The sequence below is a fragment of the Heteronotia binoei genome, chromosome 1 (genome assembly GCF_032191835.1).
Source record: "Heteronotia binoei isolate CCM8104 ecotype False Entrance Well chromosome 1, APGP_CSIRO_Hbin_v1, whole genome shotgun sequence".
Taxonomy (NCBI): domain Eukaryota; kingdom Metazoa; phylum Chordata; class Lepidosauria; order Squamata; family Gekkonidae; genus Heteronotia; species Heteronotia binoei.
Window position 1 is genome coordinate 103,267,793 of NC_083223.1, and position 72,089 is coordinate 103,339,881.

Sequence of the window (72,089 nt, forward strand, 5' to 3'; positions counted from 1 at the left end):
TTTTGAAGAGGGCCAGTAGTACCAAGCTTACTTTATTTAGATATTTATACTTCGCTTTTCTGTCCAAAGTGTTTTACAACTCATTCTGTCTTCCTCCATTTTATCTTCACAACCCCCACCCTGTAGATTTGACAGTGACTGGCCCAAGGTCACCTAGTGAGGTTCCAAGGCAGAGGGGATGATTTGAAACTGAATCTCCCAGATCTGCCTGGGGTCTCAGTGAGAAATTGGGACTATAAATTAAATAAATAAATCTTAGTCCAACATTCTAATCATCACACCACACAATTGAAATAAATTGTGTTGGGGAGCCTTATTTACCATATACAAATGTTTGTGGAACTGGGGACTCTGATGGCGAATCCAGTTGGTGCAGATATTATGGAATCCCTAAGCCTGGATTCCGGTAGCCGGCTCAAGGTTGACTCAGTCTTCCACCCTTCCGAGGTCAGTAAAATGAGTATGCAGCTTGCTGGGGGGAAAGTGTAGATGACTGGGGAAGGCAATGGCAAACCACCCCGTAAAAAGTCTGCCATGAAAATGTCGTGATGTGACGTTTCCCCAGAGTCAGAAACAACTGGTGCTTGCACAGGGGATTGCCTTTACCTTTTACTAAGCCTATGTACAATGGATTTTGTGTTGTGTATTTTGAAACTGGGAAGTGTAACGTCTCTTATGTCTTCCAACTCTTTCTGTATTTACTTTCACTTTTTGAGTGATGGCCCCTCATCCGCACTCTTCCTGTCTGATGGTGGCAAACTTGTGGTAAATTACTTTCAAAAAAAGAGCTATAATAAAAACTGGAGTTCAGCTACTAGCTCAGGCTGCTGTTATCTTTAAGGTGTGGCTACTATAGGTAATAACTGGTACTTGATTTTTCCCTCTGCACCATTCCCACGGCCTCCCAACTTCAACACCTTTAGCACATTTCTAAGTCAACTGAAATGATGTGGGAAATAGAGAACCAAGAGAAAAGGAAGAGCAGAAAGTCAGGAAGATGGCAACAACAAAAAAAGTAGAAATGAGGTCAGGATAATAGTCAGCAGGGAGCAAAGTATATACCTGCAAACACTTGAGTGGTTACAATTGTGACCTGTTGTAGTTACAGTGTTGAATACAGATGATCTGGGTTCAAATCTGTTCTGCCATGAAGTTCACTAGGTCTACCACACTCTTTCAGGCCCACCATTATTCACAGGGTTGGTGTGAGGATGAAGTGGAAGAGAACAATGTAACTCTCTCCAAGAAGCACAAGGCAAGATTTTTTAAAAAACAAGTTCGGGGGAGTGCTGCTTTTAGGGGATTATATAAAACTTTCTCCTCTACTAGGTATGTCCTAGGAGCACTTTTATAGTAATGTTTCAAAGTACAGTCTCCTATAAAAACAGACATTAGAATAACAAGATCAGCATGTGATTAACACACAAGGAAGGCAACCAGAAAATGAATGACAAGGAATTACAACACTAGCCCATAGCTCTCTCATGTGTTTTTCCTGGCAGTGCAACTGGAGGAAAAGCTGGCATTGGATTCTTAGGAAAGTTGGGAGACTGCATTTATTTCTGCCTACCGTCAGCTCTGACGTCTTGTTCTTGGCATCCTCTAAAAATATACACTCAGTGTTATTTTTAATACATTATTTACAACCTAGAATTTTGAGTGCTGTAGCTGAACTGCTGCAGATGGTGAATGGTCAGTGCCCACAGTATTGTCTGTGCCATCTGTGCCTGTGTATATGCCAATAAGACTGAAACAGACCAATACAAATAGCTTCTAGTAAACAGAAAATTAATTATTGCAGCAGATTAGAGCGGCACTTAACAAAGACCTTAATTACTGCATCTACAGTGGAGTCTCTGCTCATGGTTTAATACAAACCCATTGCCAAACAGCTTGTGTGAAATGGCACTATGTTAAATGTATTTTTTTAAAAAAATCCACATGTAAAGACACTTCACAAATACCACTGCGGTACAATAGGGAAAGCATTTCAAGTGTGTGCTTTAGAAGAAATGTTCAAAATATGTTCAAAACTACATTTTTGTAAATGTGTACCAGTCAGATAATCTTGAAACAGAAAGGCAGGGTATAAATACTTGAAACAACCTGAGCTGTAACATTTCCATATGTAAATACAGGTCACAACTTGTCTTTTCCTTTCTCCCCCTCCTGCCATCTGTGCCTAGACCCATTTACAATAACAGCAACACAGGGAAATGTAGTTTTTAAAAATGTAAGTTTTTAAAATGCTGTTTTGTTTCAAGCTGTGCTCTTGCTGGTTTTGTCACATTTGTTATTTTGTGTTGAATATGTCTTATGCAGTTGCTGTTTTTCTGCTGCTTTTATTGTGCCCCCAGCCCTTTGCTTTAAATACTGCTTTGTACTTTACTTGGAAACCACCTCAGGGTAACTCAGTGGAAAGATGCAGTATTTAAATATATTACACAAACCATTCTCTTGGGCTTCAAAATCCAGACTCATAAGACCTAGGGAAACATCCTTCTCTAGCTCTGTCCACCTGACTTCCGTGTTGTTAATTTACAGCTTCAGTTAAAACCATTCTTACTTATTCAGGCTTTGGGTGGAACTTGAATACTTTGTTTCTCAGCTGCACTGTAGGTTCTGTTTACTTTGTAGTTATCTTTTTGTGAAAAACTCTAATGTTATGCACTTCCTGGGTGTTTTGATACAGAAGAGGCACATAATAGACCCTGGGATTCTGCTACTGTGATCTAGTGACAAGAAGGGACATGTTGCCAGCATAGCCTCTGCATTGTTGTCAGATAAACAGAGAAACTTTGGAGACTGGGAAGGAATGGGAGCAATGGGCATGTGGGAGGCCTAGGAGTTTACAGGAGTTCAGATGATCACAATTTTCACATTATTTTTGTGGCCTTTCTTTATACATGCAAGGGAAATTTTGTAGTCATTCTTTTAATAATGAAAGATCTCAAAAAGTTAGTAAATCAAGGCATGCTAAAGGGTATTTCACTTATCATAAATACAATGTCATCTGCTCCTTCTGGACAAAACGTATGTCCAGAACACTGGATTACTTGGTAATCACTTCTATTATATATTTTTTCTACATAAAAGATTACATCAGGATCCAGTGGAGCCAGATCTTAGTCCAGAGCTCTCATCCTCCAGAGTTGTTTTCTGTTGGGATAGAGCCAAGAGAAGGGGATTTCTTTTAACTCAATTTCTCCACACTGCTCTGTCAATTACCTATTCCCACCTGCCAGTGAATAGATCTATCTCTTCCTGCCTGCCTGCTCTTGGGCATGTCTTTAAATTGCTTCCCAAGGGAAGGCCAACCCTGGGCTCACCCAATTCTCTCTCCTCAACCCAGTCCTGGGGAGTGACACGCCCCTGGACTGATGGATTCTTGCTTTGGAATACTGAGCTCACTGCCCCTTCCCCCTGAACTTCTTTTAAAAGACAGCTGCCTTTCCCTATCTTCTCTAAGAAGGTCAGCGCTGCCTGTTGTCCTTCCCCCTGGATCTGAGTCCCAGATTCTCCTCTGGTAGAAACTTGGTTGGGCTGGTTTCTGGTGTTGAGCATGCTACTGAGAGCCAGCTGGCCTCTTTCAAGCTGGTTGACTCCTGAGTCGACTCTGTCAAGGCCATACCCTGCTGCAAATTGGCAGACAATTTCTCCAGTTTCAGGGCTCGAATGTGCATCACACCTTTAGTTGGGCTTGCTATCCTCTTGGGTAAGTGTAGGGGTGGAGGAGCTGACCAGAAACATTATTTTTCTAAATTCCATATTTGTAGATATTTTTCTTGATTCTTAGCATAATCAGTTTTCTGTGATCTAAATACACTATTACTGTTACTTTATTCTAAAGAGAACTGGATTGCATTATGGAAGATTATATTGGATTTATATCCCGCTCTATACTCTGAATCTCAGAGATTGTATTTACACATGGCCCTTCACTTGGAGTCTCAGAGCAGTTTATAATCTCTTTCCCTTCCTTTCCCCACAGCAGACACCCTGTGTAGGAGGTGGGTCTGAGAGAACTCTTTCAAGAACTCCTCTGAGGTAACTGTGACTGACCCAAGGTCACCCAGCAGCTGCATGTGAAGGTTTGGGAATCAAATCCGATTCTCCAGATTAGCGTCGATCACTCTTAACTACTACACCAAACTGGAACAGCTTTGCATGAAACTTTCCCACCACTGTTGTTGCAGCTATGAAAATGTTTTTGAAGGCCAAAAGGATTTTTGTTGCTGGGATAGCTATAGATGAAGCAGTTGATTCCTTCATCAAGGCTCATTTTACTAGAGGAACTAATATTCCACCCAGCCTTAGCCACAGCCCTGCAATACCATCCAAATGAGATACAGTGAACGGTATCAAACAAGTACGCCCCTCTGTACCATATTGTATGCAAAAGTGAAAACAAAGCTCAAGTTTCAATTATTCTCAAACCTGAGCTTTGCATACTGCAGCTGATAAGCTCATTTGGGGGAAAATGTCACAAGAAATCTGGAATTATGTATGCAGTTAAATCCATAGATATTTATATTTTTCTGCATCTAGTGGATCTTAGTTTGGTGTTTCTCATAGACACAACAAATTCCATACCAAAAGTCTATTCTGGCCAGTTTGTAACACACAAACAAGTTCCCATTCCGTGTTCTGGTGCTAGATAAGACCATTCAATTGTCAATGGCATAACAAAAGAAGCAGAGGTAACTGAAAAAAAATGTTAACATAGGTCCTTCCTTTAGGACTGCAAATCTAAACATATCAGACAGACTGAGGTGTAAGACTTCAACATGCAGGTATGTTGTTTTGTGCTTATTTTGTATGCATCCGTATTTTGAATTCATCATCTAATTCTATTGAGACCTTGCAATTATCAGTATTTGATACATCAGTTTGGTGGAGATAGCATTTATAAGCTATTGGTGTAAAATGTTTCAGTATTTCAACACCAAAAATTGCTACTGTGTATTTATAGCAAGTTTTATGCTTTTAACCCAAGCCAATATGGTGGATTGGTTAGAGTGTTAAACCAGCATCTGGGAGACCCAGGCTTGAACCCCCAGTCTGCCAAGAAACTTTGCTGGGGAACTTTCAGCTTGTCACACACACTCAGCATAACTTATCTCACAGGTCACAGTGAGGATCAAAAGGAGAAGAGGAGAACAATGTAAAGACAGGTTGCTTACCTGTAACTGTAGATCTTCGAGTGGTCGTCTGTGCATTCACACTCATGGGATAGTGCGCCTGCGCCGATCCCCGAATCGGTACCTGAAAAGCCCGGGATTTTTCCGCGCTCTGTGCCAATGGGCATGCGCAGGCGTCCCAGTGCGCATGCTCACCGGCGCCAGCGCGGGGATCCCGCCAGTTCCTTCCTGACCGCTGGAAGCCCCTACCGGAGGGAGACCGTCAGCAGTGGAGAAGGAGGGCGGGTAGTGTGAATGCACAGATGACCACTCGAAGATCTACAGTTACAGGTAAGCAACCTGTCTATCTTCTTCGTGGTCTCTGTGCTTCACACTCATGGGAGATTAGCAAGCAAAGCATACCTGGAGGCGGGAAGACGGTCAACCGGAAGAAACAGCCTGCAGCACCGCAGTTCCCAACCGAGTCTTCTGCTGAGCATGCACGTCCAGCGTGTAATGCTTCATGAAGGCATGCGGAGAAGACCAGGTAGCCGCCTTGCAGACATCGGAAAGGGACACACCTCTCAGGAATGCCACCGACGTGGCCATCGCCCTAGTGGAGTGTCCACGAACAGGTCCAGGTAACAGCTTCTTCACCAACAAATAACAAAGTTTAATCGTCTCAGTAAGACACTTTGAAAGTCTCTGAGACGAAATCTTGGACCCTAACCTGGGGGCAGCAGGAACGACCCTAACCTGGGCGGAAGGAACGACAGGCAAAGTGAACCGCCAGCAGTTCTAAGTAATTTATATGGCACCGACGCAGGCTCGGTGACCACTGGCCTCCCACACAGAGATCTTCCAGGTGGGCCCCCCACAGGGAGGCATCAGTAGTGATAGTCATAGTGGGGGTCAGAAGATGGAAGGGAGCACCCTGGCAGATGTTGCTCTCCGACTCCCACCATTGCAGTGATCGAAGAGCTGCAGGCGGGATGGTGAACCTCTTTCGAGGTGAGTCTCTGAGAGGACGAAAATGGCGCAGGAACCATAGTTGAAGACCTCTCATTCGTAGTCTTGCGAAACGCAGCACGCTTGTCGTCGCCGCCATCAACCCCAGTATCCGCTGAAGCTGTTGGGCTGTGCCCCACTGCCGCCTTTGGAGAAGCTGCACCAAGATGATAATGTCCTCTGCTCTCTGCGAAGGGAGAAAGGCCCGGTGTTGGTCTGTGTCCAACAGAGCCCCTATGAACTGCACTGTCCTTGATGGAGTGAGATGGGATTTCTCCAGATTGACCTGCAACCCCAGGGTGTCGAGGAGACGCAGAGTGATGGCAATGTGCTTTGTTAAACTCTCCTTCGACTTCGCCACAAGAAGCCAGTCGTCGATGTATGGGAAGACAACAACTCCCTGAAGATGAAAGTGGGCAGCCACCACGCTCATCAACTTCGTGAACACCCGAGGAGCAGTAGACAGGCCGAACGGGAGGGCTCTGAACTGGAAGTGCCGAGCACCCACTGCAAACCTTAAGAAGCGCCTGAACGTTGGATGGATGCTGACGTGGAAGTAAGCATCCTTGAGGTCCAAAGTCGCCATCCAGTCTCCCTGATTGATGAGAGGCAGAATTGCTTGCAGCGTGGCCATTCTGAACTTCTGGTACAGAATAAATTTGTTCAGATTCCGAAGGTCCATGATAGGCCTCAAACCCCCGTCCCTCTTGGGGACCAGGAAGTAGCGAGAGTAGAAGCCTCCCGTCCTGGCTTCCAATGGAACTACCTCTATGGCTTGTTTCTGTAGGAGGTTGCTCACCTCCACCAGCAGAGGTGGGGAAGGGGGAGTGGTAACTACCACGGACTGGTTCGGGGTCTGAACAAACTCTATTTTGTAGCCCTCTTTTACGATGGACAGAGCCCACCTGTCTGTGGAGATCAACTCCCAGGCAGGCAGGAAAGGGCATAGGCGGATGGATGTAGCACCAGTGGGGGCGCTAACGCGTGCTGGAGGAAAGTCAAAGCCCCTGCTTCTGGGGGCGAGTGCCCTTGGACTTGCCCATTGGTTGGGACCCATAACGACTCCTGTTGTTGCCGGAATAGGAGGGTCTTTCAGCTTGCGACGGGCGAGGACGCCATTGCTCAGGAGAAAATTTCTGGTAGGGCTTCTTGGCCCAAGGCTTATGCCATTGTTTGGATCTGTTGGTTTTGGGGGTGGACTGCACACCCAAGTTTCGCGATGTCTTGACACTTTTGTCAAACTCTTGCAGCGCCGTATCTGTTGTGGTGCTGAAGAGCCCGTCACCTTCAAAGGGTAAGTCCTCTATGAAGATTTTAGTGTCCTGATGCAGGGCCGTTGATCTAAGCCAGGAGTGGCGCCGGATGCAGACGGCAGAAGTGATGGCCTTAGCTGAGGCCTCCACCATGTGCTTTGCTGCAGCCAGTTGTTGCCTGGCTACAGCAAGGCCCTCCTTTTGCAGTTTTTTTGCAGCAGCCTTTTTATCCTCACTCAAGGAAGAGAGGAAAGGGGAGAGTTGTTCCCACACGGCGTACTGGTATCTAGCCATGCAAGCTGCATAGTTAGATACCTTAATACCAAGTGCCCCTGCTGAGTAGACTTTACGGCCCATGCCGTCGATCTTCTTCCCTTCCTTGTCCGGTGGAGAGGAATGGACTTTCCGTGCCTTCGAGGAGGAGGAGACGACCACTGAGTTTGGCCTCGGGTGGGTAAAGAGGAACTCAGCTCCTGCCTCCTGGACCCTGTACATGTGGTCCAACCGTTTGGAGGAGACCGGCGTAGATGATGGTCTCTTCCAGGGCTCCTTAACTGCCTGGAGGATCACCTTGGTGACTGGTAGGGCAACAGCGGTGGATGTGTTCCTCTGCATTATATCGAACACATTGTCGTCCACGATGGGTTCTGACTGAGTCACAGGCAAGTTAAGAGTGGCTGCAATTCTCCTCACAAGGTCCCCGTATGACTTCAGATCCTCCAGCGGTGAAATCGGAAGATCCTCAGCCGTCTGGGAGACCGGTGAAGGCTCCACGTCCTGGGCTTCACTGTCCGACTCCGACGACTTCTGGTGGGCAGAGTGCTCCGATAGCATCGGCGTCAACTCCCTTGGAGGAGACCGGACCGACGGCGATGGTCGTCGATGGGCTTCGAGCGGGACCATGCGTCGTTCCGGGGGGATCGATACCGATGCAGACGCCTTCCGGGATCGGTGCGAGACTCTGGACAGGGAGGAAAACTCCGACTCCCGTTCCCACTCCGGGAACTTCTCTGGGTACCACTGGTACGACAGGTAGTAGGAATACGGAGGTTGCCACCTGCGCTGTTCCCAGGGTGGTATCGGAAAGCGGCAAGGTGCTTGGAAGGCTTCCACTTCTCGTCTCTCTCAGGACCCCATCTGTACAGGCTGGATGATCGGTGCCGAAACCTCCACCTCCGACGCCGATTCGCTCGCAGTGCGTCGACGCGAACCCGATGACGAAGAGCGCTGAGTCAGGTCGATCTCACGCTTATGCTCCGAGGTCGATTGACGTGGCTGAGTCGATGGGCTGCAGCGCGGGGAAGCCAGGATCTTCTTCGGTGGTGCTGAGGTCACCGGTGTCGAAGCGTTGACCGAAGGCGAAGGAGTGCAGGGTCGCTTCGGCTTTTCCTTCGACTTTGCCTTCTTAGGAACTCGGGTCCCCGAGACCTCTTGGCGCTTTTTAGCGGGCGTGTCCACCGAACCCTCATGGGAACGCTTTGTGGAGCCGCGCTCTTCCGGCAATTCAATCAGAGTCACGGTCGGAGCCGCATCGGCCGATGCATGCTCCTGTGCCGGGGTGTCTGCTGACTTCGGCGTCGATGAGGTCGCCATCGATCTCTGCGGGCGAAGCGCTGATTCGGTCAAGGCTGCCGATAGACAGGCCGCACGGTTCTTTCTCGTTTGTTTGGAGAAACGAAGGCAGTGCGGGCAGGCCTCTACGCAATGCGCTTCTCCCAAACACAGCAGACACAAGGAATGGCCGTCTGGGGGGGCGATCTTTTTCCCACAAGCACGGCAGTGCTTGAAAAAACCCCAGCGACTGTCCATAGACGGTAGTTGCTAAAAAACCGCTTAGTCGTCTGAGAGGAAAAACTGGGGGAAAACAGAGGACGGAGCACCCCGAAGGGTAATCCGACAAACACACAGGCAAATATATATATATATTTTAAACAACTAACTATCTATCTATCTACACTAAGAAAATAATAAACGGGCTAAGAATACGAGAAAGAAAAGGGCAAAGCCAACGATTCTCACCGACCGGGGAACAGGAAAGGTAAACCTCTCAGCGCAGCGGTCAGAAAGGAACTGGCGGGATCCCCGCGCTGGCGCCGGTGAGCATGCGCACTGGGACGCCTGCGCATGCCCATTGGCGCCGAGCGCGGAAAAATCCCGGGCTTTTCAGGTACCGATTCGGGGATCGGCGCAGGCGCACTATCCCATGAGTGTGAAGCACAGAGACCACGAAGAAGATCCTGCTTTGGGTTCCCATTGGGGAAAAAGGCAGGCTATAAGTGAAGGAGGAAAATAAAGTGGGCATTTGGTTAGAACTTTATTCAGTAATTTTATGCATGGCATAAAGTATTCCCTACTATAGCAAGAACTCTCCTCTATCAGACCCTTAAGGGTGGTGGTGGGGGAATTCTTTTCCTCAGAGTTGAGGCTAGCAGTCTTTAAAATGTGCTTTACAAACAGAATCTGAAAGATCAGCACTGAAAGTTATGTTTTTATTTATGTATAAACTTCCCAAATTGGATTTTTTTGTTTGTTTGAGGAGTAGAGCAGTGACACTTAGGAGAGCAAGCTAATAGCTTTCCCAGGCAGTACTGCTTAAGGCAGAATTTAATTTTCTGTGAATTATTCTTCAACACAGGTTCAACAGGATTGTATCTGCTGCCTCTCCAGGACTGCATAAACAGGATGGCTTATGTCTGTACCTTTTGCTGGTACAGGAATTATGTATTAGAGATGGGTAAGAAACAAACTAAAAGATGTTAAGATTGGAGTTGGTTAAATAGAGGTCTTTTTTTAAAAAAGTATCCCTTCATTTCTCAAATAATCCAGTACCTAAAATATATCAAGAATGCTGTTTTTCTAGAATTCTTAGGATTCCTCCATAGCACAGCTTTTCAAGCATTGTGAAATTTATGTGGGCATAATGACAGACAAGACAACCAAGTACAATTTTTTTAATAAAGATATAATTACAAAAAAGAGTAAAATCAGCTCAGGAAATTTTAATAGATCAGATTAGATGCTTAACATAATAACTCACATCCATTTTAAATACTATTTATTACTTAAAGCCTGGTGGAAGGAACAAATTTTGCATCATAATTAGAAAATCCACAATACAACTGCCAAAAAAACCAAACACAGTTGTTTGAAAATAAATATGCTCCATGCCAAATAGTAAAAAATGAAATCAATAGTCTCTTCCCATATGAAAAGTTTCTTTCAGCATTTTTTTTCACTTTAGTATTGTGTCCTTTAACTCAAGTGAGGCTTTACATTCAAGGATTGCTGAGCTGTTCTGACTTTGCTCTGTTCAGAGGGAAGAAAAAAGCCAATCATTAACACAGCTTACCTTTTTATTTTCTGATCATTAAAAAGGTGAGGTTTGCAATACCCATTTAAAAACATTTTAGACGCTATCGGCATTGTTTATTGTCAATCATAATAGAAAACAGATGCATCATTACAATTGGAAAGTTAACAAATGTTCTGAAACAGCATCCCATTATAGAATAGGCATAGGTTACTTACCCTTTGGTGTCTGCCTTTTCACCACTGCTGTCCTTGGATTTATCTTCCTCTTTAATATCTAAAAGTAATGAACAGTGGCAGATTAACATAAAGAACATTCCAAGATGACAATTGAGGACTTAGCTATTACACGGCAAAATGACAGCAAAAATTACCTAATAAAAGGATTTCAAAAGTGGTACAGATACAAGAATCTACTAATTTTAATATTCTTTTAAAAAGACAACTTGCTGAAAATGTCGAGACTGCAATAAAAAAGGCTAACACCATGATGGGAATTATTAGGAAGGGAACTGAAAACAAACCAGCCATTACCTAAATGCCCCTAAACAAACTGATGGTACAGCCTCATTTGGCATACTGTGTACAATTCTGGCCACTGCCAGAATTCAAAAAAGGTATTATATCAAAAAATATTATAGCATTGGAAAAAGTGCAGAAAAGGGCAACTGGAATGATTAGAGTGTTGGAACACTTTCTCTATGAAGAAAGGTTAAAACACTTGGGGCTCTTTAGCTTGGAGAAAGAAGTACCTTTCTCTCTTTTTTACAAGAAGTCGTGGGCACTCAATGAAATTGCTGAGCAGTCAGGCTAGAATGGATAAAAGAAGGAAGAAACTTCTTCACCCAAAGCAGTGCTGGCCCAAGGGTGTGTGGTGCCCCAGGCAGACTCCCTGCCTGCCATCCCCCTGCTGTCGCCCTCCCTTCATGGCACTGCAGGGCAGTGCCGCACTCCATCACCCTTCTCTCAGAACACACTGCACCAAGCCGAGGCTGGTCCTTACTGGCTTTGATACGCCTGATGCGGCATCTTATCCTACAAAGAGCCCACAGGAGGAGACTTCGCTCCCCCTCCTTCCCGGAACTGGAAGTGAGGGGAGCAAAGTCTCCTCTCCCGGGCTCTTCAAAGGATTAGATGCTGCACCAGCCGAATCGAAGTCATGAAGGTCCAGCCTTGGCGAGCTCCTCTGATCGTGCCAAGGGGGGGGGGGGAAGGGCAGGCGAAGCACAAGGGAAGGGGTGGGAGGGGGCAGGTGTTGGCAGGGGAGAGGCAGGCAAACAAACAAGGCGTTTGCCATGGGCACCAGGAGGGGAAGCCCAATTCAGTGCACCCCATCTCCTGGCACCCTAGGCGAGCGCCTAGTTTGCCTAGTGGGCAAACTGGCCCTAACCCAGAGGGTGATTGACACATGGAATTCACTGCCACAAGCATAGCCCACTTCAAGATGGGACTGGATAAACATATGGAGCAGAGGTCCATCAGTGGATATTAGCCACAACATATTGTTGGAACTCTCTGTCTGGGGCAAGTGATGCTCAGTGTTGTTGGTGCTTGGGAAAGACAACAGTGTGAGGACTTCTAGTGTCCTGGCCCCACTGATGGACCTCCTGATGGCGCATGGGTTTTTTAGCCACTGTGTGACACAAAGTGTTGGACTGGATGGGCCACTGGCCTGATCCAACATGGCTTCTGTTATGTTCTTAAGTTCTTAATCACATTTGCAAAATTTACTTTGCATGGTGCAGAGTAGAAAGTGCTAGTTGTCTGTGAAATCCAACAGCGGCAAAACTCATTTGCAACTCTGTTCTGGGTTTAGAAGGACACAAAACATCCGTTCTATACACAAACATGGCCCCAAAACATGCTTATCTTTATGTGTAAATTAAATGCAGTACTAGCAGGTAGGGATGAAAACAGATGTTTAAAGTTTGTATATTGCTAAACATTTAAATTAGCCTTGCTTTGCAAATGCTACAGGAAGACCTGGGAAATCATGCAGGGACAGAGCTCAACACATTAGGCTGGTTGCTGGGGGTGGAGCTGGGAAAGGGCATCATTAAGTTTTACTCGTATTCTGATACTTCTCTATTCCAGTTGCCACAAGAACAGATCATGCTCTTTTAGCAGCAGCTCAGAAATCGACTGCTTGAATATATGTTAATCACAATTTCCCTGACTTCAAACCAATTTCCCTGACTTATTTCCATTTCCCCAACTTTCCAGAAAGTGGCAACCCTGAAGAAAATACTTAAACTGGGGAATTCACTGCCAGGGGAGGAAATGATAGTCATGAGCCAGGGAGCCTCCATACCCAGAAGCAGCAAATCTCCAATATCAATGTTCAGAGCCATCAGCAGGGGCGGGCCACAGCCTGTATGTCATTTACCCTCCAGGGCAAATGATTGACCACTATTTGAAGCAGTGTGCATGCTTAGTATTGTAAACTAAAGAGACCAGAGACTATAACTCAATTTAGAAATTCAACATTCACCTGCTTTTTTGTCATCTGTCTCTTTTTTATCTTCTTCTAATCGGGCTTTCTTTGCTCCTTTTTTATGATCAGCAACATTTCTTCGCCCTCCTTCCCCTTCATCTTCAGAGTCAGAAAATTCCTCATCACAGGCTATCCGTTTATCAGATGCTCGAACTACAATAAAAAGTAAGATGAACAGATACTTTTCCACTTGCCTTTTTTCTTCATTACACTATCCCTAGATTTTTTTGTGAGAGTGGAGTTCACTTATCAAGGAAATGCTGCTGAAACCAGGATTGCATGGAAAGTTTCCTCCTCTTCAATATACATGGATTGCAGCCATCAAGTGAAGATTCTCCACCTGACAGCAGCAACCTGCTTAGCAAGAAATTCAGTGTTACAGCTGCTGTGCGTAAACTCACCAGTTTTCCATTTCAGCATGCCTGCAATGAGCACAGTTTGGCTCTAGCACACACTTCAGTATATAAGGAAGAGTCTCTGTCCTTTAACTAAAAGCAAACAACTGAAATAGCAAGCATTCCCAACTGGACCTAGACAGAGCTTGGTCAAGACATCTGACACAGAAGAAGTATCTTTAACAATGATTAATTAGTCTCAATAGCCAAGTCACAGCCGAAAGGGAGACTAACTAAAAAGTTCTGGCTTTTATTGCAAAGCAACAGCTACAATATGTACCTGGATCAAGTACTTTTCCTTGGGGGGGAAAAAAGAGAGCTACACACTAGTTTCTAATCATTCACATATGATCGGTTCCATAATGCCATTGATTTGCTGTGATTTGTGCTAACTTCTAAGGCCTTCTTCTGGGTGCCAACTCCTCAGGCTTGGAGAGTGACAACTAGAGGGAGGGCCTTTTTGGTGGTGGCTCCCTGTCCTTGGAACAACCTCGCTGTTGTGGCCTGCCTGGTGCCTAATTTGCCATCTTTTCAAGCACCAGGTTAAGACATCCATCTTTGGATGTTAAGATATCCACAGAGGCCTTTAAAGATATCCTTAGCCATTCAAGGGTCCAGTATGATTCACTTGGTGCCTCTGTCAATCGTTCTTCACAGTTACGACTGTTTTGATGTTATGTTATATTAATTTTTAATTTTAATGCTTATTTATTATATATTTACTGTTTTATATTTGTTGTAAACCGTGCAGAGAGCTTTGGCTATGGGCAGTACAGAAATGAAATAAATAATAATAACAAATAATATTGTTGAGTTCCAGGAACACACTGATCAGGTGGCAAATTAAAGAAATAGCCACAAAAAGGTGGGGCAGAACTTCCTTAGTCAGTCATAACCAACCTGAAATATTATGTACAATCCCTTAAGAACCTAACTACTTAAGATTTGGATGAGAATAAAACATTAAAGCAATTACATATGAAAAGATAAAAGCAAAAATTTGATAGAATCATCATACATGTTAACAAAGAGGATTCACAAACCAGCTTTCTTTCCAGAATTAGTTAAAGCCACCACTTTCATGCTAGGGATTCTCCTTCCCAAACTTCAACTCCCTTCCCCCTTAACTTTTAAAAAATCCAAATTAATTTTTTTTTCCCGAAGTAAATGAAATGTTTTTAAAGCAAGGTGTTACTCACCCAAACTGCACAGATTCAAGATTTTTATGCATGACGACTGATAACATGGAATGATGCAGCATAAAATGCATCAGTTTGCAATTCTCTCTCATATTGGGTATATTCATAAAATTGTGTATGAAAACCTAAAGTATTTCTGGTTCTAAATTCTACAAATATAAAAATAGTTCAGTTTTATGCTAAATTATAAATTATGCATTTCATGTGAATGCATTAAGTCTAAGTTTGGTAAAAGTATTCCATATAATCTCAATTCCCTACAAAGTTCATGTCTTTCTCCCAGAAAAACAATTGGGGGGAGGGGACAATAGTTGTTTCCCACGGCTTCAAAACTTCCAGGATATTTACACCCATCATCACACTTGGGGCAACTGGGAAAATTGCTCCTGCTGATTCTTTCTGTCTTTATTAATTTATTTGATTTATATCCTGCCTTCCCCGCCAAAGTGGGCTCAGATTCTTTGCTCAGGATGACTGTTTCTCTGTTCGTTCTTACAGCAGCTTTCCCCCTTCCAGACACTTCTCTTTAGCTCATCTACAATGTATTAAATTTCCAAAGGAGACAGAGAGGTGGCTGGCTGCAGATAAGGCCTCATCTGTTCCATAGTCAGCTTGCCTTCTTTCTATGGAGCTGCCCAAGCAATGCACAAAGAGGCAAAGTCTTCTTTGTGCACCTTGCCACCCCCCCCCCCCGCCCTGCAAAAAAAAAAAAGGGCAGCAAGTCAGGAGCAGTTGGGGACCTTGTATTATTTCATGAGAGCTTCATCTCCTTGTACAGGTCTCCTCATGCACTGACCAGAGGTTCCTGAAAAAAAGATAGTATGGAACCAATGAGGTCGTCACTTTGCAACTCCTGAGAACAGGTGGCTGGCTGAAGCAGAAATGAAGGGTAGAGTGCCTGCTCTCACCACTGCATGAAACCTTCAGTCAGCAGTGCTCTCAGAGTACCTGATTCAGTCCAAGTGCATTGGGCCTTGTGCAGAAGAAGAGTTGCCCATCAACACAATGAATATGGGGAGCATCAAATACAGGTAGTGCATACTAGCAGCAGGTAGTGACCATCTCTGACAGAAGAAATGTGGAGTTTACCCATCCTCTTGGTACAGCAGCAGCTTAGCATAGCCAACACCAGATATAGCCCTTCTGACTGAGTAAAGGGAGGGAATTGACATCAGACCACAAGTCCAACTAGGAAAGTGCCGCTGCCTACTTTCCCTAAATACATAGCGGGCATCAGAACAAGTATCAGCAGGACCCAGGGTGCCTCAGGGCAATGAAAAGCATACCTATAAATGTATATAATAAACTGCAAAATCTGACCCCCACTGCTCAGATTTTACATTGAATTTTCTAATACCAGACTCTTCCTTACTAGAAATACGTTTATCTGGATCTTCACCATCTTCATCACCACTGTCTTCATGAACAGCATCTTCAGGAATAGCCTGCATCTGTACACCAGGAGCATGGGGCAACATGCGCAAGTTCTCAAATAAACGTTGCCTGCAAAGAAATGTTAGTACTTTATGATAGAATTTATCATTATTTATAAGAAAATAAAATTTCTTTTTGCTGCTAAACCACTTTCATCAGATCAGTTTTCAAATTGGGCTACTCCCTAGCTCCTTTTTAAATAGCCGTTTTTCTTTCTGTCCCAGCAGTCCAGGATCTTAAAAGTCCCTCACTTTTCCTGATCTCTAGAGGGATAAGAATGGGGGAGGGGTATAAATATTCAAGGCTAGAAGAGTTGCCGTTATTCAACACTTTACAATAACATATTCAAACCATGATATTAATACTTACTTAATTTTTTCCATATATTCTGGAGTGTTCTGGTTTGTCATATTTGATGGACTTATATGCAGCTTGAAATCTGGTCCAAAATACTCAAAGTAGTCATTGTATGGCAATTCTATTTATAAAAAAAGGAATTGCAACAGCTTCTTAGAACCCAATATTCAAACTGTCTATGGCTGCTCGTTAGATAAAACACACCACTTGACTGTATTATGTAAAACATTTTTTACCATTTTCCTTCACATTACTTGATGTAGATCACGAACAAGTTCACTTATGTTTTAAGTGCAATACACTTGGTATTAATATTTAAAATCCGATATTTAAATTACTAATTTTGTACATAAAAGGTTACAGGCATTGCTACAGTATTTAGAGCTTAGAATTTTATTCCTCAGGATTCAATGTGCTGCAGAAACTCAATATCTCTGTCACTATGTAAAAGTGACACGTCCTGGAGTTATTTATTGCAAACTTACACTCATGCTGTAAACTTATAGCTCATGTTTTGTTATAATGAATATTTTAGGTGGATTCAGGGGTGACTCTGCCCATCATTTCCTATTTTATGGCATCTCTCCTACAGAACGAATGTTTTATTTAAGACTAAGGCCTCTCATAGTGTTAAAGTATTATGCATACTTCTATCCAGGGCTTTTAAAAAGCAGGAACACAGTTCCTGCTGGTCTGCTGTCAGGGGTGTGGCCTAATATGCAGATGAGTTCTGTCTGGGCTTTTTCTACAAAAAAGGCCCTGCTTCTATCCAAATATGTTACATCAGAAACCACCAAGAACTCTTGCAACCCTCAGTTGGCCCCCAAACCAGGCTAAGAATGCTATTTGGATGTAGTGGAAAACTACCGTTTCACCAAGAAACAGGAGGGAAGGAAAAGAATCCAAGTAGAGGGTCACTCTTTTCGATAACAAAGATATGCTTCAGAATCATTATTTACACTTCTGTAATATGTGACCACCTTCTACTTTATTAAATACATACTTTGATTTAAAGTATATATACAAAAAATATGCACTTCAAGGGGACATGAACAGTTTACTCATTTTTTCACTAGTTACCCACCATTGATTATGAAAGCTGCCTCGTGGTGTATTCACTTATCCTTTTTTGCAAAAGGCAGCAAGGAAACTATATTTCCCCTCTAAAACTTACCATTAGGAATTTCACAATCTAAGGCAACAGCAGTCTCATAAGTCCAACATCGAGCAACATTACGGATGGTATATCCACCACCTCCAAGCATCAGAAGAGGCAAGTTGAAAGTCTTCACAACTTCCACACATTTAGCATGGCCTGCCACAATCAGGGAAATTGTTAAGAAGTACAGAGTGAGACTAAGACAGATGCAACATCTCAGTTTTAGAATCTGGTTTTGTTTTGCATTTGACAGTCATTTCTACATAGATTTCCTTATAGCTCTCATAAAAGCAGGCAGATACATACAAAACTTAACCATAAGTAATGATTCTGTAATTTACTCATAAAATGACTGCAGTGTGTTATCAGTGATGCAGTCACAGCAAAATACTGGCAATCTAGATTTCATGTTTTTCAAGGCTGTATCTCATAAGTATGTGCATCACTTGATTGCCTACAATTGAGATCTAAAAGACTGCAAAATTGGCAATCACATGTACATAATTTTATATGAACTATATACTTAACATACCGGTATATGTGTTATAGAATGGTGTGCACTCACTCCTCAACCATCATTGTTCAGGTATATATATCAATGTGAACCATCATGATCTGTAAACCATTTATCGTGTAAATATCTGTGAGGGCTTATTTCTGCATGCAAGTCAGCAGTAGCTACATAGTAGCTATATAGCGACTAGGGGTGCCCACAAAAAATCTGGTATTTTTCGGGTTTGGGTAAATCAAACCCCAAAAATATTGGTATATACTTATATTCCTGAATCAGGTGAAATCGGTATTGTTGAAATTATTCAGCTGCATACCCCTTTCTCCCTGAGTTGTACTGTGGCTCAGGTCCACTGCACATCTTAGCAAGAGAAGGTATGTCTCCTTAAAACCTTCCCATTCCTTGCCGCCACTGTGGTGCAACTGAGGGAGAAGGTATTTAAACTTTAAATACCTTCCAGAGTTGCACCTGCAGAGGTGGCACACCTCAGGGAAGAAGGGGAAGGCCTTAAATGCCATTAAACCTCTCTGTTTGGCTTTCCCCTCCAGTGAAAGGGAAGAGCCAAATGGAGGGGTCTGAAGCTTTCCCTCCCATTGAAAAGGATCAGTGCACACCATGCTGTTCCTTTTCAACGGGAGAGAAGACTTCAAACCCCTTGATTTTGTGTTTCCCGGCTCCAGAGCTGGGGAAAGCAAACTGGGGGATAGGAAGTCTCTCCCTCCCATTTAAAAGGATCAGATCAGTGTGCACTGCCCTGATCCTTTTCAATGCGAGAGAGGCATTCAACCCCTCAGTTTGGCTTTTCCCAGCTCTGGAATCAAGGAAAGCAAAATCAAGGGGCTTGAAGTCTTTCTCCCGCTCACTGAAAAGGATAATTGTATGCTGCACTGATTCTTTTCAATGGGAAGGAGATATTTAACCCCTCAATTTTGCTTTCCCCAGCTCCAGAGCCATGAAAGGAAAAACAAGGGGTTTGACACTCTCCCTTCCCTTCCTCAGCTGGCTGCCCCAGTAGGTGGCTGGGGAAGGGAAGACCAATCAGGAAGGCATGTTTAAATGCCCTCCCTTCCCTTCCTCAGCTGGCCTACTGCAGTGGGACAGCTGGGAAAGGAGACAGATTTGGGAGGTTCACACCTTCCCTTTCCAAGCCTGGGCAACTTGAGAGGTAAAGCAATGGTCAGTTTCAGTTTCCTCCGCTCTGCAGTCGAGGGAACTGAAACTGGCACTCTCCCTTCCCTAGACAGCAGCCTGGGGAAAAGAAGACAGATCAGAGACTCTGAATAAAAGCTGATCTCCTTATAAGTAGCCGAATCAGATTAGATAATCTGATTCAGCTGAATGATTCCCCTAAAAATGCCGATAAGGCACTTCTTCCATTCAGCAAAGCCAAATGCACATCCCAATAGTGACCAAACTATTGAATGTATGACCCATCCCTTTGGAATTCAACTGAATTAAGGATAGAAAGAAAATAGCTACATGATTATGAACAAAATGAAATATGCTGAAAATTGTCTGTAAAAAAACACTATCGAAAGCCAGGCTATTAGGAATTCAGAAGCAATATGTCATGGATATCGCTAGGAATATGGTTAGGAACAGTTGCCAGTCTTGACCGAAAAGATCATGTTTCTGCAGGACAGGAAAAAAGCTGGCCCAGCCTCTCAGCTAAACATGCCAAACAGGGTGACTAGAAACCCAGAAAAGAATAGCCTTGGAAAAGGGTAAGAATCAAAGGAGTAACATACTACATGGCCTTTTGTAGGTTAGAAACTATCCAACCCACATGAATGGATACTATCTGATGAGGCCCATCTGAGAATGAGAAGTATGTCCAGCTTCACAGAAGCAAAGATATAGTTCAAAGATAGAGTGTGCTGGCTGAGGGTCAAAAAGAATTAATATGTATTAGAATTCTGCAATCACTACTTTTAAGCAGGATGGAGGAGTGTATAGCCTGATCTCAGAAGGCAAGCAGGGCCCTGAAATGGGAGACTACCTGGGATAACCACTTACCTTGAAACTTTATGGGGTTGCCGTAAGTCAGCTGTGACTTGACCGCATTTTACACAAAGACATTTTAAAATAGACTATTAGAACAATAATATTTAAGAATATATTCAAAAATAGATAATTTTGTACGATGTTTGCATTTATAAGAGAATTAGTTAGCCAAGAATGTGACCCTTATTAAATGGGATAGGTAACTATTATTTGGAGACTATTTTAAAAACCTATAAATACAAGAAGTTGAATTAATTGGGATCTTCTTTTTAGATGGAGGTCCTTGCCTGTGGCCAATTTATATTTAGGTAAGATATTTTTACAGACTCATGCAATTGCTGTCCTTTAACTGTCTATGCAGCAGTAATGGGTGATACAATTTTCTTCAGAGTTAATCAGCATTAAAAATACATATAGCCATGTGGTGATAAAATGGAAGCAAAGATTCTGTAATAGCATTACTTGTGTACTACACCCATAACAAACCCAAAATGCTGTTGAGCTATACCTCTTACAAGGAATTAAAATATCTAATATAGGAAAGTTAACAAGACACCAAAGGCTTCTTAAGTACGTGCCTATATCTGAATCAGGCCTGACTAGAATCATCCAGACCAAGTGGAAAAGAAGAATGTATCTGGGGTTCCTCAGGATCTTATCTTAATATTAAGCAAAATACTTTGAAAGGATCAAAGTCATAGAACTCTCCCTCCCACATTTAGTTTAGCTCAAAAACAAACCAACTGCATGCATACAAAATTGTTATAAAATAGTTCCCTTTTTTTTTACCTTTAACTGTAAGATTAAAACATCCCAGCCTGTCACCAGACAATGAGTCTGCCCCACACTGTAATACCACAGCACTAGGCTGGTACATCTCCATCACTTTGGATATAATCTGTAAAGAAGAAGAAACTATGAACAACTGTTAATTCAGCTTCAAAACATTTACATTTTAAATGGAATTTATAATCTACTCACAGGTTTAAATATCTGTCCATATGACTCATCATCTATTCCATCTCTCATTGGAAAGTTGACAGCATAGTATTTGCCTTTTCCAGCACCAATGTCCTAAAAACACAATAAACACATGGACAAACAAGGAATGTATTAAAAGCTGCAGCACAGTATGCCCATTTGTAGCACTTAAACTGCTACCCCATAAATAAATGTATCATTAATTTATATAAAAGCAGTGCCAGGTATGTTAGATATTCCAGAATCTTCAGATAAAGCATTTGATCCATGAAGTAAAGAAGAAATCAATGCACGAGGAAATATACCAGTAGAATGGAAGGATAGACATGTGACCATCAAAAGAATCAGACCCAAAAGCAAAATTAAGATTGTATTAATTTCTTCAATCTCAGTCAAGTGTGGTTTGAAGTCACTGAAAGAAAATAAATAAATGAATTCACTCGTTTTTCACAAAAAGTGGGGATAGTGTAATACAGACACATATGGGCAGATTCGTTTTAAAGGATACCCAATTACCTGGGGATAGGGAGTAACGGTCATGTGCCTGCTTGGTCAGATCCATAAAGTCACATGCTATAACATCTATAAAAAACATGCCACAATTCACTAAATGAAGTACACAAAGACATTCAATATTTCTCCACCCATCAATATTTATAATATAAAAGTGATTTTTAATAATCACTTATAATAATAATAATAAAAGTGATTTTATAATATAAAAGTGATTTTTAAGACCCTCCAAATAGCACAACAGCTAGCGTCTTTTAAGGGAAGGAAATAAGGTATTTTGACCCCTACACAAAGAAAGATGCATTGTACAGCCACAATATGAAATTATACCACATTATTTCCAGGAGGATAGACAAGTTAGTTTACTGCAGTGAAGATAACAAAGAGCCTTGTCGCCCCTTAAAGTTCAATGAACTTACTGGTCACTGGCATTTGTAGGGCACAGCCCATTTCAGATACATGTGGCTTGCTTGCATGGACAAGTAAGCACTTAGTTCTCTCTTATCACACCACGTTTTAACGTACTGTGGCCTTGTAGGAATTTCTTCACTGCAGCATGAAATTTAAATTTATGTACCCTCCTGTGCCTTTTAAAATGATACAATTACTTTTTAAAACAGAAAGTGCCTCAATGCAGAGTTGACAAGTGCAGTAAATTACTTTTTATCTAACAAATGTTCTTATTACTATTCCACAACTAGAAAATGAAGAGTAAAATGTATCAAAAGATCCCAAACCACAGAACCCCTTTATCAGTCATATCAGGCTCTCCAATGTACAAAAACAAAAAGTAGGCTGTGTAAGTTCAGTGGGACACTGGCTTGTTATATTATTATGGAGAGTAAAATACCTCACAATGTGAAAATATATATGTACTGATGTCTGCTTTACCCGTCATTAATGTTAAAGGTCGCTTTCAAGCCTAGTGATTAAAAAAATCAGGAAACAATATTCCACATGTAATGATCCCTTATGATACTCTGCCCTTTTAAAAAAGTTATTTCACATGGGTGTAGCATGAAGCAACAGTACCATCTTGTGGTTGATCAAACTGAAATGTAAAAGCTATCTCAAAGCTAGTACATTTACTGCCTACTGAAAAGAAAAATTAATTCAAAACCTAGCAACAACAGAAATAGGTAGTTGTTAACAGCTAAGCAGAGATGAGCATTTAATCCATTATTGGCCTAACGTGCTTAACGGCTAAGAAGTACAGCAAAAAAATGCTCCAAGAATATAATTCACTATCCAATTAAGTACATCCAGGCACTATGAAACTGGCAAAATAACAGTGCCCTAGACTTTCTGCAGGCCACTTAAGTGTCAATATAATTGGCAAAAAAATTCTTCTTAAACAACAAGAATATCTATTGATTTCTGCACTTGGGAAAACACAAATCTCTGGGTCTTGCCTAAGCTACTATACATCTATTTAGACCAACAGTTAATGGAAGGCTAGAATATATATGCACAGTACCTGCACTAATACTTAAATACTTAGCTGTGAAATGTTTCTATTGGCTGCTCTAATGCAAAAGTTTAACAAGAATCTCTGCAGAGGTTTGACAGTTTGATTTCCACCTGTAACATCATAATCCCAAATAAAGATACCCAACCAAGTACATACTGTGGGTCTTGGCATTCAAATACGCTGTGGCAGCCAATGCAGGTACACAAGTAATAAATGGTTCTGAGGCTGCAAAGTTTTGAGACTGGATTTGGCCACAAGTAACACCTTACTTTTCACTTTTTATACTTCCTGTTCAATGATCTGAAGATTTTGCTTTCATTTTCTTTACCCACCAAAATACCATCTTTTCCTCTATTATTAAATGGCTGCTATATAGAGAGAGCTTTCCATTACTGGATAAGATAGCACTGTGATTAACAACATGGAGCCATTTTGTGTGTTAACCAAATTTATTAAATTTTTGCAATATACTGAAATGTATTTCAAATAATAAAAAAAAAGAAAAAAAACAATATTTCAATCCTTATCAATACATTACACATTTTTTTTCCTCACTTCCCCCACCTCTTTTCTTTGACCTCTGTCAGTGCTTCAAGCTATTGAGAAATAACAATTAAGGTACCATTCGTTTTAGAATCTTGCACTATAAAATTTACATAAAATCTAATAACATCTCTATATCTCTAATTATAATTCGGTCTTCTAGCTTTCCTTCAGGACATTGTTAGCACATCCTGAACTTATTTATCTCAATATACTAAATCATTTCACCTTAACCTTTTAGTTCACCCTTAGTATTACACTTATCTTTCATCTATTATTACACCAGTTATAGCTATTTAATTCTTTTTAAGTATTACACTTATCTTTCATCAATCTATTATCACATCAATTATAACTGTTTGTTGTAATTATCACTATGTTTTCTAACTGCTAATAAAAGGAGCTATCTTCTTTCTAATCACCTGTCTCCCCCATTTTCCCCGATTTCAGGTTATACTTTCAAAAACCACCAAATGTCTCTTAACTCTCCATTGCTTTTCAATATAGTCCTGAAACTTCTTCCATTCATCTTTAAATTTTTCTGCATCACTGTCTTTCAAGATTCTAGTAAGTCTATCCATTTCACTCCAATTTAAAGTTTTTAAAATCCAGTCCCATTTATTTGGTATTACAGCTTGCTTCCACCTTTGTGCAAACAATGTTCTTGCAGCTGACAACATATACCACACCAAAGTCCTGTCTTGCTTCGGAAAACTTTCCATTTGTAATCCTACCAGAAAGGTATCTGGTGCCCTTTTAACTGCATATCCCAAAATCTTCGACATCTCTTGTTGAATCCTTTGCCAAAATTGTCTTGCTTTTTCACATTTCCACCACATATGGTAAAAAGAGCCTTCCTGCTTTTTACATTTCCAACACCGATCAGATGCCTGCTTGTTCATTTTTGCTAACTTCTTAGGTGTCATATACCACCTGTATTGCATTTTCAAACAGTTTTCTTTTATATTATAACATGTCGATATTTTCATAGAGTTCTTCCATAGGTGTTCCCATGTCTCCATTGAAATTTCTTTATTCATATTTATTGCCCATTTAATCATTTGAGTTTTTACTACTTCATCTTCTGTAGACCATTTCAATAACAATTTATACAACTTTGCAATCAACTTTTCATCTTCCCCTAATAGCACTTTTTCCATTTCTGTCTGATTTTGCCTTATACCTGTAGTCCTGATATCTTTATCCATTAAACTTTTAATTTGTAGCATCTGGAACCAATTAAATTTATCTTGCAGTTCTTCCACAACATGGAGCCATTTCGATCCTGCCCAGTATTTATGTTTTGTAAGCATCTTTACATGCATATTGCTTGAAAGAATACCACTTACTCTTGAAAAAAATGTGTGCTATATGTCCTTGTTATTAAAGGAAAGTATTTTTATGTTTTAAGACAATTTTTATTAGTAACATATGGTAACAAAATTATTTCTTAAATCTTAATAACTTCTTTTATCTACCCCATATATTACTTTCCACCCACCCACCCCCCGTTACTTGACCCTTGCTGGTGTTATTTACTTAAAATACTAATATTTAAAGGTACCCTTAACTATTAAAACAAAAACTTATATTCTTCTTCTAAAACTTAATCATTATCAAAAATTGTCTGATGTCCTTTTACTTTCCACTCTTTTTCTACATATCTTCTGAACTTTTTCCATTCCTTCTTAAAAACTTCTAAATCATAGTCTCTTAATGTTCTTGTTAATTTGTCCATTTCAGTCCATGTCCTAACTTTTATAATCCAATCCCATTTCTCTGGTATTTTTTCTTGCTTCCACAACTGCGCATATAATGTCCTAGCAGCTGAAAGCAAGTACCAAATTACAGTCCTATATTCTTTTGGAAATTTTTCCATTTGTAATCCCAGCAGAAAAGTCTCCGCAACATTATTAAATTCATATTCCAAAATCTTAGTAATTTCTTGCTGAATCATCTGCCAATACTTTTTTGCCCTTTCACAAGTCCACCACATATGGTAGAAAGATCCTTCATGTTTTTTTTACATTTCCAACATCTATCTGGCATCTTATTATTCATCTTTGCTAATTTTTTAGGAGTCATATACCATCTGTACATCATTTTAAAACAGTTCTCTTTAATACTATGATACGTCGAAAGCTTCATAGAATTTTTCCACAAGTATTTTCAAGTTTCTGTATTTCTTTATTTACATTAATTGCCCACTCAATCATTTGAGATTTCACTACATCTTCCGTAGATCATTTTAACAATAATTCATATTCTTTTGAAATTAATTTTTCATTATCTCCAAGCAGAACTATTTCTAGTTCTGTTCATTCTTTTCTTATTTCTTCAGTTTTGATATCATTACCCACCAAGCTCTTTATTTGCTGCATTTGGAACCAATCATATTTATTGTACACACAGAACGCCGGTGTTCACGGCTTGGAATTCTAATGCCGCTATAATGTATTCAGCACTATATAATGGTTTTAATAATCTCGAATTGTAATATGTTTTTAAACTGGAAATGTAAATTATGGTTTTATATATTTTATTTGTTTAATTGTGTAGATACTGTGAGCCGCCCTGAGTCCGCTTGCGGAGAGGGCGGGATATAAATCAAATGTAATAATAAATAATAATAATAAATAATTGTTCAACTCTTCAGCAGTTTTCAATTCTATTTTGCCACTTTATATTTTTAATAATTGATTATATGACAACCACTTTTCTTCACCTATCTCAGCTGTTATTTTTATTATTTCAGCCGGTTTCCATAACGGTTTCCTCTCATCCCCATATTTCTTGTACTTCATCCATGTATTTAACAAGTTATTTCTTATATAATGGTGAGAGAAAAAACCATCCATCTTTTTTCCATAATACAAATACGCGTGCCAGCCAAATTTATTTCCGTGACCTTCCAACACTAAGAGCTTTTTGTTTAACAGCGTAATCCATTCTTTTATCCACACCAAACAAACTGCTTCCTGATATAATTTTAAATTTGGTAGTTGAAATCCACCTCTCTCTTTTGCATCTGCCAGAACTTTCATTTTAATCATTTTCTTCCCAGCCCACACAAATTCTGAAATTTTTCTTTGCCATTTATCAAATTGTTTACTTTCTTTCACAGTGGGAATAGTTTGAAACAAATACATTATTCTTGGTAAGATATTCATTTTAATTGCAGCAATACTACCCAGCAACGACAAATTTTGTTCCATGTATTTTACGCCATAGCTTCTCTTAATTGTTTTTGAATAGATCAATATTCTTCATTGTTATCTCAACACCCAAATATTTTACCTTGGAGGTAACTTCACAGCCCGTTAATCTCTGTAATTCTTGTTGCTTATTTAATTGCATATTTTTGCATAGAAATTTTGATTTTTCTTTTGTTTTAACCAATTTATTGATAGCATATGGTTACAGAACTTAATTTCCCTTCGTTGCTTCAATACTAGCCCATATGACTTTTCAATCCCCCCTCCCTCCAGTATAGACTTCCCCGAGGTTATAGATTCTAATTCAATACTAAAGATACATCTGACTAATCACAATTCGTTATATAAATATTTCCCCCCCTTCTTGCTTCTTCGTTTCCCCCCCCCCCATTATTACTAAAAAATTGTCCAATGTCTTCTTACATTCGACTCTTTCTCTATATATTCTTTAAACTTCCTCCACTCTTTTTTAAATATCTCCAAATCATAGTCTCTTAATGTTCTAGTTAATTTATCCATTTCACTCCACGATAGAACTTTCATAGTCCAATCCCATTTATCCGGTATTTTTTCTTGCTTCCAAAGCTGCGCATACAATGTCCTAGCAGCTGATAGCAGGTACCAAATTTTGATTTTTCTTTATTAATACAAAGTCCCGCCAACTCCCCATATTCTTGTATTTTAGCTAACAACAAGGGTATAACTCGTATGGGTTTTTCATTTATAAACATTATATCATCTGCAAATGCTCTATATTTGTAAGTAAATCCTTTTATTTTTAATCCTTCTATTTCTTTGTCTTCTTGAATCTGCATCAGTAATATTTCAAGAGTCATTATAAACAACAATGGGGAAAGCGGACAACCTTGTCTTGTGCTTTTACTAATTATCATATCTTCTGTAAGATCTGCGTTTATACATAGCGTTGCATGTTGTTCAGTGTATATTGCTTTTATCATTCTAATAAAGCTTTCTCCCAACTCCATCTTCTCCATTACTGCAAACATAAAGTCCCAGTTTAGATTGTCAAATGCTTTTTCTGCATCCGCAATGAATAATGCTACTTTCTTTTCTGGATGTCTTTCATAATATTCTACAATATTTACAACAGTTCTGATATTGTCTCAGTTAACTCATCTTTAACTCATCTTTAAACTCAGTTAACTCATCTTTAACTCATCTTTAAAGGTTTTAAAATATTTAGCTGTATATCCATCCAGCCCAGGTGCCTTTCCATTTTTCATTGTGTTAATTGCAGCCTCAATTTCAATTTTTTCCATTGGATCATTCAAAACTTTTCACATGTTTTCTGTAAAGGGTTCTATTTTTATCTTTTGTAAATACTCATCCATCTTTTCTTTCTGTATTTTAACACCTTTAAACAACTTGGCATAATACTTAAAAATTCTCTTTTTATTCCCTCCAGACTAACCACCTCTCTTCCATCTACCACAATTTTATTAATAATTTTATTCTCTTTTTTTCTTCAGTTGCCAAGCCAAATACTTTCCAGGTTTATTTGCTCCCTCAAAAGATTTCTGCTGCAATCTTTTCAAATTCCATTCCAATTCTTTATATAACAAACGTCTCATTTACGTTTGTAATATTGTAATTTCCCTTATCATTTTCTTTTTCCCCTGGCCTTTTCCTGAACTCCTTTTTTCTTTATTTCATTCTGAATGTCCAACAGCTGTTTTTCTTTTGCTCTCTTATCTTTATTATTCAAGGTAATCAATAATCCTCTCATTACTGCTTTATAGGCATACCAAACTGTCTGAAATTCCATATCCTCTTTATCATTCACTTGAAAGAAAGCTTTAGTTTCATTTTCTAGGTATGTCACTATTCTTTTATTCTGTAGTAGATCATTCAATCTCCATCTTCTCAACTTCTTAGACAATTTTGTAATCCACATTATTGGATTGTGATCAGCCCCAATTTTGGGTAAAATCTCTATTTTCCTTGTTATAAGACCTATATCTTTAGTGCCCCACAACATGTCAATTCTGGAAGAAGTTTTATGTCTTGCTGAAAAAAAGGTATAATCCTGCACCGCAGGGTTAAATTTCCTCCATATATCCTCCAAATTTTCTTGTTTGACCAGTTCAAAAAAGGATTTTGGCAATTTTCCTTCTTTGTTATCATTCCCCCCCCCCCAGATCTATCCAAAGAGTTCTTAATTGTTCCATTAAAATCTCCCATTATTAAAACTTGGTCATACGTCAGTTCATCAAGTTGTTGCGTAATGTCTTTAAAAAAAACATCCTTTGCACCATTAGGCACGTACAATCCCAATAGTGTTTTCTTTGCATTTAATATTATTTCCTCTGCTACAAATCTTCCAGCTTTGTCTTTGAACACTAATTTTGGCTCCAATTCTTGTTTGATATAAAAAAAATCACTCCCCTTTTCTTCTGTTCAGCCAGTGAAAAAAATTCTAACCCCAGTTGTTTATTCCATAAAAATTTGTAATCCTTTTGTTTAACATGCACTTTTTGTAAACAAACTATATTACAATTTTGTTTTTTAATCCAATGAAACATTGCCCTTCTTTTTTTGTGGCAAATTTAGTCCATTTACATTCCAAGACAATAATTTGTAATACATCATGGTGCAAATTCTTTATTTTCTTCATAAAAACTACGCAATTTCTGAGCATTTGTGATTGTAATTCTTTTCCCCTGAAGTTCAAAGCTCAAACCTTCAGGTATTATCCACCTAAACCTCATTTCATTGTGCCGTAGTTTTTCTGTCAGTTTTTTATATATTCTTCTATCATTTATTACTTGCCTTGGCAGCTCCTTCATGATTCTTACTCTGCTGCCTCCCACTATCAATGTCTTTCCAATGTTTTTACTCATGATCTTTCCCACCATTTCTTTTGTCATGTATCTTATAACAACATCTCTTGGTAGATTATTTTTCTTGGCATAAACTGAGTTCACTCTATACATATAGTCATACATATTTTTAGTCTCTTCAGGATCTTCCTCTAAAATTCTGCAATTATTTTTATTATATACTCTTTCAAGTCACCATCTTCCTTTTCAGGTACTTCTCTCAGACGTATCTGAGTGTCCATCAATTTGAAGTCATGGATTGTCACTTTTTCTTGTATTTTCAACAAGGTGGAGTCATGTATTTTCCATTCGCCCTTCTACCTCCTGCACTTTCTTAGATGTTTCCTCTGTCTCCTTCCTAAGATCTTCCATATCTTTTTTAATTTCTTCTATAATTTCTTTTTTTGATGCAGTTATCATCTCTTTCATACCTTTCATCATTCTAGCCTCCATTGCCTCTAATTGGTCCTGCATTTTCTCTAATGAAGTGGCCCTTGTACGGCCTTGCTTGTGTTTTGACATTTAAAAACACCGAAAATTTTAATCTCACCAACTTGAACTTTAACTATCCAGTTCAAAAGATTAGAGCTTGCTTTTTTACAACAAGCTTAATTTCGCCATCCTCAGAGCTTCCCAGACCAAAATATTAATTTTTAAAGTTTTTAAATCCTTCAAAATGGCGATCGCAACTTTTTACTGCTCTCTGCAACTTTTTCCCCTTTTTCTTTTAAAGGTTTCTAAAGTCTATTACAAACAATATGTCCAATAGTATTTATCCTCTTATCATCTCAATCAATTCCAACAATTTTTAATGTCCCGAATACTTTAAAAACATTATTTTAATTTTAACCTCCAAACAATGGCCGCCAATGTTTCCCAATGGTGTTATAATCCTAGAGTAGGCTTTTCTTCCTCTGCTTCCTGCTTTACTTGCCACCAAATCCCGTTTTCACTGGTAAGGAGATCTCACGATGCTTGATGCACTTCCTGTGTTGATTGCATATGCTGAAGGTCTGTGACGATGGTGCTCTTTTTTCAAAACCGCAAGTAGACCAAACAATAAATTCCTTTCCACTTTTTAGCACTGTCCTTTAAATTTACAAAGTCCAAATTTCACCTCTTCCTCCCTTCTTCTTCCAAGCTTACTAGATTTCCATTACCCACCTTCTGAGTTTATTCTGTTTAACTGCAAATAGTCCCGGAATGAAAGATAATCATCTGTATCTTCTCTACCGGTTATCCAGATTCACACCGTTCTTGCATAGCTTTAGATGTTTAACGAAGTCCAAGAATTCTGTCGAACTTATGCCAATTAAATGACTCTGAGAACTTCTGCAGATGATGAAAATGCAACTCTTCTCCAAAGACCCCTCAAAGCCTCAAGGGAGCCCCCCCCCCGGGACTCCCTTTTAGCCAAGGTAAATCTCCTCAAAGTTTCTTGCGCATATCTTGGACTAATCTCTAACTGAGAAAAGTAGGCAGTAGGCATTAATTTGCCTTCCACTACCCTGAACAGAATTCCAGCCTGCTCCCGTTGTGCGAAGCAGCTCAGCTCGACATTTTCCTCCCCTGGAAGTCCTTAAAGGAAAGTATTTTTAACCAGGCAATTAAAATGGTCTATGTTTAAAATGCTGTAAGTATCGCCACAAGCATCTTTTCTTTTTTGAGAATAAGTTTCAAATATGATTAAAAGAAAATCATATTGTGCTATGTAGGAAGTTTTATTCATATCTCTGAAACCCATAATAGTGGTTGTACTTAACCAGTTTCAGTGTGAAGGTCAGTTGCTAAAACTATGCTTATTTAACAATTTTCTTTAACACTTCATCCATGCCTGTTGTGACATAAAGGTCAGATGGAACACAGGAACAGACAGACTTCAGTCAGATCAGTAATGTCAAAGCTGCTGTGAGGTTTTTTACTTTTCAGGTATAGATTGCTGATCCAGCTGTGCAGTGGTCCTGTCTGCTTATCTTGTCAGTTTCAGTGTTTTTATTTAATTTGCCAATACAAGGAAGGCCAAAAAGCTGGCTACTTGGTTCACTCCTATAAGAGGAGTGCTTGAATAAAGGGATACAGCTGTCTATTTGGAACAAATAAATTAGGCTGTATTTTGCTTTAGTTCTGGACAAGCCAAGAACAAATGTTTTAATCCTTCACTTAGAAATTAGGAATCTGATTTTATTAAGAAATTTTTTTTTCATTTCATAAACATCAGGTTTATTACTGTAGTAATTAAATTCATTTCAGATTGTTATCCTTTTTTAATTTGCACAAAATGTATCAATTTCCCTAATAACTAACATTTTCCTCTAAGAACTGCATAGTATTGTTATTGGCTCAGTGAAATATCAGTACACACCACTATATTTTAAATTAACCCTACTGGTTGGACTTAAACAAAATCATAATGCAATGGGAGACCAGGTTAACTAGTTGCCTCAGTATATCTGAAACTCCAAATGGTGGAGTCTCTCAGAGGCATATGAACACTTGCAAAAAGGCTGTTGCATTTTAAAACTTTTTTTTCCTCCAAAGATTACTCTTGAGTTATTGACATAAGTTCGCAAAATTCTATGTAAATTAATACATTGTTAGTAGCACCGAACCAAAATGTAGGCTCACAAAATATGTTTAGAACAGGTAGACAAGTAAAGTTTATTTTATATGACCAAAGCCTGTTACAATATTAGAAAAACTATACAGTGATAAATAAAACAACAATATAAGCAGAATAAACCTGAAAGTGATGTTAGTATAGCTATCCACTGTGACAGCTAGTATTTACACTAATATAGTAAATTTATTTTTAGTAGCTTTTCCTTGCATATTAAGCTTTTATCATGCAGGGGACACTTTCAAACAAAATACCCCTTGCACAAATGTAAAGCTTTCTTTCTTTTCTATAACTATTCATTTGACCCATTGCAAATTTACCAGCTAGTAATTTCACAATGTCAAGAAGCCAACCTATGCAACAGCAGTGAAGTACAGTAACTACGGAGTGCTGAATTTGGATGTGGTTAATCCAAATTTAAATCTCCCACCTATGAAGCTTACCAGCAGTTAAATTATGCTCATCTCAAGTCATAGTATTGTGAAAAAAATATAAGAAAGCAGCTAATCACAGATCCTTCTATATGTATATTAATAATGATTAAGTTAAAAAAAGACGTTAAGAAGGGAACCAGGTTAAAAGACATTAGTTTAATCAAAATATATGTTTAAGTTTGAACTTACCCTCAAATCTCCTGTACCAGGGAAATATTCACCATATTTATGGAATGATACTGTCATAACGCGATCTGTTGTATAAAATGCTTCTTCAACTCCATCACCATGATGGATATCAATATCAATGTACAGTACTCTTTGGTGGTATCTGAGGGAGGGGGATACAGGCAGAGTTTAATAAAGAGCACCAAAGAAATCCCTTACATTTCCTTGAAAAATCAAAAAGAGTATCTGGTGCCAGATTTCACCCAGGTGTTGTTTTTTTTCTCCAGGAAAAAAGTGAAAGGTGGGGTGTTACAAATTAGCATCACTAATGGCAAGATTTTAAAGAGTGGCAGTGAAGCACCAGTTTACAGCAACAACTGCACACAGCTAGCTAGTCTACCAACTCAGCAGAGGCAGACAAGAATGGATATCGCAATCTTCATGAGACAGCCATCCATGACAACTTCTGAAACTCAGCTTCTCCCATAACTAATCTATACTGTGTGTGCATTAAGTGCGGTTATGAAAACCACCATTCTCAGGTCTTGCAAACTGAGAGCTGTGGTTTCCTTGACTGAGTCAATTACTCTGTCAGATCTTCCACCTTTCCTGCTGCCTACAACTTCTCCTAGCATTATTGTCTTTTCCAGTGACCCTGTCATCTCACAAAATATGATAGCCTCCATTTAGTCATTTTGGCTTCCAGGAAGTGACCAGGTTTGATTTGATCAAGAAACTTTTTGGCAGTCCATGGTATTAATAAAACTCTCCTCCAGCACATTTCAAAGGAACCAACTTTCCTCCTGTCAGCTTCCTTCACTGTCCAACTTTCACACCCACACATAGTAATGGGAAATATTGTGTCATGAATTAATTTGATCTTGGCCAGCCAGAGTAAAAGCAGAGTATTGCTTTAGAGTTTACCATTGTGTTTTCAGTGGTAGAGCATCTGCTTTTTATGCAGGTCCCCAGTTCAATCTCTGGTATGTCCAGTCAAGGATCAGGTAGTAGGTGATGGGGAAGACCTGCCTAAGACCCTGGAGAGCTGCTACAAACCTGTGTAGATAATTCTTTTTTTGTAAGAGCGTTTGTGTATGTGTGTGCGCGCATGCACATGCACATGCCTGGAAGGCATGGTGAACTTCTGACGACCCCTACTGGGGCTTGGCCATTTCAGAGAGGTGGCTTGCTTGTCTGCTTCTGTGTCCTGTCTCCTGGAGGTCCCTTGGAGGTCTCCCATCTATGTTCTTGCCAGGGTTGGCCCTACTTAGCTTCTTAGATCTGACAAGATTGGGCTTGCCTGGACTATTCAGATCAGGGCATCAATACTGGCTTTGATTGACTAATCGGCTGATTTGGTACAAGGTAGTTTCACATGTTCATGTGTGTGTTTCACAAAGTGGATTCCTGCAAAGTGATTTTTAGTTCATCCTTTTTTAGTTCATCCTTTCACTTTTAAAAGAAACTTTTAAATATACCTATATTTACTTGACACATTGTTATTGTTTTCAAGGTTTTATTAAGTTTCATAAAGGAAGAATTTGGATTGGGGGAAGGAATAGAGAAAAATACAAAAGGGGGAAAAGACATAGAGTACAATTGTTTCTACTTCAAGATAAGAGAAAAAAATCTACTTCATTGTACCTACAAGTATTCAGAATTATTACATAGACACTGCCTTTAAACTCTATAAACGTTCTGTGACCTTTAGATAGCTTTATAAAATCCTACTTTGTAAAATATTTAGTAGCAAACTCCAAATCTCATCTGTCAGATTACAAAGCCAAATTCATATATCCTCAACCTCTAAAAAGAGAGAAAAAAAGGAAGAGAAAAATTCTATTCTACAGATATATCTAACATCTAAATGTGTATTAGATAACATTCTAATATAAAAGTCATCCATAATAAATATTTTAACAATACAGTTCTCATTTGTAAAAAAATCATCCATACCTCCATTATTGTTACATTTGCTTAGCTCCATCATTATAGCCACCAACTAAAAATACCTGGCTATTACTAATAACTATTACATATAACATAGTTTTCCCTAACCAATGATATAATATTACAATCTTTAATACTTATTCAAAGTGCCAATAAGAAAAATTCAAGGAAATTTGAACTGAATCAATGTGACTTGGCATAGATAAACTGATTTATTAGTGCAGTATAAGTTTGTTATAAAAAAAAGCAAGCTTCAAAGCCAGAGATAGTAAAAGGGTCCCATTAATCAAGAAGGCAATCTGAGTTGAAAAGTTCATTTGTAGTGTGCATGCTTTGTGAACTAATGAATATGATTTGACATGCCCTGCAGCTCATTTTAATAAACATGGGATGTGTGTTTTGAAAGCTGACCTGCTAGAGGACTAATATGTAATGGGCGGCTTAAAGATAAGTACCACCCTAATTATCCCAACCAAGAAGAAACATAGCAGAAAGAGACAACTGATAGTAATTGTTTTTACAACTTTCAAGCTGAGCGCACCAGGAATTTACAACCTAGTAATTCAGGGGAATATTTCACTAACAACAGCATTGCTTTTTGCTACCTTCCCTGGGGATTGGGAAAACAGTGGATTAATTTATCAGTTTTATATCTCACCATATGGGGACTCAACGTCAACTAATCAAGAGAAAAGCAAAAATATTCAGGGTATATATATGGTTTTTTTTCCCTCTGCATGCCCTTTTTTAATTGTGTGTGTATGTGTATGTGTGATTAATTTAACTAAAGTGTGGGTGAAAATGAATTATGAAGAGAAAGCTATTTCAAGTCTGGACCTTGATATGCATATGAAGTTATATTTCTTTTACTTCTGTTCACTATTTAATATATATACATGCCTGTAAACAGTTGTGTCCTTTCAATAATATAGCTTTTGTTTGTATAATATACTAAGAGCAAGTAGAATGGAGACTGGAGAAAAGTAACGTTCAGTCAATTACCAACTCTCCAGGGGAACCCCAAAAATCTATTTTAAAACCTCCAAAATGGGTTCCCAGAGGCTCAGAAAGGAGGCCCATGATCATGATATGATGTTAAAGGTATATGCAGTGGATTTTAATTATTAAAAAAAAAACGATGAAAGGTATGGTGAACAGCTTGTCCTAATAGCAGGGCTGTCATGTAGAATGGGTAAATTACAAATAGGACTAGGAGTGAGTTATAGATTGGGACTAGTCTTTGGTATCTGTAAGAATAGAAAGATGTTACAAATTAAAATGAAACACATAGCTCCAGTGTGAAAAAATCTGATTATTCTGCTAAGATTCCTGTATTAATGATATGCATTTTTAGTTTTTTTTTAATAGTTTCGCAAGTTGTTTAAAGTTATTGGAAAAAATTGTATGCACAGAGAGTAGAGAGAAAATACAAAGGGAGGGGGGAATTAGGCATAGTAGCAATAAAACATACATGCTTTTATTATCAAAGCAATTTAAAAGTTGCATCACTGTATTAATATACAACCAAATTTTTAACAGACCTGTCTGGGAATAAATGTAACAGTGTAGACTTATTTACTAATTTAACATATTTATTATTTATTTGATTTATATCCCGCCCTCCCCACCGAGGCGGGCTCAGGGCGGCTAAATCAGATTTCAAATATCCAAATCAGATTTCAAATTTTTCAGGTCACATGACCTTTTATACTAAATATTATTTTACCACAAGATTGTTTAAACCAAACTTAGTTTTGCCTCCATATTACTAGTTACCAGCAATACCACCCTTAATACCTTTTCAAACATAATACAATATCTAATTTAAACTGCAATCTCTTATATTCACCCATCTAGCCTCACCAACAAATTTCAGTTTTAGAAGCTAGATCATAATAACCCTTTTCCAAGGTTCATTTCAGGGTTTTTTTTAAAAGCCCATCTTTTTAATAAATTGGGTAGAACTATCTTAATGTCCCCTTTTTTAAATTTTTCCAGGTTTTAATCTTTTTAACTCGTGCCATAGTGTTGTGGATTTTTGTTGAGTTGGCAAAATTCTCCCTTCTCTTTCTCAGCTGCTCAGGAAACATGGGAACCATGTTGAAACCATTCTCCCTCTCCTCTGTCTTGAAAGCTTGCAGTCTTATCTTAGTGCCTTGCAGTTTCTCTTCCTCCCATAGGAATGCAGTTTCTTCCTCCATTTTAGTTTTAGGTGGTTCACTCTAGGCAGTTGCACGTCCACCGGTCTTGATTCTTTAAACAAATCTTGAATTCCTTGGTTTGTTTGGTCCTGTGGACTGTCTGACTGATTAAATCTATCGCAAAGCTCTTGTACACAGTCCACTAGAAGACATAGAGCATGTTGTACAGGGACCATAGCAGTAAAGAGAGTATTCTGAGAAATTTCTACAATCGATTAAGATGCCATCTTCCCCACAGTGCAACTCAGTCCAGTATCCAGATCAGTTAGGACTTATTTTTTTCTTAAAAGCCAAAAGTCCACATAAGACTCTTCCAAAGGTGCAGAGCCTAAAATCCCCAGATTTTTAATTTTGGATATTTTCTTCTGTGTTCCAATTTCAAGTCAAAGTCAGTCTTTTATCATATTAAAAGTCCAATCAGTAATTTTTAGCTATACAACCAATTCAGTCCATATGGGTATAATCAATCCAATTTCTTCTGTTTAAAATGATAATGATCCCTTAAAAATTAGTTCTGTAAGTCTGAAAGCTGCTTCATATATGAGAGGGGATCCTGATGACGCATCCCCCTCCCCCTCTTTTATGAACATCTAAATCTAGTGCAGTAATGAAAACAAAATTGGCAGATAGCATTTAGGAGTAAGCTTACTTGCAAGAAAAATTTCTGTACTTGCAGTAGAAATTTGTTTTAAGTCCGTTATTTTTTCTTAAACCGGGTGTTCATTTCTTGATGCCAAGCTGTCTTCCGTGATGACTGGAGCATCAGAGCAAACGGGGATAATCAGACCCTAGCTGTCACTGGGACCTGTTTCTCTGTCGTGCTCCGTACTTCAGGGACCTTTCATCTATGATCCTCAAGGGGGCTGGGTGTCCCCTGACCCCTCCAAGCCACCCGGATCACGTAGCTGCTGGAGGAGAACTCCATGGTGGTGCCCGATGTCGAAGCGCCAAAACCCAGAAGTTGACACATTGTTATTAAACAGCTTTAGGACTAAGATGGTTTTATGATTACCATTATGTCAGAATCTCTTTAACATAAAATCCTATAATGAATGTTTGAACTGTATGTGAGGTGTGAGTGTCAAGAAATATCAGATCAACATTAAGCTAAAGTCCACAATCCACCTTTTCTACAATATTTGGTTAATCTGTAGTTTAAGCATGAACTTACTTCAGTAATTCAAGAATGGCAAGCACAATATCATTGACATAACAGAAACCAGATGCCTCTGATTTCTTAGCATGATGAAGTCCTCCAGCCCAGTTAACAGCCATGTCTGTCTGCTGCCGGTTCAGTTTTACTGCTCCAGCTAAAGAACCATTGAGGAGAAAAATACAGTTTTAAAATGTCCAGTAAAGACAAAGATGAACAACATGGTCTATTGTCTGTTATCAAGAAGAACAAATGTTTCATTGTAACTTCTCCTGATTTTCATCATAACATGCCTCTCTATACTGAATTTCAAATCACATTTTACAGTATTCTGAAGTTGGGCAGAACATGGCATGCAATACAGCAAATCACTAAATATTCAACAGACATTTTACATGTTCTTTCAGTGAAATGTATTTTATTCACGCTTCCTCACATTCAACAAAACTATAAAATACTTCTAGGATTATTTTATTACTTCAGCTTCAAATATTAATATAATCATGCAGAAGATTTAGAAGACAATGGTTAAAAACATTTATTCTCTTTGACAGCCCTTTAAAAGTTAATAACTCAACAAATAATTCTGAGGGGGATATACCTACCCACAGAGCCTCCTGTGGACAGCTGGCAGAATTCAAACAATCCATCAAAAACAGGACAGTCTTCCCCGACATTAACTATGTAAGACAATTTCTATTAGTATTAAAGTGTTGTTGGTCCAAAGGGTACATTCAAACTTAAAAAAACCTCTTGAATGCAGCCAACATTGATAAAATTGTATATTTCATTAGCAGAAAGTAATTAACCTTAGCTTTATGAGAACCATGAAATTTGGCAAAAAACCCTCTTCAGTTACATAAGCATAGATACATTCTTAGTAACTAGAGCACTTTCTAGCTGAACGTTTTCATCATTTACAGCAGCAGTGTACATCAAACTATAGCTTATTTTTTATTTATTTATTCGGGACTTATATCCCGCCCTTCCCACGAGTGGCTCAGGGCGGCTTCCAACAGTTTATCAAGCATAAAATTAAACAATTTTAAGTATAAGCAATTAAATAATTAAACAGATAAAACCTTAAAAACCAGTACGTTTCAATTTCATAAAACAGTAAAACCTTAAAACCAATAACATTTCAATTTCGTATCAACAGATGGCTAGCCAGTTACATGAAGTCTTCATCCCAGCTATTGATGTTTCAACAAATGTGCAATTACCAATTTATTTTAACTAACAGAACATTTAACTAACACTACAGTTCTTCGATTCATCAAATATTTTGCAAGTATAATACCTGTTTAAATTGTAATTTAACATTCTAGTTTAAATTAACTAATAAGACTAATACTACTGCTGTTTCCCATTGCTGTCTGATAGCCAGCTATTCTAAATTGCAGCAAAACGCTCTGCAGGTACACTTGGTTGATTCACATATGATAGAAAAGCCAAATCACATGTAATACTGGTCAACTGCTAAACTGTAATTTCCCCACTGGGGTTATGCACTCCTTCCTCTTTCTTAGCATTGAATAGGTGAAACTGCATTTAGTTCACCTTTAAATGGAAGGCTGAAAGCAATTTCTAGTTTCACCATTTGGTTTAAAAGATGGAGAGAGTTTACCATGATTATACTAGTACAAGACATGATATTGTACCATAATTAATGCTAAATGGTGAAGTGGAGGGGAAAAGAAGATGCCAGTCTGAAAAGGAAGGGTGAGTGTCCAGAGGGTGCTTCCAATCTTCAATGCAATCAGGCAGCATTATCTCCAAAGCAGTTGTAAAACCAAGCCTCATAACAGGCAGGCAACGATCCAGTATAATAACCCAAAGGCAAAAAGAGTGGACTTTTGCATATTCACCATTACAAATTAAGCTCCAGAATAAATGAATGTCATTGGTATTATGGATCTTTGTAGGTGATAAATGCTTAGATACTTTTTGTTCACCAGATTATAAAAAAAATCTATGTTTTGTGAAGGCAAACGTTTTCTAAAACACATTTGCATTTAGTTCACAATACAAACTTACATCTTTGCATCTGTTTGCTATATTCAGACATGTTGTCAGGTCTTATTGAGCGAAGAAATTTAATATATTCATCACTGTGGTATTTGGTCATTTCTTCTGCTGTAGCTTTGTGGGGCCGCTAGTGAATAAAATGGATCCAATAAAGAAAAAGTTGTAGCAATACTGCAAATATTCCTTTTTAAACAAATATGATCACACATTACACTACCACTTACTAAACTAAAATATTTCAGCTTTGTTTCTTTCACACTCCTAAATGACACAGTAGTTTTTGCATGGTTTTTATAGTTACCACAAGGTTGTAACTGTTGCAGAATTTATTTTGTACCCTCAGCAACACAAAACCCAAAACCAACCCCAGAAACCAAAACAACCTGCAGTTATAAGAAGGCTAATACACATGTACATCAGGTAAGAACTAATCCACCATTGTGTTTGTCATCTATAAGGCCGGATCCAGATAAATATTTCCACAGGACAAATATTTCTTGCTTCTCTTTTCCCACTGCCTCAGGGCCTGTAACAACATTTTGGAGGACACTTTGGGCTGCAATGCCTATGTGTGCGGAAACTGTGCTCTGCAGGTAGAACTCTCAGGAGGGATCCAAGAAAAATGTATGGCAAATGAATTATTTAGATACCACATCCTTAGAAATGTATTTTTAATGTAGAATTTCATAAGATTTTTATAGGTATTCTTCCATAAACTTCAACAACTATGAACCTTAATCAATGGGAAATAGTGACTGTTCGCAATGTCATTTTCTTTGCATAGGCCTGAAATCAAACTTCAGGTATCTTTAAGGGGGAAAAAATGAGCCAATAAATAAAGAAGATAATTTTTCTTAGAAATAGAACAACTTCTACTGGATGTTTCAACTAACTGATTAAAACACTAATGTTACAGCAGAATGGCTCAAATGATCTAATAACGCCAAGGCCATAAAAAAAAGTTCTCTTATCACTTAATTTTTAAGACCCCCACAATAGTGAAGAATATTTCCATGGATGGCTCACTTTACTTGGCCAATAGAAGAAGGATCTCGAAGATTAATCATTTTCTGTATTGGATCCTGTGACTCATCAACTGAAGGCACTGATAAGTTGTCAATCTGCCTGGCCTTTTCCTTCCTGCAGCAGTCCTTTCTGATACTGGGAAAGCTTATTCTGCAGAGGTATTGGACTCATGTGGAGCAACAGCCACATGGTGGGGGGAAGAGGATGAAATCCCTTTCTCCTGCCTTTTGAATGATCAGAGCTCTGCTGATGAAAGAGGGAGATGGTAATGACTGTTGCTCCCTTTCCCCTGACCAGCAAGGTTACTAAAGCATGCATATCCTTTGACCCCAGGAAATGTGGATGGAAATGGCTGTTGGGAGAAGGAGAAACCCAAGAAGATCGATAATCTTTGTTTGGTCCTCACTAGGCTTTTTGTGCTGAATCCAACTAGTTTTGAATCTTTATAAATAACCTAAAATGTTATACAATTAGTCCAGCACTGAGTAACTGTGCTTGCTTGGTTAATTATCTCTCCATTCACTGGTAACACCCTACAAAGCATTAACTTGAAATTCAAAACTATTAGAAGTTTCTCCAAACTAGCATGTGTAAAATATATTAAACTAACTGTATTTTGTCACTAGTCACCCACTTTTAAATGATAAAACTGCATGAGTATACTCACATAAATTTCCATTTTCCTGTATAAACCATAATTTAGCAATAAGTTATGAGTCATGCGAATCCTGTGAGGCTTCATTGGGTGTCCTTGCCCATAATAATAATTCCCTATATCACCTAAGAAAAGAACACAAGTCTTAGTTCAAAGTGCAATTATTACTTTTTCAGGTTTAATGGGTTAAGGCATTCCAATCTGTCAAGCAGACTTTCACTCACTTTCACTACACCTCAGGAAGCACTCTAAATTTCTGAAGTACTGCACAAGGTCTTAGTTAAAATCTAGCACCTTCCTTGTATTCTCCCTGCATCACAAGTGATTACAAATAATGGACGGCTACCATGATCAATAAAATGAGTGTACCAACAGTTAAAATAGCATAACAATGCTCTAGTCAGGAGATTTGATATCTTTACTTGTTAAACTGTAGCTACTGACTTCTTAGTACATTCAGAATGGTGTAGGATTTACAAAATTGGAATAGGATCTAATAGACCCAGGTTTGAATCCCTGTTTTGCCAAGGAAGCTTGCTGGAGGTTTTGGGCCCATCACACCCTCTCAGCCTCAAGGTTACTATATGGATAAAATGAAAGAGAAGAGAATGCTATAAGCCTCTTAGGGTCTCTCATGGAGAGAAAGTTGGATTATAAATTCAGTAAGCATTTAATTAAATGCAGGTAAAACTTTTGCCCCAATGATTCTATAACTTTGCATTCCCAGGCAATTAGGCCATGCTGTTATTGGAATATAAATGCAACAGTTCCTCCCTTGAACAGAGCAAAGAATCCCTAAAATGGGCATGTTTTATCATCATATCCAAAATGTTCACTTTTGCTTCATGTTCATGGCTGCTGTGGTTTTTCTGTAAATGGCTTCAATCCAAAAGTGCTGTTCCAGCAGCAGTTTCCCCAAAAGGCACTTTTCCACCTGTGGACATGGATGATGATGATGAGATTTCTGATGATTCTCCTTTCCTGTTGCTGACTCCTAATTCTCTCCCTACAGTATTTTTCAGGTCCCCTGATTCTCTGGAGGAAAAGTTGGGGGGGAACAACTGAGGCCATAGGAAATTTTCCATCCTCCACTGAGACTCTACTCATACTACTCAACATTCAAGTCAGAATAATAAATTATTAACTTAAAACATATCAAGGTTCTACAAATATGGCCTTATTCAGATGCAACAAACTAATTAATGGTTAGACATGGTTCACATGTCTGTTCTAGAGAGACTATATGCCTACTTCTGATATGAGGTCTCCCAGTGCTTGGGCCCTCCCTCCTGCCCTTGCTTCTGTGAGCAGCAGGTGAAAATGCCCAGGCCAGAAATGACATTTCCAGACCAGACCCTGCTCAGAAAGCTCATATCATGCTGAAAAGACTTCAGAAACCAGGGACTCTTCAATCATATCCCACTGCATGAATGAAGAAGGTAGCACAGTAGCCTTCTAACATACATGGAAAGCAGGGCACCTGAAAATTTTTTTAAACTATTTATATCCAGGAAGGGATTATTTCCATACAAAGACCCAAAGTCTGCTTCCACTACATCTTGTCTGGTCTTCAAACTGCAGTACTAGAAGAAATAGGTCTGTTGTCAGATATTCGCTATTTAACCATATCCCCACTGTGATATAATGGTTCCAGCACTGGACTAGGACACAGGTTTAAATCCCCATTCTGCAAAGGAAGCTCACTGGATAAACCTGGACCAATCATACACTCAGCCTAACTTACTTTACAGGGTTGTTGTAAGGGTATCATGGAGACTAGAATGATGTAATCTTCTTTGTACTTCCAATGGAAAGAAAAGCAGGGTATAAAATAAATAAATATTTATGGACAACCCCATAACAACCTGCATCCGGGGGGGGGGGGGGCATTGTTCTAGAAATTCCTACTTCTAGAGGCGTACAAAAATTGTACAAAAAAATTCTTCTGCACAAACACGGCAATAGCAATCTTGTTTTTCCTCTTGAACAGTCTTCCATATCAACAAGCATGCAGTTACAAATATGGCTACATGTATACTATTATGCAAATATCTGGACTTCTATTTCACAATATTATTAAATGTACCGTACTTGCAATTCTTTTACTATGCAGCATCTATACATGTATTTTATAGCACATACTCGCTTGATAACACAACACACAGCTTCAGACTTCTACGTGTACAGTAAGAATCTAATAATGCCCATTTTTATTCCTAAAAATCCAAGTCAGTTCAAACAATCCTCCCTTCTAGGGGCCCATTTTTCCCTGTAAAAACGCGACAAAGACAAGTGAACAACAAAGTAGGAGGCTGCAGTTGCCATTCAGTCTCTCTTGGCAGCATTTTGGGGTTCTAGATAAATCACACACACAAAATTCTATTTCTGTAGCATCAATTATCCACTATACTGTCCACCTTTGTCATGAAAGCTACAGCTCATTATCCCAAATCTACTTATGTAGAATATAAGGAATGCAAGATGGTGTTTGAGAATACCTTTCCCTCCTCCTTAGCATAACTATCTAATTCTCTTATCCACATTTATTCATTCATATCACTGCTAACATGTGCAGCCTTTGATGCTAAGCAGATTTACTTGAAAACAATTTCCCAAGAAAAGATGGAGACTGAAATAACAATCCAGATATTATAGCTAACCTATCCATTCTTTTTAGTCTTTGTTAGGCAGGCTTTTAAGTACTTTAAGACATAACTCTCAGAGGATGATTCCTAACTCAAACTCTCTTGTCACATCACCATTTGGTAAAATAGTTCTCAGACCCCTGAACCTTAAGTAGCTCTTCCAATAGGAAGCAAGAGGCCACCTTTCTACCAAGAAAAAAAAGAACTAATACAATTATAGGGCAGTTATGCTGCACAATGTGGGAATGATAGCAAAGGAGCACCAACAACTGCTGCTTTATTTAGTAGCACAATTTCAATAGAGGATGGGTTTCCCTTTTGCACAGACTTTGGATGTTCAATCTTATGTGTTGTTGCTAGGGATGAACATGAACACAAACCTTTGTTCGTGATGAATTTTGGCCAGTTCATGAACTAAATTTCACAAACTGCAGCCTGGCCATGAACCTCCATGAACTTTTAAGGCATTTCATGGAGGGGTTCATGAGGAGCAAAAAGGGGTTTAAGTCCCTGCTTTCTCCTCCCCACAAAAGCCAGCAAAACAGCTGAGCGGCAGGAGCCAGCTGCTCAGAGTGGAAACAGGTGAGCCTGTCTCACACTCAGCTGTTTCAGGTTCTAAATAGCTAAGCCTCCTCCTGCAGCTCAGCTGTTTAAAGCAACTTTCTTGAGCAGCCAGTCTCTGGGGTTCACTGGCCAAAAAAGCCCCTTTAAATAGCGTAGCCACACTGAGCGGTATGCTCCACACCTGGGCTGTTTAAAGGGACTTTATTGGGTTCAGTCCTGAGCCACTCAGGTGTTTGTTTAAATAACTTGGAGCTATTTAAACCCCTGCTTTCTGCACCCTGCAAAAAGCAATGAGCAGCAGAGATCAGGGGTCACAAGCCCAATCATGAACCAACTTCCTAGCTTGCCTAGGTTTCTGGTTATGCCACAAACTGAACTGCAAAAATGTGGTTCATGCCCATCACTAGTTATTGCCTCAGCACAGAGGCTCACAGGACTGATCTAACAGAGTCCCTTAACAAGCCACTGACCAAAGTCTTATAACACCACTTTCACTAAGCTGAAACACAAGCAGTGTCTAAATCCTAACAAGAGAACCACCACAATGCTACTTTCCTAAAAGCAGCTAGACTGAAACTGCTTAGTTATCATATCTACAAAAAAGCATTCGGTTTCTGTTAATGCAAAATTACTGTTTAATGGAGATAGTTCATGTTTCCCACTATTTTGAAGTATTCAGAATGCCTTTAGATACAGAAATTCTGCCATGTATATTGAGGAAGTTTTACTGAACTCTATAAAATATCCTTGTATTGCCTGGAAATTGAGTCAGAGATGCTATGCACTATCTCGTATAAATGACTGTGAACCTCTAAACTTTGAAGGGACTGAAAATGTTCAATACAGAAAACAAACAAACACACACTGAAACAAATAGATTGCAGTGTCTCTTGATCTCAGACCCTAGGATGAATCTGTAGTGACAAAAGAGCTTCTATTTCTCACAATATACCACAATAAAATTCTACTTGTTCAGTTATTTTTTGTTCAGTTCCTCCTTTAAAGTATCTTTTTGAACGTTTGTGCCACATCCCCAAACTACTAACACAGGTGACATCACAGTTTAATCTCCATACTGCCTAATCCAGAACATCTACACCCTCTAATTTCACATCTTTAAACTTAAATTGTAGCTTATCTTTCCCTCAATTAGGATGCAAAGTGGTTTACAGCATTCTCCTCATCTCCATTTTATCCTCAGAAGCACCCTGAAAGGTAACTCAGTGTGTGACTGCAAACTTCCAGGGATTCAAACCTGAGTCTGCCAGATCTCAGTCTGATGCTCTACCCACAACATTATATTGACCCTCTTTGTCATAAACTCAGCAAATTGAGCGTGGGAAAACTAATGTGGAGGTGCAAATGGAAACAGATTTACTGATCAGTCTAGAATGTTGCACTGGTAAGAGTGTCAGAGTAGGATCCTGGGAGACACAAGTTCAAATTCCCATTCTGCTGTGAAAGCTTGCTGGGTGACCTTGGACCGGTCACACACACTGAGACTAGTCCACTTTATAGAGCTGATTTGAGGATAAAACAGAAAGGAGAATAGCAATGTACACCACATCATCTCTGGAATTGCATAAATTGGATTTTTTTAAAAAGTTCACTAACTATATCACCTTACATTTATGGACTGGTTCCCATACTGTTCCATTTCTACAGCCCTCCATTTCATACTTGCTAATAACAGATTAGAAACCCAATAGGAGCCATAAAGAAATTTTAAAAAGAGCATAAGTTTTGTTCTTTCACCACTCTTCAGTCACCCTGGTTTTGAAAATACCAATAAAGCTAAGAAATTTCCAAAGCAGATCTATTCCACTTTCATAGATGTGAAATAAAATTCCACCATTTGACAGAAGTGTTTGTTGGACTTCACTTGTCTATGAGTAAAATTTAAGATTTTATTTGTGGGAAGGAGGTGCAGCTATACCATTAAATTTTGAAAATCAGGAATAAAGGCCACACCCTGAGAACCCTCCAGTGTGGACCCAAAATGGTTTTGGGTCTTGATTCAGATTCAAACCTAGCTACTTCAATGGATTCACTGTGTAGTCTTGAGTTTCATTCCGGTTTACACTTATATTACAATAAGTCCGAAGGGAACTCAATGGGAACGACTTCTACTTAGAATAGAGTTGTGTCTCTCCAATCTCTATCAGTCAAAACAGGGAACAAAAGTGTTTTGCGATGCCAATGCGGTAAAACCCACACACACACAAAACCACGTATTCTTTTCCAAACAGACGGGTCTGAATGGATCGGTGTAGGCTCAGAAATAGAAGACACTGCAATCAATGCAAAATGAGGGCAAGGGGGAAAGAGCACCACTAGAAAACGACATAGGAATCCTCCAGATGCAGGTAGAGCAGACACAATAGCTGAAGCAAACACAGAATGGGGGGAGGGGGCGGGGCTGTAAGGATCCGGCAGCAGCCCACGCGTGCGCCGCAGAGGAGGCGCGCGACAACCGGGGAGGGGGGGGGCAGTGGAGAGAGCGGGAAGAGGCAACGGACACGCGCAACTGTGAAAATAATAAAAGAGGGGAATTGAATGGGAGAGATACACAGCCGCTTGCATTGTCCTCCCCCAAACATAAACGGAAGCCCCGCCCTTCAATCCCTCCCTCACCATCATAGTAGTAACAGACTTTCTTCTTGCCGCCTCCCTGACTGTACGCCATGAAGCCGTCTGAGGGAAGCCGCGTAGCCGAGCTCGGCTAAGCTAGGATGCGGATAAGAAAAGGAGAACGTAGAGAACCGCAGGAACTTGTGGCAACAGAAGGGACGCCGGAGCAGTGCAAGGAGGACCCAGTCCCGCCTCCTCCAGCGGCGACTGAAGCCACCCGAGAGAGCGAATGGTGGGGGTAACGCGACAGAGAGAAGTGTGTCTGCTTCATATACCTCCTCTTGAGTAACAGCTTCGCCTCAGCTTTACAGTACGATAATAAGGCTTTTTGTCGGTGGAAGCTACGAGTCGATAAACGAGAAGCTTCAGAATTAAACAGAGAAAATGCAGAGCTGCCCCCCCCCAACCGCCACACAATGGTACAGTCTACGTACGGCAGTCGGCCGCATCCTCCAGCCTTATTCATGCCAGACGCATGCGCAAAACGTACTTGCATGCTGGTTCATGAAAACGAGGATGGGGTGCAAGCGTGGAAAGTTTGGTTGCCCCTCTCAGCCCCGCCTACTGTATTTTACTTTTTGTCTAAATTATTTCTAAGAGAATAGGCTGTTTGAGTATAATGAGAAGTAATGTGGTGCGTGCGAGGTTTTTTCAGCGGTCAAAAGGCTCTGCGGCAAGCGTGTTTTTTTGGGGGGAAGGTTCTTTTTAGCAGTTCACGATTTAAACTATGAACGGAAAAGAGCTGCAGAGTGCAGTTTCGTGCTTAAACACTTTTATTTTTTTAATAATCACGGAAAGATGTTCGAGTGAGTGGCTTGCTTTTACCTCCTTACTGTTACACAAAAACAATTTTCTTTTACTCAATTTTTCGTTACACATACCACTTTTCTGGGTGTCAGCCATTTTAAGAGAGAAGAAATGCTTGCACAAACCATGGCGACTGTTGCCAGCCTTTATGTGTGGCCTGGAGTTCGTCTGGAGTTGCATTTGATCTCCAGACTACAGAGACCAGTTCCCCCTGGAAACAAATCAAAATTCTGGAGGGTGGGCTACCCAATGAGGGGATATACTAAAAGGAATTACAGGATTGCCCATTGGAAACAATAGGAGAGGCTTGAAGGTCCATTAAATAATGGGAGTCAGAAATGCCAATTGACTGGCATGGGCTCTATTGAAATACATTTCAGCACAAGAAGAGTTGCAAAAAAACCCATGCAGAATACCTTATCCATTAATATGTCTTGGCCAAATAGACTACTCTGAGACTGGAAAGATAGGTCCCAGAGTGGAATGGCAGTTTCTGGGGATAGCAGAAGTGTCCTGGAACTGGAAAGACAGGTTCCAGCATGGAATGAAAGTAGCAATAGTGTTGTGGGTCTGGAATGAGAAGCTCCAGAGTAGCAGATGTATGCTGGGACTGTAATGAAAGGCCCCAGAGTGGAATAGGGTTGCCAGGTCTGTGATGGAAAATAACTGGAGACTTTGGGGATGGATCTAGGAGAGAGGGGTTTGGGGAGGGGAGGAGCCTCAGCGTGGTACAATGTCATAGAGTCCATTCTTTACCTGTTGTAAGCCGCCCTGAGCCACCTTGGTGGGAAGGGCAGGATATAAATAATAAATAAATAAATAAAAACTTCAAAGCAGCCATTTTCTCCAGGGGAGCTGATCTCTGCCAGCTGGAGATCAGCTGTAAAAGCGGGAGACCTCCGGGCCCTGACAATACCTGGGTGTAGGAGATGTGTTCTGGGACTAGAATGACACCATCCAGAGTGAAATGACAGTCCCATGGAAGAGAGTGTTCTCCAACTGGAATTACAAGTCCCAGAGTTGAATGATGGTCCCTAGCAGTAGAATGTGTGCTCTGGGGCTGAGATGACACCCCCCGCCCTGGAGTGGAATGACAGCCCTAGGAATTATAGAACCAGTGCTCTGAGAGTAGAATGGCAGGCCTGGGAAGTAGAGTCAGTTCTCTGCAATTGGAATCACAAACTGTAGAGTCAAACACTTTACATTTTAATTAATATTTCTGGAAAGTGTGTAGCTATTGCCAAATCAATTCCACCTTAGTAATTATCCTGCCTGTCATCTCAGTTTCCTTACAAATTCATTAGGTTGATGTGAGCCACCTCCTCTGTTGTCAATTATAAATCTTGCCCTTGCCCCCCTTCCAATTCCAGTGTCCAATTCTGGTAACTTCCTGATCTTCATGTTCCCATTTCATATCACACCCTGCCTGAGTTCTGTCCACACTTTTTCTCATTCTGTTGACCACTGACCCAGAGCACCCCCTCCATAGCCTGTGAAAAATCCCATCCCGTACTCTAGAAAAAGGGTCCCCATCATTTTTGAGCCTGCAACACTTTTGTAATTCTGACACAGTGTGATGAGTGCAGACAAAAAATGACTGCTGCAGGAACCGGAGCCAGCCAAGAGCCACCTCAGTTTTTTTTTTCCTCTGAAGAAGAGAGCAGGTTCATCTAAAGATGCTAGTAGGCAAGGCATGACATCCTGGCTGCTGATTGACATGGACAGAGAGGTAGTTGAGAAGCACCTGGCTGCATTGAATTAGTACAGATTCCCCGGGCCAGATGGTATGCACCCAAGAGTGCTCAAAGAACTTTCTAGAAAGCTTGCACTACCTTTGTCCATCATCTTCCAGACCTCTTGGAAGACAGGAGATATGTCACAAGATTGGAGGAGGGCAGATGTTATCCCAGTTTTCAAAAAAGGAAGGAGGAATGACCCAGGAAACTATAGACCAGTCAGTCTGACGTCTGTTCCAGGGAAGATACTGAAGCGGATTTTAAAGGGATCAATCTTCAAGCATCTAAAGGACAACTGGTGATCCGGGGAAGTCCAAACAGATTTCTCCCCTACAGGTCCTGCCAGACTAGCCTTATTTCCTTCTTTGATTGAGTAACAAGGTTACTAGACTGAGGGAATGCTGTTGATGTTGCTTACCTGGATTTCAGTAAAACTTTTGAACAGGGTTCCCCATGATGTTCTGATGGATAAACTACAGGACTGTGGGCTAGACTCTAGGATAGTTAGGTGAATAGGGAACTGGTTGGAGAACTGCACTCAAATAGTAAAGTAAGTAAAGTAAGTAAGTAAAGCAAAATTTTATTTATATCCCGCCCTCCCCCGCCAAGCAGGCTCAGGGCGGCTAACAACAGCAAAACAACAATACATTTAACAAAACATTAAATTAACCCCAAACCGATTAATACATTAGTTAAAACAGTTACTAAGTCTAAAAACCTTAAGTTAGATCTGACAGTACCGTTATTAATCGACGCTATGCCTGTCAGTTTGTGAATGATGGCGGATCTCCAGACTGGACCATTTTGATGTTTCTTTGTGGACTTGGTCAGACGTTCATGAATGCCTGTTTGAAAAGGGTGGTCTTGCAGGCCCTGCGGAACTGATCAAGGTTCCGCAGGGCCCGCACCTCCTCTGGGAGTTGATTCCACAAGGAAGGGGCCGCGGTAGAGAAGGCCCGTGCATAGGTAGTCCGAAGTTTAACTTCTTTTGGCCCAGGGGTGGTCAATCTGTTTTTACCTACTGACCTCAGTGCTCTCTGGGGCTCATACGGGGAGAGACGGAAATTAGTAGGTGTTAATGGCATTTCATTGGAATGGTGTTCAATGGGGCGCCATGGTACTTTTCAGTATTTTTATAAACCATCTGGATGAGGGTGTAGAGGGGCCACATTAAATTTGCAGATGACTCCAAATTGGGAGGAACAGTGAACGTACCAGAAGATATAGAATTCAATGATATCTGAACATACTGGAAAACTGGGTGAATGCGAACAAGATGCAATTTAACTAAGATAAGCACCAAGTTCTACATCTGGATAACAAGAATGAGAACACACGTACTGAATGGAGGATACACATCTGGATAACATTGTGCTACTTCCAGGGGTGTAATTCCACTCTGTGGCCTGTCATTCCAGTCCCAGAACAGATACTGTCATTGCTGGAAATTGTGAGCCATTTCTACAAAGATTTCAAGCCAAAAACCATTGGCATCTTTTATTGTTTGAAGAACTTTGTGAGTTAATCAGGAAACTACCGTAATTCCTCATTGCATAAAATCAGAAAAGCTGCAAAAATTGTCATCTGAATCACAGTTGTTAACAATTCACATAAAATTGATAACTCGGTTGACATAATATCAAAACTGGCTTTCAAGCAAAGGTCTTAAAGGAAACTAAATTAAGTGAACATCCAGTGACTGAGTTTTACCTAGAATGTTGAAACGTAGTAGCAGTTATTGAAAAATTGGTTGAGAAAAGTCCTTTAAAGTTCGAGACAGTTTGTGGCTTATCAGCAGTACATCCTACTATCATTATACACAAACCAAACGTTTGAATAATCAGAATAGGGACTGTACTACAACTTCTATATGCTGCAATTTGAATCAGTGACCCAACAGCTGAAAAGTGAAAGCAACCACTGTTGCCCACAATGAATTCAAGGCTCAGTTTCAAGCATAAATGGTTAAACAAGATGATGAAGTTAGACTGGACACATTTTACGATGGTATTTGAAGCCAGCTGGGTGACCTTAGATCAGTCACAGTTCTCTCTGAGCTCACTCAGCCTGTTAACAGGCAATGCTTTTAAGTCTCTTATGTTTAATGGGGAAATTAGCTAAGAGACTATGTAGAGCGAATTTAGGAGCGAGGATCTTTTTTTTCAATGATATGGAGTTCGGGTTTTCAACTAAGACTAGTCCAAGCAATTGTATTTTTATAGTGTTTACTTAGGATATGTAGCAAAAGGATTTACACACAGAGAGATCTATGTACAAGCAATCAAGAGACTAAGAAAATAGAGGTTATCAATAGAGAAATTAAAGGGTTGTTGAAGCGGGTAATATTCACCCAATCCAGAAGAGGAGACATCCGTTCAATGGAAAGTACACAGAGAGGAACGTGAACGACCAGCATAACACGCTCTATAGAGCCAATTACAGGAGTAATGGGTGGTACGGACTGCAAATGGCACCCTACAGAATGCACACCGAGGTGGGTTTTTGAGCCACACTATATAGGGGTTCGATGGATGGGGGTCGTTAGTTACCAAGAGGCTTTGATGTTTCATTGATGGCTATCTTGAATTGCTATGTTGGAAAACTTTGCACATTTTGCTAGGATGATAAGCTCAGAGCCATTGAATAATTTGTTACCAGTTTTTGGCTGACGCTCGGAAAGGGATCAAAGACCTTTAAGGGTAGGATCAATCAAACTATGCATTTGATTGGAGTTAGATAGGGTGGAGAAAGAGACAATTGGCAAGTAGCAGAAGATCAGAGTGAGAGTAGTACTTACCTGCAGTTCCCATGTTATTATGCATCCCGTTTGGGTGTAGGGACTGGAGGGGGAAATGGGTGAAACTACGCTGAGAGACAGACTTCAGGCGCCAACCAAAACAAGCTCTCTACTGGATCAACTCCACCTGTTTAGATGGAGTGTTTTCTTGGTCTGTTTTTGGTCGGACTCCATTTTGTTTAACAGAAGTAGGAGACCCTCTCTCTTTATTTGCACTGGAGTACTCCATTTTTATCAGGCAACACCTCTCAGTAACAAGCCCACCTGCCTCATAGGATGTCAGCAGTGGGAGAAAAAGGGAAGGTGATTGTAATCATGGGGTGTACAAACTACTACTACTACTACTACTTCTCCTTTCCTCCTCACCTGTGGAATATTATAGGATTTTTCAATTAATAAGTCAATGTTAATAGAGAATTTGCATGAAGAAACTGTTGTCTGTCAACACCTGATTTATGATGCTGTCCTGAGTTCTGGAGGATTTGAATCTGTTATAATTAATAGGAATATGCTGCAGACTGTAAGGCATGCTCACACATGATACGCAGAGTACTTAAATGGTAAACACCATAAGCAGCAAGAAGAAACTCTGAAAAATGGAAAATCTTGAGGGAGAAATCAACCTTGAAAATACTACAAGAAAACACTGAAAAAGCCAAAATGGAAGAGAAAATAATTGATAAGAAACTAAGATAACTGCAAAACAGAAAGAGAAAATTGTAGTAGTGTATATTGGTATTTAATCTTGTTTAAAAGAATGCTTGTACTCAAATTTCTAATTTTATTTTTAATTGCAGTTTCACAACTAAGTTTCATATTGTGGTTTCAGTTAAGCCATTTTTAAAGAATACTCATTAAAATAATTTTATATCATTTTTAGTGTTATTTTAAAACAAGACAAAAATCTTTTGTCATTTATCAATGTTTAGAGATTATGTGTGTTGAAGTTCCATCTTCATGTAATTTTAATGCATTTTCAAAACAGGTGAGTTCCGTTAACAATCAATTTTTAAAGGAGTTCATATTGAAGCTCTTATCTTAACCATGCTTGCATTTCACTACTTGTGTAGTTTTAAACTAACTAATAAAACCTTTATTTAATATAACATATATTTTTAACTTGATATTTTTTGAATGGTACTCAGGAAAATTGACAAAAGGTTGGTCAGGGAAAGTTAGGAAAATGGAAAATAAAATTTTAGTGGCAACCCTGTATTTGTTTTTGGCTGTATTTGAATTTATTGTTTGACTATTGCAATCTTCTGAGATGGACCTTGTCAGTTTACAGCAAACCCTTATGCTCTAGCATGACCAAGAAACTACTCAAGTTTACTCAAGTGATAGGGTTGCCAGTCCCAGCTGGGGGCAGGAAATCCCTCCCTCCACTCCAGGGGGAAGGAAATATCCACTGTGCATGCCATTATACTCTCTGGAGACTGGTCCCCATAGGGTATAATGGAGAATCGATCCATGAGTATCTGGGGCTCTGGGATGGCTGTTTTTTTGAGGTAGGGGCACCAGATTTTCAGTATAGCATCTTGTGCCTCTCCTCAAAGCTCCTAATTTTAAAAAAAGATTGGACCAGAAGGTCCAATTCTATGAGCCTGCAAAGAAGGTGCCCCCATCCTCCATTATTTCCAGCAGAGGGAAGGCATTTAAAAGGAACATGGTCCCTTTAAATGTGATGGCCAGAACTCCCTTTGAAGTTCAGTCGTGCTTGTCACAACCTTGGTCCTGCCTCCTCCAATGTCTCCTGGCCCCACTCCCAAAGTCCCCGGATATTTTCTGAGTCACAGCTTGCAACCCTACCCAGTGATACCCACAAATCCTTTCCTCTCTTTAGTAGTAAATTGTTGTCATTTATTATGTGGAGAGAAATAAAGTGCTTCACTTGGGTACAAAACTGAGGAAGAGCCTGACATATCCTAGCTGTGACAAGTGATCACTCTTACCCTTCTAAAGACAGTTCAGGATTGTAAGAAAGATCAAAAAATTTCCAAAGATTTTCCTAGACGTGCACTTCCCTAGTTAACATTTACTGTGTACCCATCTGTTTATGGCCACCAGCATGGAGATAGTACGGGGAGTGGCGGGGGGGGGGGGAACCCTTTTTGTTCATCAGGGGGGAAAGGTATAATGCTGAAAAAAGGAGGTTGGGGGAACTTTGAAAATCCTACTTGGGGAGGGGAGGAAATTAAAAAAATAAAGAACAACATGGGAGGCTTTCTCCTCCACTGAAGCCACCTCAAAGCATGGCAGTTATGAGGATAAGGGAAGGGTGGCAGTGACATATCACATTCTCATTGCATGTATCTTCCTTCTCTGATTACAGATTCTATCATCACCCTCAACTTGTCCTACTACTTTTCTTCCCTCCCTCTACTGGTGCTTATTATTATTGCTGTGAGGAGCTTTGGTGTGACCTAATGACCCTGCACTTTATCACAAACTTTTAGATTGTGATGTTGGAAAGGTAGCTTACAAGACAGTGCTTGAAATACCCTTTCCTTGAAGATGCAGTGCTCAAAAGCAAAGATCTGGCTGTAAGTTGTCTCCCCCCCCCTTTTTTTTTTTAAAAAGGTTTTTAAACATGCTCACATATATTACTTGGCTTTGATCTTACTGCTGCTAACCATAATTATAAAACTGAGGCTGTCTTATGGCTCTCTGTTTATGATTATTTTCCATGTAACAAAAAGCATTTTAAAAAGAGGGTATATCTCGTCTTTTGCTACAACATAAGAAGAAAGGCATGCAAATAATTAAAGAGAAAAAACCTAATAGGAGAGTCAAGGTAGAGACTATGGACTTTGACTATCATACCCATTTTGTGCTGTCAGTGTTCTTAACTGTACGCTTGAAGAGCTGTGTTGGTTGAGCTACTCTACTTTGAAATTCTGTCATACCTGTATACCTATTTTTTTTGTTTATTTTTAGTCCATCTTCTGACCATTGTACATTTTTCAGAAGTGCTTTGAAACTGCACACCAAGGCAAATTAAAAAATACCTTGCACATAATTGTATGAAATGTGGAACATTCCTGCTTTTTAAAATCTAATGCATGCAGGGGTTCTACAGTGGAATCGAAACCATAGTGAGTGGAGGGAGGGAGGAGTGGCACTATTCATATGGGAGACTTACTCCTTCTGGGTGCTCCTGCCCCAATGATCACCGGCATAGAGTGTGCTGGCCTGTTATGGGCTGTGGAGGAGAGGTTGGCCATCTGGCTTGTGTACTGACCGCCTAATGCACCAGCCAGTGCCTTACCATCCCTGATGGAGGCCATAGCAGGCTGGGCATTGGAATTTCTGTGGCTTTTGGTCCTGGGCGATTTCAACGTCCATGCTGATGACACAGACTCTGTACAGGCGACGGACCTGGTATCATCCATGGCGACACTGGGGCTCTCCCAGTATGTAACAACTACTACCCATGAGGCTGGGCACACACTGGATTTGATCTTTGTCGTGGAGGTTACAGTGGACCAGATTACTGCTGTGGCTGTGCCATGGTCTGACCACTATGCCCTGAAGGCTCTATGGTTGTGCCACCACAACCCTGTTTAGGTGATGAGCATATTTTAGCTCACCTGCGAAGCTAGATGGATCCTATGCAGCTTCAAATGATTCTGCGGAATCCTTGCCCCTCTGGCAACTCGCTAGATGAACTAGCAGAGATGTGGCATCAACAACTCTCTGCAGCCATCGACGAGATTGCTCCCCTGAGTCCTCTTCGCCACTGCTCACAGCTTGTGCCATGATACATCCCGGAACTGTGGCTGATGAAACGGCGGCTTAGATGGCTAGAGAGGCGATGGCGGTGTGCTCATGACAGAGTGACAAGAACATCTTACAGGCTGTTTATGAAGTCCTATGAGATGGCAGTCAAGGCTGCAAAGAAGGTTTACTTTGCAACCCAGATTGTGACTGCGAATTCTTGCCCAGTTCAATTATTTAGCACAATTCGGACCCTTACAAACTTGCCACAGAGCAAACCAAGTGATGAGGAATTGGAGATTAGCTGTGAGGCCTTTGCAGATTTTTTCACAGATAAGGTCCTCCTGCTCTGCTGTGACCTCCCCGCCAATTTTGATACAGTAAGCAAACTCGAGGCTCCGAGCATGTCTTCTGGCTTGATCCTGGACCATTTCACTCCACTCAGCTTGGGGGAAGTCAACAAAGTCCTCTGTACTGTGCATCTCACTACCTGCAGTTTGGATCCATGCCCATCCTGGCTGGTGCGTGCTTGCTGGACGAAACTGTGAATCCCATTGCAGGAGATTATCAACAGGTCCTTGACTGAAGGAATCTTTCCTACTCCACTTAAAGAGGCGGTGGTTCACCCTCTCCTCAGAAATCCATCTTTGGACCTGGCCAAACTACCGGCTGCTGTCAAAGTTGCCCTTTTTAGGTAAAGTAATTGAGAGGGCAGTGGCAGCACAGTTACAGGGTTTTTTGGATGATGCTTCCATGCTAGACCTATTTCAGCCCAGCTTCCGTCCAGGTCATGAGATGGAGACGGTACTTGTTGCCCTCATGGATGATCTTTTGAGACATCTGAATTGGGGCAGCTCAACAGTGCTGTTGTTGTTAGACCTGTCAGCTGCATTTGACACAGTCGACCATCAACTACTGTCCCGCTGCCTTGCTGACGTGAGGATCCAGGGGTCTGCCTTTCAATGACTTACCTCTTTTCTCCAAGGCTGGGGACAAAGGGTGGCAATAGGGGAGCAATCGCCCAAGAGACACCCACTTGTATGTGGTGTGCCTCAGGGCGGTCTCTCCCTAATGTTGTTTAACATCTATATGCTCCAGCCACGCTCCTCAGACCCAGAGACGAGTGCGTCGGCTGTGGGGCATTGCTCGGGCCACCGTCGGGGCTCCGACGGCTCAGGTGAGCGGCGGGGCTGCCACAAGGGTTTGGGGAGGTGTGGGAAACTCTTGGGACGGCGACGGGGGGGGAATGGCTGGCGAGCAAAGGGGGGTTCCCCTCGCGCAGTCCTCGGCCAGGTGGGACACACCCCCTCCCGTGTTCCTTGCTTCTCGGCCTCCTCTTCGAAGATCCTTGAGATGTAGTCGGCCGTGCAGTGGTTCGCCCTGGCTTGATGGTGCACTGTGAAGGAAAAGGGGAGAAGAGACATATACCAGCAGAGGACACGGTCGTTGGAATCCTTCATCCTCGACATCCACAGCAGGGGGGCATGGTCCACCACCATCCAGAAAGGGTTGTTGGTGAAGTAGAACTTCAACGCCCCGACGGCCCACTTCACCGCCAGGGCCACCTTCACCGTGGAGTATGCCCGCTCGGCGGGCAGGAGCTTGCGGCTGACAAATAACACTGGGCGTTCATCCCCGGGGCTCCCTTGGAGCAGGGCTGCCCTGATCCCGGTCCCCGAGGCATCAGTGTGCAACACAAAGGGCTGGGAGAAGTCTGGGTTGTACAGCACAGGGTCGTGGGAGAGGCTGGTGCGTAGCGTCTCAAACGCTGCATCCTGGGCCGGTCCCTACTGGAGGATGTTTCGGCACATCTTCCGCAGGCTGTCCATTAACGGGGTGGCCACTGCCGCAAAGTTGGGGATGAATTTACTGTAGTAGTCTGTGAACCCCAAGAAACGCCGTAACTGCTTCTTGGTACGCGGGTGGGGCTGTTGTTTCAAGGTGATGACCTTCTCTGGCAGGGGTCGGAGCTGGCCCTTCCCCACTAGGAATCCCCAATATTTTAACTCCTGGAAGCCAAGGCGGCTCTTTCGCAGGTTGGCATGGAGTCCGGCGGCATGCAGGGCTTGGAACATGTGGCGTAGGTGGAGCAGGTGGGTCTCCCAGGTGGGGCTACATACCACGATGTTGTCGATGTAGGCCCAAGCGAATCCCTTGTACTGGGCCAGGGCCTTGTCCACCAGCTGTTGGAACGTGGCCACAGCCCCATTCAAGCCAAAGGGCATGCGATTGAATTGGAATAAACCTTGGGGGGTAGCGAAGGCAGTCTTCTCCCTGTCGGCTGGGTGCATGGGTACCTGCCAATAGCCCTTGGTAAGGCCCAAGGCAGAGAGGTACCGGGCCTCCCCCAACTGGTCAAACAGGATGTCTGCCCACGTAGGCATCGGGTAGGCATTGAATTTGGCCAGTTTGTTCACCTCCCGATCTGCTCCACCAGCCCGTCAGTTTAAGGTGGTAGACGGAGCTGAAGAGCTGCTTGTTGTGCAGCGTCTGGCACACCTGTCGCATGAGGCTCACTGTGAAGGGCGTGCCTTGGTCTGTAAGTATCTCTCTGGGTAGCCCTACATGCGCAAAGTAGTGCATCAAGGCCCTGGCCACGCCAGCACTCTTCATGGTGGGCAGGGGGATGGCCTCCGGATAATGGGTGGCGTAGTTCATGAGGACCAGAATGTAGCGGGCCCCCTGGGGGGTGCAGAGTAGGGGCCCCACAAAATCCATGGCCACCTGCTCGAACGGGACCCCCACTACTGGCAAGGGGGCTAGCGGGGCATGCGGCTCTGCTCTAGATGTTAGGCGTTGGCAGACGTCCCAGGAACGACAGGTCTGGACCTCCCAAGCCACGGAAGACCAGAAGAAGTTGGCTAACACCCGGGTCAGAGTACTCTTCACCCCCTGGTGGCCCGCCCATTGGTAGCCATGGGTGCCCTTCAGGTCTTCTGGCCTGTACCGGTAGGGGACCAACAGCTGTTTTCGGGGCCCAACTGCCCTTTTACCTCTCTAAACCAAATGCCCTCTTCCCTGATGATCCGAGGCAGGCGCCGGCTCCGGCGTTCATCTACGACCACCCCATCCTGGACTGCTTTGTGCCGCTGCAACACCTTCAACTCCTCGTCCTCGGCCTGAGCTTTCACAAATTGCAGGTCCGCTGGCCACGTCTCTCGGCCGCTCGTCGCAGGACGTTCTGCGGTGGACTGCCCTCCCCTGGGTCGGTATCCTCCGTCTCCACAGCGGGAGCTGCAGCGTCATAGCTGGCCTCAGCGGGCTGCCCCGGCTGCCCAGGGTTTGCTGCCTCTATGACGTTCCCAAAACATGGGGCATCCCACCCGAGTAGTACTGGGTATGGCAGATGGGTCACCTTGGCAACTGGTATGCTCCAGGAGCGGCCCAAGTATTTCAGCGGGATGGACACCACTGGACTCCTTTCGACATGCCCATAGACGCACTTGATGGCAGCGGTGCTGATGACAGGCAGCGGGGCGGTCACCAGGTGGGCCCGTACCATGGACAGCGAGCTGCCATTATCGACCATGGCCTGCAGCTGCTGTCCTCCCAAGGACACCGGAATCGTCCAGGGAGGTGCGAGCTCCCACCTCGGCAGTTTGCAAGGACTCTTTCCATCCTGCGTTGCATTCCATCAGGGGGCACTCTTGCTTGAGATGTCCCCACTGGCTGCAGGTGAAGCAGGACCCTATATCCCCCGCAGGGCGGCGGGCCTCCGGTGGCGGGCGTCCCTCCTTCTCCCCTTCACGGCTTCCGGGTCGTAGACTCGACCTGGGTAACGCCGGGCGCCCTTTGGGCCCCCACCATCCAGGCAAGGCGCAGGCTGGTGGCAGTCATGCTTGGCCTCCACGGTCCCCCATCCCAGGCGCCTTTCCCGGTGTCGCTCCCGGGGCGGCCTGTCCGCCGGGCTGGGAAATGCCCTTCCCTGGGTTACCGCCCTCCATGCGGGGGGGCAAGCCGCTGTGGTCGGCAGCCTACAAGTTTTCCCACAGCTCCTTGACCTCACTGAGGCGGGTCAGCTTCCAGCAGGCCACCCAATGGCGGGCATGGGCGGCAACACCTGTAGCAGCTATTCCACTACCACCAGCTCCGCGATGCGCCACCCGTCATTGGTGGTGGGGTTCAGCCAGTGGGTGGCGGCATCTTTGAGGGTCGCTATCGCTGAGCGCGGTCGGACCTCCGCCATCGGTAGCCGGGAACGAAGCTTCTGGTGGTGGGCCTTGGGTGTGATCACCAGGCGGTCTAAGATGGCTGCCTTGAGTGCTGTATAGTCCGTTCCAGGGCTTTCATGGCAGCTTGGGCGTCCCCAGTCAAGTAGGGTCCCAGAATAAAGGCCCACTGTTCTCTGGGCCAATGAGCGGCCTCGGCCACCCACTTGAAGGACTCCAGGTAGGCCTCAACATCATCCTCCGCTCCCAGCTTCGTCAGAGGGGGCCAGGGGCTCCGTCCGGCGTCAAATGCTGGTGGCCCCGCCGGCTCCAGGCGAGCCAGGATTGCTTGGTGGAGGTCCCGCACGAGGGTGGCTTGAGCCGCCGTCTGCTGTTGGGTGACCTCCCGTAGATGCTGCGCCTGGTAGTCGGTGAGCCACTGCCCAAATTGGGCCAAATCCATGGGGGCGGGGTTGGTGTCCATGGCGGACTTCCGCTCCACTTCTGTCACAAAGTCCTCACTTGTTTTGTCAGTCGACGAGTTGCTGGGCTCCGGCTCGATGGGTGGGATCGCCGTTCAACCCAAACGCCACCCGGGCGGGGCCGGAATGTGAGGGCATGGCCGTCATAGGCTTGGGGTTGTGCCCGCATCCTCCACCATGTTGTCGCACCCCAAGCGTCCCTCCCGGTCTCCCGGTGCAGCCTCTACCCCAGGCGACCCCTCCCGGGTACTTTGTGGGCGTTCCCTGGAGGTCTCAGAAACAGGGGTAGGAGCCAGGTTACTTCTCCACGGGCCCCCGTTCCCCTTCTGGCTGTGCAGCAGCTCCTGTCCCTCTCTCTCTGGACAGGAGCCTCAATAAGCACCAGCCAGCTTCCTCCCTGACCTCCTGTCTCCCTCCCTTTTATCCTCCCATCCCAGTCCTTCTCCCCTCCTGGGTTCCACCTTTCTCTGGCTCCACCCCCCTTCAAAGCCCAGGACGCCCGGGAGAGGCGTGTAGGGGCTGGGCTGCCTGGGCGTGCCTCGGGCGTCCTGAGCCTCTACTGCACGCCTGGATGTGGCGTCTCTCACTGCTGTGGGTCAGGCGGCTGTCCTTCTCTTTGCCTGGCGCTGGGCTCGGCTTCTCCCTCCTGCTCCCCGACGTCTCGCTCCGGCCACGCTCCTCGGACCCGGAGATGAGCGCGTCGGCTGTGAGGCATTGCTCGGGCCGCCGTCGGGGCTCTGATGGCCCAGGTGAGTGGCGGGGCTGCCGCGGGGGTTTGGGGAGGTGTGGGAAACTCTCGGGGCAATGACGGGGGGGAATGGCTGGCGAGCGAAGGGGGGTTCTCCTCGCGCAGTCCTTGCCCGGGCCGGGCGGGACACCTGAATTCTCTTTATGAGTCTTGTGATTTTTCATCTTGCAGTAAATCTTAGGAAATCTTGAAAGCTCCTGATTCCCAGAGGAAAACTCATCTAAGTTGGAGGGGTTTGATAAACAGTCTTCGTCAAATATACACCAATCCTATAATTCATTCTCTGGAAATGTTTTATTAATGTGATCACGAGTTTGCCTAATAAAATGGAGAATGGCATTGATATTTACTGTAAAGTTGTAAGATGAAATTAAATATTTTACAGTTTAACTGAAATTTACTTTTTTCTCCCAGAAACTGAAATCTAAATTTCCTTCTTTTGGCTTTACTGAACTGAAATAGAATACAATCCAACAATGGAATGCAGTCCAAGTGTTCTAATTCCTAATTAGGGTCTTTTTGAAAGAAAATAAAATCTAGGTAAGCACAGAGAAATCTAACCTTTAAAATTCAAAATAAGCCGAAATAACTTCCTTTTAATTCTTCTTTCCCCCTTTCCCCAATGCATCTCTTTGCAGTGCCCCTTCATATTAAGAGAAAGAGAGATTGTCTCAATTTAAACAGCAGAACAGGGTCATCTCAATGTAAAGTAGAAACCCCCCCACTCCCTCTGGTGTGCATGCACCCAAAAGCTTATATCTTAAATAAAATTTTGTTGGTCTTAAAGGTGCCATGGGATTCCAACCTTATTCTCGTTCAAACACATGCACTCTCTCTCTTGCTGTTTCCCCCTTCCTGCCTTCCTCCCCAGAGGAGAAGGAGAGAGTAGAAGACTACAGCCAATGGAGGGAAGAGATGCTTGGCTTTGAAGGGAGGCTTGAGAGCCAGTTTGGTGTAGTGGTTAAGTGTGTGGAGTCTTATCTGGGAGAACTGTATTTGATTCCCCACTTCTCTACATGCAACTGCTGGTCTGATCTTGGGGCAGGGTATAAATCCAGTCTCCTCTTCTTCTGTATCTCTCACAATTGAGGAAGGCAGGCAAAAACAAGCTGCAATGCAGTAGCAGCCCTGGAGAAGGAAGCAGGAGAGAATTTTGTCACCTGTGCTGAGCCACAAATCTGTGCACCAAAGGCTAAAAATTTGTGCACTAGAGTATGCTAGTGCAGTTTAGTGGGAATACTGACAGGAAGTTTCCTGAACTGGTAGGCATTTTAGTGTATTGTTTAAACAGGTGATAGAAGAAAAAACTCATCACGTCAGGAAAATATTCTACTTAAAAGTAGTTGTATTAAAAAAATTCCATATGTATAAATAATATATACAGTGTCAGTATCTGAGTTTTCTCAATACCTTCTGTATTTACTAAGCCCAAATAATATGTTTATACTGATAATGTCAGTTAATTGGCTTGCTGCTGTGATGTGCCATAACAATAAGTAACTCTTGTTGATACAGCATTCTAATTAATTAAAGAAACATTATCACAAGGGCATTAAACAAAAGCAGAAAACTCTAAGTTCTGGTTCTAACCTAAAGGGGGCAAAAGTTTTTAATTTATAGATAAAGAAACTCTTCAGTTATAACATTTTTTTGCATATGTTGGTGATTTTTAAGGGTGAGGATAAAATCTTAAAATTACACAGAATCTGATATCTGGGATATGAGAATTATCTAAAACAGGGGTGTCAAACATGTAGCCCAGGGGCCGAATCAGGCCCCCAGAGGGCTCCTATCAGCCCCCTGAGCAAATGCCTGTCATCTGCTTCCTTCTCCCCCCTCTTACTTCCTTCTGCATCACAGCTTGCTTTGCGAGGCTTGCACAATCATACAGGAGCTACAGAGCAAAGCCTCTGTTTCCTCCATTTGCTGAGGCTCCTCCTGTGGGAAGGAACAGGGGGAGGGATAGCTTGCATTGCCAGGCTCTCTCAGTTGCACAGCAGAGCTACTGATCCATGCCTACTGGCTGAGGCTCCCCCAACTGGTCCCCTGGGGAAGGAAGGAAGGAAAGAGCTAGAGCTTCCTTTGCCCAGTTCCCTGGATCTCGTAGAGAGATACAAAGAAATCATCTTGAAAACCAATGAGTAGTAATGTTTTAATCATGTTTTAAGTTTTAATTTATAGATAAAGTAACTCTTCAGTTATAATTTTTTTTCATATGTTGGTGATTTTAAGGGTGAGAATAAAATCTAAAATTTACACAGAATCTGATATCATCTGGGATATGAGAATTATCCAAAACACGGGTATTAAACATGTAGCCCAGGGGCCGAATCAGGCCCCCAGAGGGCTCCTATCAGGCCCCCGAGCAAATGCTTGTCATCTGCTTCCTTCTCCTCCACATCTGAAATGTCCAACAGTAGCAGTACAACCAGGGCTTTTTTTTTTTTTTTTTTAGCAGAAATGCACAGGAACGCAATTCCAGCTGGCTTAGTGCCGGGGTGTGGCCTAATATGCAAATACATTCCTGCTGGGCTTTTTCTACCAAAAAACCCTATGTGAAACAATGGTGACATCAGGGGGTGTAGCCTAATATGCAAATGAGTTAATGCTGGGCTTTTTCTACAAGAAAAGCCCTGATTACAGTTAATATTACAATTCAAAATAGTAGACCTAACTATGGTGTTTCTGATGCTCCTTTAAACACACACACAATAGGGATATCTTGACAGCCTGGTATATCCTGAATAATATGCCTGTGCTTAAAAACTATGTTTAATCCAATCAGACCATGTAGAATATTGCAATGCCCAAACCACTGAATTTTATCTATCATGACTTGTCAGTGTTTCTAAGTAAGAGATTCTGAAAGCACAAACACTGTTATCATAAACCACATCCCACTAACTATATAATCTCTCAGACTACAGTGAGAAGACATTTAACGTCACACTTAAAGAAAACTGTGGCCAGGGGTACCTGTGGCATGAGCAGTCAGCAAGGCCCAGCAAGCGTCCAGCCTGGTGGCCCAAAGAGTGGCCATCCACCAGTCCCCAAAGACCAGTGACAGCTACAAGAAGTGGTATATTTGCTGGCTTGCTGTCTTCTGATGTCAGGTTGCAGTGTCTCTCTAATTTGCAAAGATAACAAGGCCAGTGGAAATTTCAAAAGTCCAGTGTCATTTCATCAGAGGTTTCCAGGAATAAATTAAGGCCTTTTAGTAACAAAAAAGAGGCTGTGGGTAGTGAGGTAGTTCACAGTATTCCAGCCTGAGCAACTAGGTGTAACATGGTATAACATAAATCATCAATAGACAAAAGAGAACAACCTAGTTGGAACATGTTGCTTTTATTGGTAAGGTTTCATATCATTATTTTATTGGGTTGTTTTATATGTTTACTGTTATGATTTTTGTTTGTTTTTATAATATGCTTGATTTTGCTTTATTGATGTGAGCTGCCTCAAGCAGGTCAATTTTACTAAATTTACTCCATAAACAAAATACCTTTTAAATAATAAAGTAATTTTTGCCAAAAACTGGGTGCCTATTAGCCAAATGGATTATAGTATGGGAAATCTATTATCATATTTCCATACAGTTAAACAGCAGCTTTGCAACATACTGTATCTCATCTTTGAAAGTTTGTTTCATACAATGGATTTCTTTGCTCAAAATAGCTGATGCCTTAGTGTTAAATTATTTTATTTCACCAGCAAGAATTTAGCAAAGATTTAAGATCTTTGATTGATGACCCTAAAGTTTGATCTGTTTTCTTGTGGATTATTTTCCAATAAGACTTGCTCTTCCCTCAACCATGGGTTACCTGTTGTGGGTTACCCTCCCAGTTACCTTTCCCAACTTCAGAATTCGACACTACATCAAAGCTTTTCACTTGCTAGGCTTAATGTCCTCTTCTCAGCGATCCTAACAGGAAGAATCAATGGCACACCTTTGTTAGCCATGATTATATGCTGTGAAAAGCTATTCATCATATGCATTTCTGTTGGGCCTGTGTTTCTCAGTTCAAAATTAATTTCTCAGCAAGAAGGCTAGATAATTGAAAAATACATGCACTGGGTCAGGACTCATTGCAGAATTGCAGAACAAACAGTAGCATCGGTGAACATGGCAGCAAACTGAAATATCGATTAGTCATGTTCAAACATTGAAGTTGGTGTCAAAACACCAAAAAGCAGAATCAGCGGCATTTTCATATGAAGAGAGGGAGGGAGACTCTTTGAATAATGGGGATTTGGACCTCTTTTAAGCTCTTAATTATATACCCCAATAATTATATACGCCAATGCTGCTTGGAAAAGGATTAGGAAGAAATTGACACCAATCTTAAACCTTAATAACGAATTTATTAGGAGAAATCTGAAAGGGGCAGGGACCCAACACGGTTTCAAAACAGCAGACTAGAGAATGAGGGGGAGAGTTGTTTTTCCACAGACTGTTATGTCAGAGGTTAAAAGGTCACAGTATGTCTCATGGTGAAAAACAGAAATATAGAGATTTATATAGGAATTAATTATATAGCTGCCTATTACTTATATAGAATTGTTGTAAGGGTTATCTAATCATAACATGACTACTTATTAATAAAAAAGGTAATCATAGTATGTTTTAGAGAACTATGAATTGATCCTATTGAAGGTGACTGGGAATGTTGTTAAGCTATCTGAAATGTATTAAGAAAGGGATTTTCAAAGGGGAATCTTATGATTCTGAGTTAGGATTTTTAGGTATTAGTAAAAATGCATATACTCACATACATTTATCACTTATTCATCATTTCATAATATATATTCATGCTTTCTCATTACACACTATCTGTTTAAGCAAGGAAGAGAGCCTGGGGCCTCTAATGGTATGAACTTAGCCCACCTGTTCTAGTGGAATTGTGGTCATGATAGATGAATTAAAGGAAATGTATTCTAAGCTTAGAATGTGTTTAAAGTGGTCATGTTCAAAATGAATTCTTCAATATAAAAATTGAGTCCTCTGACAATTTGTAGAGATGCCAAAGCGGGATGAAGAAATTAGTTAGGGTGACATTCTGGCAAGAAAAGACATGGAAGAACTTTGATACTGAATTAGTAACGGGGAATTCCAGCCAAGAGTGACCCCTCATTCCTGATTGGCTAAATTGGGTAGTCTTAGAGAGGTGTATAAAGAGGGGAAGAAAGATCAGTAGAGCGAGACAAGCCTGTTCTTGACTCCTGCACCTCATCACTGAAGGCAACCAGAAGATCTAGGACAGGTGAGATATAAAATGTTGCTACAATGTTTTGCAATGGGGAAAAGCTTTGCTGATATAGTAAGATAGACACTGTAGCCAGTATAGTAATAGAAGGTTACAACCAGGTGAGACCTATAACCATGTTTCATTGTAATGTTTCATGAAAATCTCTGGATTGTAAAATGCTGATTATTGAACTATGTATTAGCAATACTTAAAATAAATTGTCATGCATCTATATACTTTGAGTCTGATGTGCTCTTTGCTCTAAAGGTATCTTCCCAGAGTCTTGGTTAATGATCCCCTCTCGCAAATTTGGGCAGAGGCCTATAAACCACAGAGGTTAACACCTTTCCTCAATAGATTATGCCCCCGTGCAAATGGTGCCATTGAGACAGTATCCCATGTGCTATTAGAATGCTGTTACTACATCAATGTACAGCATAGCATTTTATCACCAGTTCTTGATAGTATTTCAGATTTAGCTGATACACACAAATTGATTTTTCTGCTAAATAATAATAATAATAATAATAATAATAATAATAATAAACTTTTATTTATATCCCGCCCTTCCCGCCGGAGCAGGCTCAGGGCGGCTAACATGACATGGTATACCATGATTTATAAAACAATTTTAAAATACAATTAATACATACAGTTAAAACAGTTACATTAAATTACAGCTAAAATTAAGTTAAGGTGCTATATTCAGTTGACGTATTTCGATGGCGAGATATCGCTTTCAGGGTTCCTCATATGCTTGCAGAAAGAGAGTGGTTTTGCAAGCCCTGCGGAATTGATTAAAGTCCCGCAGGGCTCGCACTTCCTCCGGCAATTGGTTCCACCAGTGGGGGGCCATTACAGAAAAGGCCTGCTCTCTTGTTACTCTTAGTTTGGCCTCTTTTGGTCCAGGGATCCTTAGAAGGCTTTGAGAACTAGATCTTAGTGCTCTCTGGGGAACGTGTGGGGAGAGGCGGTCCCTAAGGTAGGCAGGGCCTTGGCCATATAGGGCTTTAAAGGTGATAACCAGCACCTTATAGCGAACTCGGAATATAATTGGAAGCCAGTGCAGTTCCTTCAGCCCAGGCCGCACATGTTCCCACCGAGGTAGTCCCAGTAGCAGCCTGGCCGCAGCATTCTGCACTAGCTGCAACTTCCGAGTTCGGCACAAGGGCAGCCCCATGTAGAGGGCATTACAGTAGTCTAGTCTCAAGGTGACCGTTGCATGGATCACTGTTGCTAGGTCGCTACGTTCCAGGAAGGGGGCCAACTGTCTCACCCTTCTAAGATGGAAGAAGGCGGATTTCGCAGTGGCAGCTATCTGTGCCTCCATTGTCAGGGAGGGCTCTGCCAAATAACACTGCCAATAATATTACTGAAACTGTGGCAAAGTTCCTCAAAGCAGCTCTACTTATAGGTAGTATGGTAATCTAAGCTATTTTACAATTCAACTCATAAGTTATTTTAGAATGGAACTGAAATATAGAATATGCTTTTACACATGTATGCTTCATTTCTGCATTTCCTTGTATCCTACTCTTATCTATGCTAACAGTTTTTATAATGCCAATAAAGGAAACTGCTGTGCAATGTTCCCTCTAAGCTGCAGAGTCTTGTGAGCAAAAATTCTACTTCGTGAGCTACTGATATTAAAGTTGTGAGCTACTGCATAAATTATTGTACTCTGGGGCCATTTTTCCTGAGCTAAGACAAAAATGTGTGAACTGGAGGCTAAAAATCTGTGAGCTAGCTCACGCTAACTCAGGTTAGAGGGAACACTGCTGCTGTGTGTGATTTCCCACCTCTACTCAAAATATGTTCTTTGGCCTCCTGATCTCTAAGCAGTCATCTCTCAGTCGAGGGTTGGAAAACTGAGCTAACTTAGCTTGGAGGAAACACTCATTGGTGCCATCCTTATCTCTCAGGGAAAAGTGTAAAAGTTTTTTCCCGCTTATGTCTTTAGCAATGTAGAAATTTATTTACTTACTGGACTTCTAACCTGCCCTTCTCTGCACCAAAGCCTCAGGGCACGGCACAACAAGTTTTAAAGTATCATAGATTAAAATGTTTACAACACAACGGCTGTTAAAACTAGAAATCAGGTGACGGCATAGGCACCAATACATAACCTTTATTTTATTTTATTTTATTTTTTTTTAATAAATATTTTTATGTTTTATTGACTTTAGTACAATTGGCCATTACAGCATATGGATGTTGAAATTACAAATAACCCTCCCCCCCCCAACCCTCCCCGTCTTCTCTTAGTCTTTTCCCCTCAGCCAAGGGCACAGAGTCCTGATCTTCCACTGAATGTCCTTCCTTGTTTCTCCTGAGATCCACTCTAAATAAGGGTTCCATCTGGTCTCGATTTCCTTGGCTTTATCTTCCCACGTGGAATCCTTGTTTATTGTTGCCACGATGTCAGACTGTATGTAATCAAACAAATAGCTGTGCCAGATTTCTATTGACCATTTACTTTTATCTTTCCACCCCAAAGCGATGACCGCCTTCCCCGCTAATATCATTGCCTTGACAAGGTTTTGCATGGGTCTACTTAGTGCTGGACTTCCTATTGTACTTAACAACATCATATTAAAGCCAATGGTTAATGGTACATTGCAGACTTTCTTAATAAATTGAATAATTTCCCTCCAAAAGGGTTTAACCTCTTCACACTCCCACCACATATGTGCAAACCAACCCTTAAATTGTTTGCAATGCCAGCACTTGGAGCTCACTCCTGGAAATATATTGGCTATTTGTGCGGGAGTTTTGTACCATTTTGTGAAAAATTTATGTTCCAGTTCTTTAAATTTGGTTACTTTAATCCTTTCTAGACCATCCAAGATTTTCCCAGCCAACCCCTCTGTTAACTGACCTTCATGACTCCAAATCTTTTGTAAATGTACTATTATTTTATCTTTATTTGAAATCATTTTTCTGTATATTAACCCCACTAGACCCTTCCTTTGTTTGGCCATTACCTTATATATCTCTTCCATTGGAGTGTCTAGCCAAAGCTCTCCCTTTTCACTGATCGTCTTAACACTCTTGTGCAAGCCTGCTATGATTAACCAGTATTGATTACCTAAATCTTCTATAATTTCCTGTAAGGGTTTTAGCTTACCACCCCTAAACATATCGTCCACTCTAAAATAGCCTTTGTTTTTAAGCCTTTCCCACCATTTTATAGCATGCACCTCCTTAACAATAGCTTCTAGGGGGCTCCACCTTGAAACCTTCCCTAGCCACTGTGGGTACCATTTCATCCAGGTTTCTAATGCTGCTCTTCTGGGCCCTATAGCTAATTTTAGATCTTTTGTCGACACTGTGGAAAAAAATCCAAATCTTCCAATGCCACTGTTGACCGCATTCTCGAAATTGATCCACTTCTGTACCTTATCCTCACTCAAATCTAGTAACGCTCTTAGTTGGAAGGCCTCATAATATTTACTTAAATTTGGGATTCCCCAGCCTAATTCTGATTTAAGGTTGTATAGAATTCTCTTATGAAACCTACTGTTTTTATTATTAAAAATCCACTCTTTGATTGCTTTATTCCATTGTTCAATTTGATTTTCCCTCAAACCTAAGGGTAAGGTTTGGAATAAATACATTAACTTTGGTATCATGAACATTTTAAGAGATCTTATTCTAGATGATATCCCTAGTATTTTATGATTCCAATTATTCATATCCCTCTCTATTTTCTTCCATATTTTACCATAGTTCTCCTTTATCATTTTGTCCATATTTTTTTGGAGGACTATCCCTAAATATTTTAATCTCTTGGCTCCCATTCCTATATTCGTAATCCTATTTATTTCCTGTTTTTCCTCTCTATTAACATTAAGGTATAGAATTTCTGATTTTGCCATATTCACTCCGAGCCCTGAACACTTTTCAAAATCATCTAAAATTATCTTAATCTCTTTAACTCCGTCTTTTGGGTTAGACATAATTACTATGATATCATCCGCAAATAAATTAATTTTCATTTCTTCAATACCTGACTTATACCCCTCTATTCTCCCGGCATTCCTAATTCGCTCTGCTAGTTGCTCTATAGCTATTATAAATATAAGCGGGGATAGTGGGCAGCCTTGTCTTACCCCCCCTTGAATTGGGAACGCTTGTGAGTGGTCAGTGTTGACTCTAACTTTGGCCTTACCTCCGTTGTATATTTCCTGTATAGCGTGTAAGAACCGTTCCTCTAAACCTATCTTCTTTAATATTTGCCACAAGAATTCATGTGAAAGAGTATCAAAGGCTTTATAAACATCCAACTTTAACAGGGCTATTTTTTTCTTTTGGCCATGGTGCAATACATTTAAGATATTTCTAATAGGGTGGGCAATAGATCTACCCTCAATAAAACCGTATTGGTCCCCTTTTATGATTGACGGGATAACTCTCTTAAGTCTATTTGCTAAAACCTTAGCAAAAATCTTATAATCTTGATTTAGTAAACTAATGGGCCTATATGAGCCTACTTCTTCCGGATCTTTCTGGGGCTTTAATATCAAAATT

The 72,089-nt window shown here is 41.2% G+C and overlaps 1 protein-coding gene across 1 annotated transcript; it reads right to left on the reverse strand.

Annotated features, from left to right (window-relative positions):
* Positions 1–10,316: 10,316 nt before the first annotated feature.
* Positions 10,317–48,502, reverse strand: HDAC2 (histone deacetylase 2). The gene is made up of 14 exons (XM_060238333.1): positions 47,882–48,502; positions 42,051–42,163; positions 40,367–40,484; positions 38,935–39,009; positions 38,348–38,486; positions 33,047–33,188; positions 21,225–21,317; positions 21,033–21,141; positions 17,744–17,884; positions 16,582–16,690; positions 16,151–16,281; positions 13,182–13,337; positions 10,910–10,967; positions 10,317–10,687 (listed from the first exon to the last, which is right to left on the reverse strand). The coding sequence occupies exons 1-14, from the start codon at positions 47,931–47,933 to the stop codon at positions 10,657–10,659; spliced, it is 1,467 nt and encodes a 488-aa protein (XP_060094316.1). The 5' UTR covers positions 47,934–48,502; the 3' UTR covers positions 10,317–10,656.
* Positions 48,503–72,089: the final 23,587 nt, after the last annotated feature.

Excerpts from the sequence above, each read along its gene's own strand:
- HDAC2 (XM_060238333.1), bottom strand. The coding sequence starts at position 47,933 with ATGGCGTACAGTCAGGGAGGCGGCAAGAAGAAAGTCTGTTACTACTAT. Across the intron at positions 42,164-47,881 it reads AGTCTGTTACTACTATGATG|GTGATATAGGGAATTATTAT; the intron begins GTGAGGGAGGGA and ends TTCTTTTCTTAG. Across the intron at positions 38,487-38,934 it reads GTCCACAGGAGGCTCTGTGG|CTGGAGCAGTAAAACTGAAC; the intron begins GTAGGTATATCC and ends ATGGTTCTTTAG.